This window comes from Helianthus annuus, chromosome 16 (assembly GCF_002127325.2).
Source record: "Helianthus annuus cultivar XRQ/B chromosome 16, HanXRQr2.0-SUNRISE, whole genome shotgun sequence".
Classification (NCBI taxonomy): domain Eukaryota; kingdom Viridiplantae; phylum Streptophyta; class Magnoliopsida; order Asterales; family Asteraceae; genus Helianthus; species Helianthus annuus.
Window position 1 is genome coordinate 122703336 of NC_035448.2, and position 72089 is coordinate 122775424.

The 72089-nt window shown below is 40.7% G+C and overlaps 2 protein-coding genes and 1 non-coding gene across 3 annotated transcripts; 2 read left to right on the plus strand and 1 right to left on the minus strand.

Annotated features, from left to right (window-relative positions):
* Positions 1-17343: 17343 nt before the first annotated feature.
* On the minus strand, positions 17344-17778 carry LOC110942825. Its single transcript, XM_022184588.1, has one exon. It carries the CDS (start codon positions 17776-17778, stop codon positions 17344-17346), a length of 435 nt encoding a protein of 144 aa, XP_022040280.1.
* A 2136-nt stretch (positions 17779-19914) lies between these two features.
* Positions 19915-20021, plus strand: LOC118488569. The gene has a single exon (XR_004885113.1). It is a non-coding gene; the product is annotated as a small nucleolar RNA R71 (small nucleolar RNA).
* A 15687-nt stretch (positions 20022-35708) lies between these two features.
* Positions 35709-36605, plus strand: LOC118488243 (clumping factor B-like). The gene is made up of 2 exons (XM_035985494.1): positions 35709-35901; positions 36232-36605. The coding sequence occupies exons 1-2, from the start codon at positions 35709-35711 to the stop codon at positions 36603-36605; spliced, it is 567 nt and encodes a 188-aa protein (XP_035841387.1).
* The last annotated feature ends 35484 nt before the right edge of the window (positions 36606-72089 follow it).

The following is a 72089-nucleotide window of genomic DNA, read 5'->3' on the forward strand; positions in this document are numbered from 1 at the left end:
GGGCTTTCAGAATTAAGGTATCTCAATTCACAATCTTAAATAATATGCTATATAAGCGATCTCTTGCAGGACCATATTTAAGATGTATCGAGGATCCTGAAGTTCAAGAAGTGTTAAAAGACTTCCATGAAGGAGATTGTGGAAACCACACTGGGGGCAGGGCATTGTTCTCGAGGATCTTAAGGACAGGATACTACTGGCCAACTATGAAAAGGGATGCTGTGGAGTATGCTAAGAAGTGTGATCCTTGTCAAAAACACAGCAATATCCTTCATCAGCCGGCTGAATTTCTACATCCTATACCATCCTCTTGGCCATTTATGAGATGGGGGATGGATATAGTTGGCAAGCTCCCTAAGGCACCTGGTGGAAAAGTATTCATGCTTGCTATGACTGACTACTTCTCCAAGTGGATAGAGGCTGAAGCTTTTGCCCAAGTCAGAGAAAAAGAAGTTATATCCTTTATTAAGAGAAACATTATCACTAGATTTGGCATTCCTTCTGAAATTGTATGTGATAATGGTTCCCAATTTATTGGGAGCAGGACTACGAACTTTTGTGACAGTTGGGGGATTAAGATGATAACGTCAACACCAGTCCACCCACAAGCCAATGGTCAAGCAGAATCATCCAACAAGATCATCATCAACAATCTGAAGAAGAAACTTGGATCCAAGAAGGGGAAATGGGCAGAGGAATTGCCTTATGTGCTTTGGGCTGATAGGACAACCCCCAAGAATGCTACTGGTCAAACACCCTTCTCTTTGGTGTTTGGGGCAGAATCAGTGATCCCAACAGAAATGGTGGTTCCAACTGCTAGAACAAGCACCCGTGATCCTGAGGAGAATGATGCAAACCTGGCTCAAGACTTGGATACTATTGAAGAAATCAGGGATCTGGCTAGGATAAGGATGGCCAGCTACCAACAAAGAATGGCTGGTGCTTACAACAAAAATGTCAGGATAAGGAAATTCTAAGTTGGGGATATGGTATTGAGAAAAGCATTCCAAAATACCACCAATCCTGCTGATGGGAAATTGGCACCAAAATGGGAAGGCCCTTATTTGATCGAAGCCGAAGCAGGAAAGGGGGCATATAGATTGCTTACCATGGAAGGTAATCTGTTACCAAGAGCCTGGATTGCTGTCCACTTGAAAAAATATTTCATGTAAGCAGGATCCTTCTGGCATGAGTGATCCTTACATTGGAAGTATCTTTCAAGGATCCCTGAAGCATCAATGATCCTTACTCTAGTAATGTCCTAAGCTTGAACTCTTATTTACATATCTTCTTATTTAAGGATAAGGATCATGTATCCTTCATCCTTCTCTCACGAGATTTTGAGTTCTGATAAGTCCATGTATCCTTAGCATAATGTCAACAATCTTCAGAAGCAACTCAGATCCTTGGGCTTGTCCCCAGTTATCCTTGGGCTTGTCCCCAGTTTTCGCCTGTAGCGCACGATGATCCTGGTATAGTTCACGTCTTTGGGACCAGTACTCGCTTTAGGGGCTGATAACCTCATCGTACTGGCTATACCTAGGATCCTACGTATAATGGTAGACGTACCATACATCCGTTCCTAAGGTTTCTAACGTTTTCACGTTAGCTAAGGTTTTGGCATTTTCATGTCACTAAGTTTGGATAGTCGCCAGTGAGGGCCATACTCCAGTTTACATACGATCCTTGGGCTTGTCCCCAGTTATCCTTCGGGCTTGTCCCCAGTGATCCGTTGGGCTCGTCCCCAGTTATCCTTTGGGCATGTCCCCAGTTACTAACTTATCTTTTATATTGGCTTAGTCCCAAGTTATGTTCTATTTTTCAGGTTTTCGAAGTTAAACAATTAAGGATCCTTAATCCTTATTATCCATTAAAGTTTCACTTATGGTTATCCTGATTAAAGGTTAGGATCCTAACTTGGATCCTCATGTATGATCCTTAACTATTTTCAATTTCATTCATTATTTGTTTGAATAACCCTTAGACTTTGACAACTAGACCTATGATCCTTAAAATAAACTACTTTGAAAATTTTCGATTATAGGATATTTGATCCAGGATCATATCCTAAATTTCTTAAACATAATTTGCTTAACTTTTCTTACTCAAACAAATATATATCAAAACAATTGGAAATTAAAAGGATAAACAAGGATAACAACACAAGATAAGCCAAAAGGATTAGAGTTATTTTATTAACAAAAGTTTAAACCCTTCAAAGTTGTCAAAATTGCCAACCCACGTTTCTACCAGCAAAATGTGACCCGTCCACATGGGTTGGCAAAGGGTGTCCATTGTTCATGCGGTCATAGCAAGTGCAGGAAATTCAAGGCGGCAGGATCACAATGGCTTCATCCCCCAAACAGAGGATCCCTCCACCATTTGTAATCCTACCTATTGTTCACAGGATCCTAGATCCTCAACCCTAAACTATTGTTCAAATACAGACTATAATTGTTTTAAAACATCACAAACCACCAAACAAAAAAAAAATTAGGCTCCGGCTATGTCTAGAAGTTTCCTTCATCGCCCAATCCTGCAGCTCAATCCTTCGCTGCACCATCACCACCAGCTCCGCTTGCCTCTCCAGCATGATCCTTGCCAGCCTCTCCACCCTCAAGCATCGGGATATCCTCAGCCTCTTCATCATCATCAAGCTCTGCCAGCCTCGCCTTCCAACCCTCTACATCCCATGTGCTCTTATCGAAGGCAGGATCCTGAGCCTCCATAGCCATCTGTAGCTGGATCTTATACATGGTTATTGCAGCAGAGACCTTGGCATCCTGGGTGATCTCATGCTTCTCATAATCAAAATTGATCAGCATCCTGGCAGCATTATCCTTGGTGGCCCGGAGCTCCTTCTCAAGATCAGCTATCTTAAGATCCTTCAGCACACCCATTTGTTGGAGGTCAGCAATTTGGCGGTCTTGATCCTCGACGTGGCCAACATAAGTCTCTATCTCAGCAAATTTCTACAAGGAAAACAAGGCATAACATCAGAAACAAGTGATCCTCAAAACTGTCAGGATACACAAACAGGGGCAGTGATCCTTACCTCGTTGAAGTAGTCCAGAAACTGTTGGCGGAGCAGGGGCAGACCTTGTAAATCCTCAGAGGCCTTTCTCTTCTTTCCTTTACCCCTAATAGGTGCTTTAGGGGCTGAAGCAGTTGGGCTAGCAGCAGGAGTCTTCTTCTTTGCGGATTTGACATTGGTAAGATCATCGATGCCGAACTTTGAAGCAGACTTAGAGGATTTTCCAGCACCTACACAACCAAAATAAGATAAGTATTCTAATTAAACTTGAAAATCCTACATAGAATTACTTTTTAAATGAGGATACTTACTTGACATTGTGACAGAGGCAGAGGACACTTCTTGAGAATCCTGGGTGGCAACCTGGAAAGTTCTTGTCTCCGGATCAAGCTTCTTAAAGGCCAAGAGTCTCTCTTTTGCAGCAGGAGTCAACCTAAGATGAGCAACGGATATAGCTGCACAATAAACAAGAAAATGTTAGTGATCCTCTATCCTACCATGGGTAGCCCACTCCTTGGGCAAATCCTTCCCATTAGGGATGGAATCTCTCCTAACAAAAAAGAATCGTCGCTTCCAGTTCGTGTCATTTTTGGTCACTTTGAAAACAGGGTGATCCTCTCCAGCTTTTCGCTTGAACAAATATCGGTGGGATCCAAAAGTTGTAAGATCATACATCTCACCCAACTCCGGCATACCAAGGTCAATACCCTCTTGCTCAATGATCCTTTCAAGGGTGTATAACACCCTCCAGATCATCGGCATAGCCTGGATATAGCAGATGCCGGTAAGGGAGAAAAAAGATTGGGTGAATTGAGGAAAAGGATACGAATATCCTATCAAGAAAGGGATGACCGGGAAAGCTACCCAAGTCTCAGAGATGAAATCACTCAAAGCGGTAGGACTAAAAGACTTGAAAAGGGTTTCCGCCGGGAAACAACGATGGATTTTATCGATTTGAGGGTCGGTGAAGCAACACCTCTCGGAGGGGGAATCTTTGATGATCCCTTGACCCTTTAAGGGGCTGTTCTTCTTAGGATCCTTACAGGGGGAGTTCCGGAGCAACATCTTTACAGAAGAATGGAAAGAAGAAGAAAAACAGAGCAAGAGAGAAGAAGATGAAAAGAAGGATACCTGGTTGATCTTCTGAATGCGGTTATAAAGGGAGTTGCTTTGAATTTAAATGCATTCGATCCTATCCCTATTTCTATTTATAATCATGATTGTGCAGGGCTGTCACCTCCATGACATCAGATCGCAACGGATAGTTCCACCTTAACGGCTATATATCCGTTGAGTTAGTTATAGATAAGATTCAGCAAAATATTACTTGTTTATATTACATAAATACTCCTTATATTTTGGGGGCAATTGTTAGGGCTGGATTTTTATGACCTATGATCCTTACATGTGATCCTAACAAGTGATCCTTGCTTCTTTGGCAGATAGTGATCCTCAGAGGAGCTCCAGGATCAGGATCACGGATCATCCTAAGGATCCTCATACTAACGACTGTTCTCTTTGGACTTAATGTTATCTTGCAGGAATTACGAGTTGGATCTGGTCTTTGCAACGTAAACAAGGAATCTATCACGCTAATCTCGCACATGCATAATCAAAGATGGACGTTATAAAGAATATGGAAACTCAGCACAATACAAGGGCGATTATTTAGGCTAAAATTACTTCTATTTCTAAAGGGGTAATGAGCTAGTAGTTAGGTGATTTGCCTAAAATAGAACCACACACACTTGTATAAATGGCACTCTTGAACATTCGGAAGACACAACACATTTCTCACACGCTTTAGCATACGATACTATAGTGATCCTTGTACCTAGCTCGTTACCATCCGAAGTTGTAAACATTGTTTGTTATATTGAAGTTTGGTGATCGGTAGTTTCCATCACCCGAGGTTTTTTATGCCGGAGATCATTCATTGATCAAGGGCTTTTTCCTCGTATAAAACCTTGTGTCACTTGTGCAATTTTCATTATAGTGATCCTTATCTTTGTTCATCAAACCAAGCATCATTCCCCGTTTACAAAGAGTTTGGTTGCATTATCCTTGTGTGATTTTTGACCAAAACAATATATCCTAAAAACTTTCCTGCCCCCACTCCGAAATGGTACTTGGCAGGATTTAGCTTCATGTTATATTGATCCAGGATATCAAATGCTCCCTTAATATCCTGGGGGTGATCCTCAGCCTTTTTAGATTTTACCACCATATCGTCGATGTATACCTCCATTGTGTCCCCCAGCTTATCTTTGAACATCATGTTGACCAATCTCTGATATGTTGCACCTGCGTTTTTCAAACCGAAAGGCATAGCAGTATAACAATAGATACCTGTTGGAGTCATGAAGGTAGTATCCTCTTGGTCCGAAGGCTCCATTTGAATCAGCTGAAATCCTGAGGATGCATCCGTGAAGGTTAATATCTCGTGCCCAGCGGTAGCATCCACCATTGAGTCGATATGAGGAAGAGGGAATGGGTCTTTTGGACAAGCTTTGTTTAGGTCTGTGTAGTCTACACAAACTCTCCATTTCCCATTCTTCTTTTGAACCACTACCACATTTGCTAGCCATTTGGGAAATTTGACTTCTCTGATCATCTTGGACTTCAATAATCTCTCAACTTCCTCTTGGATAATTGTATTTCGTTCAGGAGCGAACTTCCTTCTCTTTTGCTGTACAGGCTTGAACGACCTGTCAATTCCAAGCTTGTGAGTGATAATGTCTTTGGATATACCTGTCATATCCTCATGCTTCCATCAAACGTTGACATCCTGCATTTCGAAAAGTTAGTTAACTGCTCCTCAATATCCTGAGGGATATTGGTTCCTACGAGCACCGAGATATCAGGATTATCCTGATCCAGGATAATTTTCTTCACATCCTACTCCGGATCCTCCACAATATCCTGGGCCCGCATCTTTAATTGCTATGTTGCACTAGGCTTGGTCGAGGATTTCATCGAGGATGAGTAACATTCTTTCGCCTCCTGCTGGTCACTATCGACCTTGACAACTCCCCAAGGGGTAGGGATCTTGATGCATTGGTGATATGTTGATGGCACAGCCTTCATATCATGAATCCATGGTCTCCCCAGTATGATGTTATAGCAGGATAGAGAATCCATCACACAGAAACGTTGTATCGAGTTGACTCCTTCAACATATACTGGTAACTTTATCTCTCCCACTGTGTTCCTAGCCTCTCCACTGAACCCAACAAGCACGGTGGACTTTGAAGTGATATCCATCGGAGACACATCCATTCTCTTCAGAGTCTCGAGTTGGATTATATTGACGGAGCTGCCATTATCAACCAATATCCTGCGTACAAAGTGGTTAGCCACATATAACGTTATTACTAGAGCATCATGATGAGGATCCTGGACAGTATCCATGTCATCAGTATCAAACGTGATCACTTTGTCAGTTGTGAGGGTAGTAATCCTGACAGGTTTCTCTCCCCTTTCAGCTTTAGCTTCTTTTGCATGTCTCTTTGCCGCCGAATACGAAGTCCCACAAATGTCGGGTCCTCCCGAAATGAAGTTGATTATCTTGGCATCCGCGGGAGGTGAGGCTGCTCGTTCAGGATCCTTCTCAGTATCCTGACCCTTATTCTTCTTTCTTCCTAAGAGATCTTTCAGATACCCCTTTTCTCAGAAGATAACTTATTTCTTTCCTTAGGGCAATGCAATCCTCAGTCACATGTCCGAAATCTTCGTGGAAGGCACACCATTTTGACTTATCTTTCCAATCAGCTTTCTGTTGATTCTTTCAAGGCCACCTAGCCTTGTCTCCTAAACCCTGCATGGCATACATCAATTCAGGAATGTTAACAGAAAAGCAATATTCAGATAATTCAAGATATTCTTCAGGATCCTCGTCTTCAACAGCATTCACTCTCTTGTTATCATTTCTACCATACGGCTTAGAGCGGTATGGTTTGTACGAGGATTCTGACTTCCTGTTAGTTGATTCATATGTTGATGATGCATTCATCCTCTCTTGCATCTTTCTATCATCCTCCAATCGAATATATCTTAGGGCCCTGTTTCGAGCTTCGTCCAAGTTCCTGCATGGGTTCATTACAAGGTCTTGGTAGAATTGAGAATCTTTTTGCAGCCCCATCTTGAAAGCTTGCACAGTTGTTGCAACATCAAGATGCGGAATGTCTAAAGATTCCTGACTGAACTTGTTCACATAATCCCTTAGGGACTCTTAAGGCCCCTGTGTTATCCTGTAAAGGTCACTTGTTAGTTTTTCAAAGCTCCGGCTGCAAGAAAATTGATTATTAGATAAGTTAACTAAATGAGCAAAAGAAGTAATTGAGTGAGGAGGAACGTTTAACAGCCATTTTAAGGCTGATCCTGTTAAGGTAGAGCCGAAACCCTTGCATAAGCATGCTTCCTTAAGTTCCGGAGGGATAGGATTGATTTCCATCCGTTCCCTATACTGGGCAATATGTTCTTCAGGATCCGTGGTTCCATCATAAAGCTTCATGTTGGGGGGTTTGGAATCTTTTTGGGATTTCAGCATCACAAATAGGATGCACAAACCGAGATATCCTGTGGCTATCCTGGGATACTTCAGGAATTGGCTGAACCACCCCAGGTACACTGGATATCATATCCTTTAGCTTCTGAAGCTCCCTAGATAATGCTGATGTCACAGCTGTATCCTGCAAAGATCCAACACTGTTAATGGCAAGAGTATTATTCTTAGACACGTTACCAGCCTGAGGATTCTGGACATATCCTGAAGCATATCCTGAGCTCCTCATGGTTGACATTCTGACCGAGGAGGGTATTTCAGGAGTATGATTCTGAGGAAGGCTGGGCACAATATTCCCCCTATTATCCTCAGTATACACAGCCGAACTGAACTTCAGAGTTCTGGGTTGTAGAGGAGTGACGATATCTTCGGTGGATCTGCTCGAGCCAGCTTTTAAGAGTTGTATTTCTCTTAACAGCATTTGGTTAGTTTCCTGTTGTTGTCTCATTTGTTCCTGCACACTTCCAAATAAGGTTAGAATTTCATCATTAAAAGCTAAAACAGGAGCAGATCCCTGAACACCCCGGGTAGGGATAACATCCTGAGGTTGTGAAGAAGCTGGCATCCTTGGAGGAGGTGGTGGAAGCACCAAACCAGTAGTAGCAGAAGCTGTAGCAGACACAGTGGAGGAGCTCATGCTTGATCTTGTGGCCATTGTAAACAATGTGGCAAAAAGTTTTGAAAACAGAAAACCGATTAGCGATTTCACAAAAAAATTTTAGTAAAGAGAGCACCACTTGCCCCACGGTGGGCGCCAAATTGTTTTGGTCAAAAATTAACGAAGCAATTAAGTGATCAAATTAGTTAAGTGAGGTAGTGTGCTAAAAAGTGTGTTGAAAATATGTTGGCTAAGTCGTTTGGAAAAACAGTATTCAGGATACGGCTCAGGATATTGAGCTGTATCTACGATCAAACAATGAGCAAAAAGTAAAGGGGTTGACACGAGATATATGAGGAAAGCCCTTGATCAATCTAGATCGCTGGCATAAAACCTCGGGAGCTGACAATCGCAGCTGCCTAGTTTTTCTTATTGCTTTAAACTTCAGGATACAGTGCAGGATATTGACCAGATCGCTAAGTGTTACAATGCTTTGCGTGAAAATGAAATTTGCGAGAGAACAAGTGTGAGAGTGTGGTGAGTGTAGTTGTGATGTCCTATTCGATCCGGTATACCCATCTATTTATAGTAATGCGGCTTCAAACTAGAATTCCTATAAACATGGGATGCTCCGAATATTCCATTATGAACGTTGTAGACCGAGTAATGCGGCTTCAACGGCTTCATGTGAACGACTTGGACCGAGTCTTCAGTAGAATAGGTCTTCATGAACGTTGCTAGCTTCTAACCCACGTACCTGCACATAATCCGTTAGTGATCCTGAGGATACCATTCAGGATGTTACCAGTATCCTGAATCAGCATCCCGGATGTGAACATATATCATATGACCAAGATATAATCCAAGATATTTCTCAGGATATGGGTTCAGAATTTCACCCATAACAATATGTATATAATATAATAGTATTATTATTTATACTTATTTCTTATATTATTATTATGTTCTTTTTTCTGTATAATGCCTTCCTTTTTTTTACGTCCAGGCTAATGTCCACGACCCTGCACCCGCTAATGCTGAGCTAGCCAACGAACCAGAAAATAACTTAAGAAGAAGTAGGCGGCTTCGCGAAAGATCACTTGTTGTTGCACAAAGGATTGCGGCCGCAATCGACGAACCAGTGGTACTTTCTGACAGCGAGAGTTCAGAGGACGAAAGAGGAAGCATTATGGCGGAGGACGACCGGCCTTTGAATGAGACCGGCCGTCCAGGAGGGAGGGCTTGCTACCGAGCATCGCCCAACCTACGATAGCAGCACCGTGTTTTGAAATCAAATCTAGTATAATTAACATGTTACAAAATTCTGTGCAGTTCGATGGGAAGGATCACGAAGATCAAGTTCGGCACATCGCTTCATTTCTCGAGGTGTGTTCGACTTTCAAAATACGAGACGTTTCTAAAGACGCAATCCGTTTACGGCTCTTTCCATTCTCTTTGCAAGACAATGCCCGATCTTGGCTTTTGTCACGTCCAGCAGGGTCCATCACGATTTGGAACAAGATGGCAGATCTTTTTATGCAAAAATCCTCTCTTCCGGAAAAGACAGCTAAGCTAAAGAACCGTATCATGACATTCAAACAGGACGAAGGAGAATCTCTACACGCAGCTTGGGAAATGTTCAAAGATCTTCTAATCGATGTACCACATCATGGGTTGTCCAAAAGACAACTTGTGTTGAACTTCTACCAAGGACTTAACTACGACTCACAAGAACGCATAGACGTATATGCAGGAGGCGATCTTGGAACAAAAACACCAACGGAGGCCTACACAATTATAGAGAAAGGTACCTTAAAGTCGAGTTCTCGTCACAGTGGAGTACAAAGTAAAGCATTATCTATTCCAAGAGTTCATAAAGTGGATACATATACGGCTCTTGCAACGCAGATCGGAGCTTTGGTTGCAAGGTTTGATCAAGCTCAAAACGTTTTGAAGGTACAATCATCATGTGAGCAGTGTGGAGTGTCACACGAGCCAGGTACTTGTGAGCAGGGTGCTATGTTTACAGGCCACGAAGAGGTGGACTATCTGGGCAATCAAATCATGCCCCAAAATAACCCCTACAGCAACACGTACAATCCGGGGTGGAAAAATCATCCTAACTTTGGGTGGAAATCCGGTTATGGGAACCATAACCCACTCGGATATGCTCAACTGGCTCCCGCGCCATAGCAGCCCAGGGACAGCCTCACACCTCTGAGAGTAACTCTAAGCTAGAGGAGATGATGGCACAGTTGTTAGGAAACTTGAATTATGCTAATCAGATAGCTAAGAACCCCTACCAACAACATGAGGAACGCTTCATGGCCCAAGAAGGGGAGATGTGGAGTCAGAAAGCTTCTATACAGACCATTGAGAATCAGGTTGGACAGTTGGCTAAAATGTTGTCTGAAAGACCCTAGGGTGGTCTTCCAGGTAACACAGAGCCAAATCCGAGAGGGCATGTCAATGCCCCACACACGTAACAAGTGTGGGGGAGAAGGAGTCTAGCTATCGACTCGTTGACAAATTTAGCGAGCGTGTTTTCACACGCTAAGGGTATTTTTGTAAATATTAAATTTATTGCATTTATTTCCTTATTCGTTAACTTTTCCTGTTTTTAGTAGGATTGAACAAGATTGATTCATGTCTTAGGAAGTTTTGAAGTTAGTTTAAAGTTAAAACATGTAAAACCTTGCAAAAATGGTAAAATCTATTGAGAAAAAGGAGTTGAAGAGCATTCTGTTACTGCGGTCTGCAGAATGTACAGATGATACATGACCGTGCACCTGATCCGCACGACTGTGCACTTCATAATCACATCTGACCAAGAACAACGTGCATAAGGTGATCGTCGAACACGCAATACCGTGTGAACCGATTGCACTACCGTGCACAACGACACAACATTGTGAACCACTCTACATAGGTTGATGCGCACATCCGTGTACGACTTTTTAGCAACAGTAATTTTTCAGGGTATAAAAATGACCTTTCTGCAAAAACCCTTCAAAATTACTAACTCTGGCATCACACCCATCCTTGGCTCTCCCATTCCTAAAAACATCCAATTTTTGCAAGGATTTAACTCAAATCTTCAATCAAGGTGTGATTCCTTACTTGTTTTTAGTGTGTGTTTATTTTTGTTTAATAATGGATTTGGTTTTACTAATCTAACGGTTTGATTAATAGTAGTGTTTGTTGTTTTAGTTAAGTGATGTACTTGGCAGGTTTGTAAGGAATGCACACAGAGTTGAGAAGACTTATATTCTAAATCTATTTCATACAAGTCTACTCCAACTCTGAGGAAGTACCTCTATCATTTTTCACATTATTAGTTTAGCTCTTCATAATCGCTTAACTAATACGTGTTTCACATTGGGGACAATGTGAAGTTCAAGTGTGGGGAGGGGTTAAGGTTAACTTTGTTTGTCCTTTCTTTTTTGTAAAAAAAACTTTAAAAAGATACAAAAACGGTCAGTTGTGTTCTTTAGAAAGCATCATATTTGATCAAAATCGACAAGCCAAATCGATTTTTGAAAAAGATAACTAAAAGCATGACGAAACAAAAGAAAGACTAGCATGTTTACCTTTATATTTATACCCATTCATTCCGTTTACGTGAGCATATTTTTGAGCCTTTACTGCTTTCTTCAATGCTTCTTTGTTTTTGCGGAAAATTAGTGAGCCGGATGTTTCATGTAATTTAGAACTTGTCATTTGTAAACTTTTCAAGATCATGAATATGTGAAATTGCATGAAAATGATGGAGGCACTTAGGATACCCTTTTGTGTTAGCCTTTTTCTTTGTTTATATCCCGCACCCAACATTATCCATTAGTTCGCCATGTTGAGTCTATTTTCCGTGTTTTTCAAATGTTACCCAACTATTTAGCCTACTTAACCAAATTTAGCCTTTTTATTTTTAAACCTTTGTGTTAAAACTCGGCCAAAGTTATTATCTGACTAGCTTGTTTGTAATTATTTCCTTGTAAAAAAACCCTAGAAAATAGAGATCAAAAAACAGAATAAACACGATCAAATTAGAGCAATTTTAAGCGCTAAATAGTACAAGATATGTTGTATAGCTCGACAAGGGTAAAATCGTCTTTAAGCGTTATTTATGTATAGTTGTTGATTCATTTACGCTAGTTACAGATAACCGCCGAGTTTTAACCGTTTAGCCACTTTCAAATATCCATTTCACACCCTTAACCATAGCCTATAATTACAACCCATCAAAGACCTCTTGATTTATGTTTTTCACATGTTAATTGGTGGAGATTAGATCTTTTGACAAACTTATGATATTGCATGATTCATTGACTAGGCATCGAGTGTTTTACATACACATTATATGTATGATTCAGAAATATAACCGAGTGTGTGTGAAGATTGTGAGAAATGTAAAGATTTACATGCTAAGTCAATCAAATGTTAAGTGATTGCTTATTTGTTTATCTTTTCACATATTAACATATGCTTGTTGAATTTTAAATCTTTGATGATGACTTTTTTGAAAACAAATTTGACCATCAAACAAATTAGTAACTTTGTAAATATTCAGATTTGATTCCTTGTTTTATTTTAAGTTAGCTTGAGGACAAGCAAAGTTCAAGTGTGGGGATGTTTGATATACGTTAAATTATACATGTTTTTATACCCCAAAACACTTCCGTTTTAAGCGTTTTTGACCGAAAACACGACGTTTAGGTACCAAATCCGGTACTTTTATATTTTCAGGTCTTAAACAGAGCACAAAAGAAAAATCTGATGAAAACGGACAAATTCTGATGCATTTCTGATAAAAAGAACAAAATTCTGATGACTGCCAGGTGTGGCACGACAGTGCCATCTGACGGCACTATCGTGCCTATCGATCGATTTCGGAAGCACTACTAGTGCGACTGCCAGTGCCGATCTGTTCCCGGGCTGCACCACCGTGCGACCCGCCGCATGACCGTGCCGCCAACAAACCAAGGTTTCTGATCAAAGTTTCTGATGATATCGCACCACCGTGCGACCAACGGCACGACCGTGCCGATCTGATGACCCAGGCAACTTATCCACTAGTCCACTTGGCTGACCTGGGATCCGAGAAATTACCTCACCCGACAAGCCCTGACCGCAAGGCCGTGTGACCCAACGGCAAGGTCGTGCCAAACTAAAAATTTCCTATAAATAGCAGCATTCGCTACTGATCAAAATGTAGGGTTTTTCTCCATGTTTCTGGGCGATTTCAGGGTTCCGAAGCAGTCCTGATCAGACCCATTTAAAGCTTAAAGATCGAGTGGAAGCATAACCGATCCAACCCGTCAATTCCTTGCGTGTTTATGGTTCGATTCCTTGTTCTTGAACATGTATTCTGATCATTTTGCAAGTTATGAGCTGATGTTAGTTTATGTTTAATGTAGTATTATGTAATAGTAGTTATGAACTTGTTTCTTGAATAATCTTTATGTTGTAATCTTGTTTGTATGAAACTTTAGTACTTTTTCATGTTTGAATCTTCATGATTATATAACGAACGTTTCATTGATGTTAAGTTCTTGATCATGTTTGATTATTTTGGATAATGAATCCGTGGTTAGTGGTATGGTAACTATTTCTTGATTAATCACTTGTTTGTAAACTTGTTTACACCATGAGACTCGAGAGGGTTATTGGTTTTATCTAAGATATATCTTATTTTGATTAGGAATATTGTCTTGCACGTAAGGGTTCTAACAAATTATATGGTGTTGATTACATGTTCTTGCATGCGTTTTATGATCCTTGTTTAGTAGTTTTGGTCTGAAATTGCTGACATGGTAGATTTGTGTTCAAGACTTCTAAAGGTGAATATGTTGTTATATGATCTACTTAAATGCTTATCCTCGTGGTCGTATTGGGACCATCGGTATTGCTTTCTTTGATAAGTGAGGTTAGAAAACTCCTAGCGGATGACTAATCTATCTTTAAAGGTTCACATGAATGAATATCAATAGCTCGCTAAAGAATGATTTTAGGTGGTTAACATGTGTTTATCATGTTAACTTTCCGAAGAATCATCATGTTAGAAAACTCCTAGCGGATGACTAACTGTCTTGAAATTGGAAAATTGATTAAGTGCTTTTGTGACATATCTGTTAGATAACATGTTTAGGTTGTTTGTGAAACAAGATAGTAGTATATTTATACTTTAGATATAATTTAGATAACTTAGTTAAACAATCATTCACTTTTCCTTATATCTGGTAAAACAATGACAAAGATTTAGTACATTATAACGCCCGTGTTCCATGGATCGATATCTGGCTCTTACCAATACTTTGTTGCATATATGACGGGATACACTTGTCCTTTGTTGTGTGTGTTTTAATGTTAAGGTATAAACCATTTTTATAAATTTAAAACACATTTTGTTGCATGTGAAAATACTGTAAATAAATGTATATAAAACACGTACGTTAATGATAACATGGTTTTAATGCCTTAGTTGTGCTAACTCACTATTAGATCCGAATTGGAAGTATGCATGATATGGAATAGATGATTTAGAATTGGTATACAACAGAATTTTGATGAATATTTGATACAAATCAATCCTTGTTGTGGCTGCGATGAGGCATGAACATTAGGGACATCCGATGTTGAGTTTTCAACGAGTTTTAATGTGTTGATTAGTAGATTTAAATGTTTGATGATGCTGATGTTAGTGCTAGATAATTAGGGTTCACATGATATTTGGAAAGTTGTTTCGATCTTGTGAAATTTGGAATGAATGACTATTTCAATCACGTATCTGTTATGTTCGGAATTAGTGGAGCAATTAAGGGATTGATTGGGTCAATCGCACAAACCACAACTCGCACACCCACGTTGTAGTCGCACACCCGATCAGGTCGCACAATTGGGTGGGCCCGAGTCTTATCTGGGCCACGGACCCAGTTACAGTCGCACAAGCTTGATGAATCGTACAATCACAATAGAGTCGCACAAGCTTGAAGAATCGCACACTTCCCTTAAAATCACACACTTGATTAGAGTCGCGCCCCTTGTTGAGACATGTAACCATCTAGGCTTTTTACACAAACAGAAAACAAGTCACACACACACACACCCACATGCAGTCGCACACTAATCTGGTGTGCACAACCGAACTTGGGTCGCACACCCTCTTTGGGCCTAGGGTCAGTTGGGCCGCATTTCATGATACCCATATTGAACTGTCAACTTGTTATGTGATGTTCGGAATTGTAACATGAATTTGTATTTGGTTTGGATGTTTACTATGAGTTATGTGACAAAGTCTATTACCTGCAACCTGCTATAATACATGATTTAGTTTTATGCCAAAGACTGATTATTATGGTAACTATACTAGGCCTTGATTGACTAAGTGTGAACAAGTAACTAGTCTTACCGAGCAAACCAAGGTGAGTTCACTATCCTCTTTACAAGCATGCGTCCGATGGGGACAAACAAACAGGCAAACAAACAAATAGACTTTCACAAACCCATATCCTGTAGGGGATATGAGGCAGTTTTCAGTAAATGATGATGTTGGATAATACACTCACTTTCTATCACTTAAGTCCCATATTACTACCGAACTAGTTGCTTGTAGGGGAACGGGGTTATTAGTTGATAGCGCTATTAGGTTTGGCACCCTCACGACGTACCTGGATAGGACGGGCGTGAACTAATAACTTAAAATCATGACCAATGTTTGATAGAGCATTAGGGAAGGGCAAACAGGAGCCGTCTTGCGGTATCGAGTTATTATCAACATGACTTAAATCAATACTTGGTAACAAACGTTTAACAAAACTGTGAACTCGCCAGCTTTTGCAGATACACCTTTTTGCATGCTTGCAGGCCCTTAGGTACACTAACATGGGACTTGCTGTCTGGGAATATGGAGTGGTCATGGGTCATGGCAAAAGGATGCACAATTGAAGTTGAATTATTTCTAAACACTTTAGTTTAATTGAACAATCTTTAAATGCTTCCGATGAACTTGTTTGATTTTCAAAACTGATGTTGAACTATGCTATTCTTGTCTAATGGAAATTACTATTTTTGTTCATGGTTCAATGTGATTAGTGGCTAGATCCTGGTATGTCACACGCCTCGAGGGGGTTTAAAGATATATGCATGTATGCTCAATAAAGGCTTAAAACTCACTTATTGTGGGAATGGGTTTATAATGTGATCAAGTATATATAATCAATTTTTATTAGATTTGTCATGCCTTTTCATAATTTTTTTTATTTGGTTCTTTTTATCACGATGCTATCGGTTGTAAATTTGTAAAAATATAACCTTTTTAGAACTTGTTATTCCTGAATTAAACCAAGATAAGTAAAAAAAAATGAAATTTTGAAGCGGTTCCAATAGAGTTTTGTGTAAGGCTTCTTATTAGGACTTGCAAGATTCAAGGTTTTAGCATCCCCCCCCACACACACTTAAATTACACATTGTCCTCAATGTGTCGCAAAAATAAGTTTTTTAGGTTGATTTGAATGTGTAAAAAGTGTTGAAAAACAAGTTTTTATGTTACTCGGCGTCTGGCCACGACCCCGTGTGGTCCGGGCACGGCCCCGTGGTCAGATCGCCAATATTAAAGTTTAATAGAAGGCTGGCCATGGGACGTGTTCAGTGAGCATGGCCCATGGCCAGTTACCTGAATTGGGACTTTTTTCTGCAGAGCCTGGGCACGGGGCGTGTTGGGCTGAGCACGACCCCGTGCTGCACATATTGTAATGCTGGAAAAGTTGACGGAAGGCTCTGTTTTCGTGCATGGGGTGTGGTTTTAACGTCCCTTTGGCAATTTCCATCTTTTCGAGCGTGGTTTATTCCTGAAAAGTAAGACTAAACTAGAAAACATAAAAGTTAAACTAAATTAAAATGAAATTAAAACTAAGGATACTTCCGCGGAATGCCTCTGTGGTACGCCACATTTATAAGGGTCCTTGGCTAGACCCAAAGTCAGTCATATGTTACCCGAGCGGGATGTCTTACATCCCATGTTGCACCGTCGAAGAGCGTCACCCAAGCTAGAGTCTATGATATCCATGTAGTTGACCGGGTTATCCTCTACTCTTTTCCCAACCCCGAATTTCATCTCCTTGCCTCCAACCCTCAACGTTAACTTCCTGTCACTCATATCCACCATGGACGGGCAGTGGGAAGGAATGGTCTTCCAAGAATGAGTGGAACTTCGGTGTCTTCCTCCATGTCGAGTATGACAAAGTCGGATGGGAAGACAAAGTCTCCGACTTTTACCAGTAGATTCTCGACGACACCTTGTGGGTGTTTGATAGACCCATCAGCGAGTTGTATGCTTATCTTTGTGGGGCTCGTCTTACCTAGTCCGAGTCGGTCAAACATTGATGCGGGCATGAGATTGATGCTAGCCCCAAGTTCGGCTTGTGCATTTCGTACGGGTGATCCCCCAATGGAACAAGGGATGGTGAAGCTTCCGGGGTCGATTTTCTTTTGTGGGAGTTTATTGAGGTGTACGGCGGAGCATTCTTCACTTAGGTTGACCAATTGCAATGTTTCAGTCTTTCTTTTGTGGGTGAGGAAGTCTCTCATGAATTTTGAGTACTTCGGTATTTGCGTGAGGACTTCTACAAATGGAAGATTGATGTGCAATTGTTTTAGCAAGTTTATAAATTTTGTGAATTGCTCGTCGGTCTTTTGGAGTAGTAACCGACCGGGGTAGGGTACCGAGGGGTTTTTGGTAGGTTCAGAATTTTGTGGGGGAGTTGTTTCTTTGTGGGTTGAGGGCGAGTTTGTGGTTTGGTTTGGTTGGGTGGATTATTTGAGGGTAGTGGGGTTTCCTCGGGACCTACGGTCCGGTTTCTTAGTGGTATGAGGTGTACTTGCGCCTTTGGGTTGGTTTCGGTATTGCTAGGTAATGCGCCTTGTGGTCTCTCGGAGAAATTTTGGGCTTGTTGACTTAGTTGTTTTTCAATGTTTTGAATACTAGCTTGTTGATTTCTAAAGTTGGATTCCGTTTGTAGGAATCGATCCGAGTACCTTTGTCGGTTCGGAGATGAGGCGTGTGATGAGATCTTCAAGCCTCTCACGTCCCCCTTGTTAGGGGTGTGCAATAACCGAACCGTTAACCAAAACCAAACCGAAACCGACAAAACCGAACCGAAATTAACCAAAACCGAATTAACCGAAAGTCGGTTAACGGATATTTTTTTTTACCATCGGTTAACCAAAATTAACCGAACCGAACCGAACCGAATCATTTATTTCTTTATATATTTCTAGCTTTTATAGCTCTATTTCATGTATTTCATGTTTTATACTTTCATTTCATGTAATAATACCTGTATTTCATTTATTTATGCCTTCATTTCATTTATTTATACCTTAATTTCATTTATTTATACCTCCATTTTATGTATTTAAACATCTATTCATGCATTTATACCTCCATTTCATTTATTTATACATCCATTTCATGTATTTATACATTTATTTCATGTATTTATACCTCATTACATGTATTTCTAAGCAAAAAAAATTAGCCCTTGTTTGAATTCGTTATTAACCGAAAATTAACCGAATCAAACCGAAAACCGACAAATTAACCGAATTAACCGAACCGATTAACCGACGACTTCGGTGCGGTTATGGATAATGCTAATAACTTGAACCGAACCGAACCGTGCACACCCCTACCCTTTGTTGTTGTTGAGTGAAATTTTGTGACTCATTTCTTGATTGTTGTTGAAAGTTTGTTCGTTGATTTTGGTTTTGTTGGTTACTACTATTTCCGGGCTCCCTCCAACCAAGGTTAGGGTGGTTACGCTATCCTTGGTTGTAGGTACCCGTTGGGGCACCCGACGGCCTAGGTCGATTATCAATGTAGTTTACCATTTCCGTTTGATTGTCCATTTCTTTCATACAACTCCAATTTTCATGTGGCCTACCACACCCTTCACAAGCCATAACCGAGGCCATTTTTGTCATTTCTAACTTTTTGATTTTTGAGGATAGGGCCTTGATTTAGGCTTGTAAAGAAGTGCTCTTATCTACTTTATGGGCGCCCAGGGCAAAAGATTTTGGGCCTCGAGGGGTGTGCCATTGAAAATGGTTTTGAGCAGTTTCCTCAATTTGATTATAGATTTCATTTGGGCGACAATTACTTAGGAGTCCCCCGGAACTTGAGTCAAGTGTTTGTCTCGTGTGTGACTGTAGGATCATTTGCTGACCCGAACGAGTCGATCAGAGGTGTTCTACTTAGTATGAAAGGCGGAAACATACATAATGAGGTAGATTCAGCAAGATATCACTTTAAACTATCTATTGTATTGATTCTGATATGATTACAATTCAGTAGACACTTCGACAGAGCTTCACCGTCGGAAACACCCAAAGTAATCTCGTGTGAAATGAAACGAAATCACAGCTATTTATAGCTATCCTAATTCCATGTGAACATGACTCAAACGGAAATACAACACATGCGGAACTATATGTTGAAACGGAAATAGAAGACTCAAGCGAAATTACTAGATAATTCCGTGCGGAATTATCCTGAACTATTTTATGCGGAATTAGTCCTTCGTGCATAATTAGCTTTATGTCTTGATTCCTCGATCTTCGTGCCACGAACAATGCAAGACTCGATACAAGACGAAGTCGACAGATGTATGCACCAACAGTGACAATAGTCCATTATAGAAAGTGGATACTTGTTGCCACACGGCGAGACCATGGTGAGGGCATTTTCTTAATAGCTCCTTGACTCTTTCCCAAGTTTCATATAAGGATTCCTCGTCCTCTTGTGAATATGTATTGATTTAAGTCATTAATTTAGCGGTTTTAGAGGGCGGGAAATACTTATGTAGAAATTTTTAGGCAAGTTCATCCCAAGTGTTTACCGAACCACTTGGGAGGGTGTTTAGCCAAGCCTTAGCTCGGTCTTTTAGTGAAAAAGGGAACATTCGAAGGCGGATGGCATCGTTTGATGCTCTGTTGATCCGGAAAGGGTCACATATTTCCAAAAAGTTGGTAATATGTAAATGGGGATCTTCATCAGCCAGGCCATGGAAGGTTGCGGAATTTTGGAGCATTTGGATCAAATGCGGCCCGATTTCGAAGTTGTTGGCATCGACATTCGGTGCATTTATGGCGGCTCCGAGATTACCGACCGTGGGTCGTAGGTAATCTATTAGAGTACACTGATCCGCCATTGGGAGTTGATCCCCCGAAGCCTTCTGTTGATTTTTGGCTTTTAGTCTTTTTCTTAGAAAGCGTTCAGGTTCGTCTAGAGGTTCTTTTATGTCTTTATCGGAACTTGAGCTCATGCACTGCGTAGAGAATTTAGGCCCTGCGATTGAGTTCCAAGTCCTGCGATAAAAACAAAAAGGAATATCGGTCAGATCTCTCACCATGACCCCGTGGTCAATGACCACGACCCGTGGTCGTGGTTACAGTTGCTGTTTTCTGATCCCAGTTACTGGGGAGTTCAGCACGGCCCAGTGGTGCACCGCCACGGCCCCGTGGTTACTCTTCTGTAACTCAGAAAACAAAAACTGCCAATAAGAATAATGGGCACGACCCCGTGTCTGACCGGGCATGGCCCATGCTGAAGTCTGCAGAAACTGAAAAACTTAGAAAAATCCTAAAAAAATAGAAAAATAAATAAAAATAATAAGGCCGTTGCTTTTAAACTCTCTTAAAATCCTTGTGTCACAGGCAACGACACCAAAAAGGTGTGCGTTAGGTGTGATATGATTTTATTAATATTTTAAGCTCATTTTACACATTAGTCAAGTTTTAAATTTATAAAACACGATATTATACTAACACTAAACACACACTTGGGTAAGTGAACGCATAGTGAGAATAGTATAGTGTTGGTAAGATACCGAGGTCGTCCGAGGACACAAGAGCTTTTAATACCGGTTTATCCTCAACGTCTAATCGATCTAAATTTTTTGAGAAAAATTTTGAAACATGAAAATAAAAACTATAAAAATGCAAAGATAAATAAAATAAAAACTGATAGACAGGATAGAATCATTTGGATCCAACTCGTCTTTAATGTATCCTTTGAGGATTTTCGCACTTTCGGACTTTTTAAGAGATTATCTTAGTTATAGTAGTAGGCCCCTCTTTTGAAGGTGGCGTTACCCTCAACCCACTGGTTTGAGTCAGCAGGGATACAATCCCAAAGGGTCGGAATATTGAAAGACAATTAAGTAAGTTATTAATGCGAAAAGTGGTAGGCCCCTCTTTTGAAGGTGACATTACCCTCGGCTAAGTGGTTTGAGTCAGCAAGGATACAATCCCAAGAAGCCGGTTTAAAGTATTAATAGTAGTTTACAGATGAGGAGTTCAAGCTATTCGCACCCCCGCCATCCAATACCATTGGGTATTGAAGGAGGTCCTAGTAAGCTTGAACCAGGTCCTCGCAGGATCTATACACTGAACGAGAGAAGAACTTTACCAAACCATTCCCCTAAACCCCGACCAGGTAGTCAACGCGCTTTATATAGACCGTAAAGACACAAATGGTGATATCACTTACTTTATATAGACAGTAAAGTAACCTCAAGACACCACGAGAAAATGATAAAGAAAATTCACCTTCAACATAAGAAACTAGTTATTAAAGTCATTAATACAAACCCAAATAAAAAGTGCCGAAAGATTAAAAATCAAAAGTAATACATAAAAGAATTGTCTTCACCAAGTGATGTAAGAGGCTTAACCAAACATGGCCTTTGATTGGCAAGAACCCTTACAATCAATCTTGGATCCCGAGACAACTACATACTCTAAAGATGGATGATGGATGATGGTGGTGGGTGTCGGTGTTGTAGTGGTGGTGGAGTAGTGATAAAGTGGGAGAACAGTGGTTTGCCAATGAATGCCTTTCAAGTGAACCAAGCACCCCTATTTATAGCTAGAATAGAAACCTGGCCATGGCCCCGTGTCTAGTGGGCATGTGACACTTCGGAATTTCCCGGACAATCTTTCGATGTAACATGTGTGTACGTATATTATTAAATGAAAAAGTTGTGTATTGTTTTGATGTTCTATGTGATCCTTGCTTTGTGTGTATGTATGATATGTATATACATATATAGGTAGGAGTGTGTGTTATATATATGTGTGGGCCGAGACCTCTAAGAACCCGACTCGAGACCACGGTCTCGAGTGAACAGTAGCAATGGGCCGGTTGGGCCTTGTCACCCCTTAGCCCACCCGGAAGCAACCCTAACCCACTCGAAATCCTATATAAACCAACCCACCCCTCCCTTAACCATTTTTACAAATCTCACTACACTCTCACACTCTCCTCTCACACTTAAACCCTAAAACCCTCAAAGAATCACCTTCCTCTCCTTTCCTTCTCCTTCTTGGATCCGACCAACAAGAGCACCCTTTGGATTAGCTTGGAATCATCACTCGAAAGGCTTCAATCCATCACCAACTTGAACACCTTTGTGTCACTCTTGAACCGGTTAGTGATGATGATGTTGTTTATATTTGCTTGTTACTAAATGATGCTTGATTATTGTTGTTGTTGTTGTGCTTGCTAGACAAAATAGAGTGTTTTTCCGGTTGTTATGATGTTTGGTTAGATCGGTTATATGTTTCGGATTAAGTGCTAGCTATGTGATTCATGTTACTAATAAGAGGATATGTTATATTGTTTAGGTTGAATGGTCTTCTTTGTTTATTATCCGATTGATATTAAGGGCTCGGGTAGGGGACTTTATGCATGATTTTGGGTTATAAATGATGAATGTGGTTTTGAACATTGTTTGAATAAATGAAGAACATGTATGAAGATGTTATGAACATTCAAATATTATGGTTTTTGATCTGTTTTGTGCACATTATAGACAAACAGACATGTTAGTGGATATAGTACACAATTTACATGAAAATGCAATTCTATTGGTTAGTACAGTTTGCAGGTTCTAGAAGGTCTTCATGCGCACGTAATCACGGTTGCGAGTCGCAACCTTTGGTTGCTACTCGAAACCACAGCAGGATTTGTCGAGACCTCCCGGTTGCGAGTCGTAATCAACGCTTATCGATCCGATTGCGAGTCGTAACCACAACTGCTTTGTCGGAACCGCCGGTTGCGAGTCGGAATCTCCGATTGCGAGTCGTAACCAAAGCGTGACGAACCGAGACCTTGGTTGCGAGTCGCAACCTTGGTTGCGAGTCACCTTTGTCTCGACTGGGCTGTTATTGGGCCAAAGAGCTTGTTGGATCATCTGTTAACTGGATTGCCTGTGTGACTGTTACTGTTTAGGCCCAATACCCCACTGTTTGTATATTGCATGTTATACGTGTTTGCTATATGTACTGCCATACGTGTTCGCTATGTGTTTACTTGTACCCGACTTGACCCATACTTGGTAACCATGCTAGGACGTGGTGACCAACATACTTAACCAAGTAACGTATCATACCGAGCAATCCAAGGTGAGTTCACAACTTAAAAGCATGCGTCCCGGTGGTTTGGGACACGAGACTAAAACAACCCTATCCCCTTGTAAAGGGGATACCGTCTACATTCCTTCCCTAGTTATTGGGAACAAACTTACTTTATCTTCCCTTGTATTGGGAAACCCTTTTTAGTTAATTACTGTTTATACGGAATGCAACCAACGGCACTAAACGCAACTCTATCACTCAAGTCCCTACTACATAATACCGATTAGTCGCCGGTGCCAGGCGAACGGGTTATTAGTTGATAGCGCTATTTAGGTCTTACCAGCCTCACACCGTGCCATGGTATGGGATCGGTCGTGAACTAATGTACTCAGGCATCCGTCAATGATGATAGAACATTGACATCGGGGCATCCTGCGGAAACGCAAACGGTTACCTAGTGTTCGGTATTGGAAAAACAGTTTAGTCGCTAACTTTTGGGGTAGCTCCCCATGGCATGTATAAACGGATAAATTAACTGGTGAAACAAGTTTTTGGTAATTAAAACTGGACAACTAGTGAACTCACTCAGCATTATTGTTGACCCCTTACTGCATGCTTTGCAGGTGGCCAGTGACTGGAGCAGCTGCTTGGGATGTGTAGTGGTCGTCGGCCCGTATGTTGGGCATTTATCATGCTTACCTTATGAACATTGTTTAAAACTGTTTACTTATGCTTCCGCTACTTTTTACTCTGAACTTTAAAACTTTAAACCCTAAACTTGATATTTGCTAATCTTATGGTTAGTAAGTATTACTTTCGTTATCAATTTAATTAGTCAGTATAATTGGTGGCTGGATCCTGGTCAGTCACGCCCTCGAAGCGGGTGTAATCCGCAGGTGGATTTTGGGGGTGTGACAGGGCACGCCCCGTGGCTATCATGTTCTCTTCCTTCATTAATTGCAATTGTCAGCAGAGGGCCCCACACGACCCCGTGTCTCCTGGGCATGGCCCCATGGTCAACTCTTTGTTGTACTATCAAGATTCTTCATATCTTAGCGTTGACTACGCCCCGTGTTGAGTTGGGCTCGCCCCTGTGGTGGGCGTGGAAGCTTCTACAGGTTTGTCTTTTGTGTAGGCTCCTGACCACACCCCATGCCCAGCTGGGCACGGCCTCGTGGCCAGTCTCTGTTTCCTTGTTTTTGCTTTGGGGTTTGTAGGATCGTTTTCAGAACCAAACGAGTCGATCAGAAGAGTGCTTCACCAATACAAATGGCGGAAACAGATGTATCGATGTTATTTCAGCTGGAATGCATGAGAAATCACTTTAAACTGTCTTTTGATTGATATTAGATCGTTTACAGTGCTGTAGACACTTCGACAGAGCTTCGCCGTCGGAACTAATCTCGTTTTAAAATGAACATGCACATCAGGGTATTTATAGGCCACTAATTCCGCTTGGAAGATCCCAAACGGAATCTAATTCTGTGCGGAATTAGTTCAAGCAATATTAGATCTCAAACGGAATTAGGGTTCTGAGTGGAATTACCATTCCAAGCGGAATTATAATTCCGTGTGGAATTACCTATAAATCCCCTTTCTTGTTTTGCGCGCCCTGATCTAGCTATTATAATACAAGACCCGATACAAGACGAAGTCGACAGACGTATGCACCAACAGACTCCCCCTCGGATGTTGACGAGTCTTCAGTGTCGAGTCTTCGGTTGTCAAACCTTCAGTCTTTATTAGTCTGCTCGCTCTCTCTAAATATTCTCCATTGTAAGCATCCTCAATCATTCTCTTTCTCTTCTTTTCAAACTTGGCTTTCTACATCTTCAATCTTTCTCTCGATGTCTTCAGACTCCCCCTTTCAATATGCTGGGATCGTAGTCTGAAATTCACTATCTTCAGGCTTTAGATCGAACACCTGGCTTTAGTCAATCTTTATACCTGCATATTCTCTACCTCAAACATAAGTTTCACAAAGATTTTCCAAATTCAGAAACTACTTTGCAAGAATCATTCAAAATGATTTAACCTTTGATGAACCACTTGTAAGAAAAACTTTTCATATATTTTAAGCACAAACTCCCCCTCACGAAATGTTCATCATGTTTAGTACTAGGAACTTCGAAAATCAGCTTTTCAAAATCAGTTTGTCGAAAATCTTTTTGTATTTTTTCAAAAGTTTATGCTAAAACACACTTAAAATCTTTTTGAATTTTTGATTTTAAAGAAACGCAGTAAAGAAATATTTACATACAATCTTTTTATGAGTTTGTGTAAGAGGATCATATCAGTTAATGAGACATGTCATCAACACCGTTAAGCTTTAGACATTTTAAATTCTAAATGATTCACATAGATTGACAGTTAAATCTTTACAAAAAGTTTAACTGTTTCGAGATACGAATTAGTGTTTTAATTACTTGACTTATTCGAGTGTCCCACCTCAGAATATACTCCTGTATCCAGATTTCTATATTCAGTCTTAAGGTGAATATACACTAGTGATATCTGTAAACGGGTAAATGCGAAACCGTAAGAGCTCAGGTCAGAACTTCCGTTCAACAAAGAGATGACGATTCGACTTTAGGTGTGTCCTGTTTGGGGATCTTTTCTTCAATTGCCATTGATACATATCTTTCGATAATTCTCAATTTTTTAGCAGAGGGCTGGCTTTAAGATTAAAGCATTTGCAAAGTATTATACGAGGACTAGGCTATTGCTCCCGCAAAATCAGAAGTCCTGGTATAATACACCAGATATCACCACGCACAAAGACCTAGTATGTCAGAAACAAGAAATCTTTCAAACAAGATTTCGGGGGTTACCCATATATCCGAGAGATGTTCCCTACGAGATAAGTAAGAATTCGTATTTATGTTTATATAATCTACTAAATGAGTAAAAGTTTACTAACACATCCTTAGTGAGATCATTTATCACTATTAGACTTTCAAAATCTTTAGCATATTCTGATAGTCCACTGATGTACTATCATTTCCTCTTTTATATAACCAAACTCATTTCTGATTTTTTCAATGTTTTTGGCTTTTTTCTGATTTTATCATGTTTTTATATTTTCAAGAAAGATGCCGATTCATGCTCCGCGATTACCAACTTGGGAGCTCCGGCAAGTCAGATTTCTATTCGACGAAGAATACCGACACCCAAGCCTGACCATCCTTGGGTGTAACTTGTTCAGTCTCACTTGGGGTTTCCACTTTCCTTTTTGACTGATAAAAATCTTTTACCCCTTTAGCCTTCCCCTCAATCATTTTTCCAAAAATATTTTTCACTATGGGGTTAAAGGCTTTGCCAACATTCAATTCTTTCATTTTAGGAAAGAATTGATTTGAAATCTCAACTTTGCCGATTTTAGATTTCAAATTTTCAGCCCTTAGTGGTGGAAAATTTACATCATCCACTGGTGGAACTTTCTTCTCCTCTTTGATAACAACTTGAGGCTCCTCTGATTTTATGGAATCAGATTCAGCACTAGAACTATTTCTTGATTTCTTAACAACCCATTTTTGATTGTTAAGTTTCTCCTTTCTTTTGAAAACATTTTTCGAACACTCACCAACCTCAAAATTGAATTTTCAAAAACTTTAAGTCTGTTCGTTGGTGGTTCGGTTTTCTCAACAATCTTTTCTTTCAGTTTTTCAGAAACTTCCTGTTTTGGTTTGAATGCTTTCGGACAATTCCTAGCAATATGACTAACAATTTTGCACTGAAAACAAGTTCTCGTTTCTATCTTCTTCTGAGCAACACTCTTCTTCATTTCTTCTTGCTTCTTGGCAAGGAATTCTTTGTTCGTTTGCTTTCTGAATGTTTGTTCTTTCTCAGCTTCTGATGATTTTCCTAAAACAAACACAGTTTTTGGTTTATAAACTTTTTCATTTGTATAATTTTTTGGTTGATTAAATCCAAGACCTTTCTTTTTGAAATTGCCATTATGGTTTGGTTTCTTTTGAAAACTATAACCATAATTGTAACCCATTTTCTTATTTATTCTTTGTTGATCTCTTAAAGTATATTGTTTAGGTTTTCCAGAAAGATTTAAATCTTTTATTTCAAAAATATTTATTTCTGTGATTTTGAAAACCTTTTTAATCATTTCAATTTTAACACTTCTTATTATCTCATCAGAATATAATTTTTGCAGAATCTTTCAAAGTATATGCTACTTTGATCGGTTCGTCATTCAAATTAGATTTTGATAGCAAAAATTCTTTATCATAAACTCGTTTGTCCTTTTTGACTGTTGACTTTGATGTGTCGGACTCAGACTTTGACTCAGATTTGGAGTCCCCCATTTCATCATTTTCCAACACCTGATCTACAACTTTCTTTATTAACTCGGACTCATGATCAGTGTCGGACGATGTGAACGTAACATCAATATTTTCTAGCAAGTTATCTAACGACCCAGAATCCCACTTTAAGTTTGTTGCCTTTTCGACTCTTTCAGAATTTGGATTTCGAGGAGAATATCCATTTTCAACCGGGGGTGGACATCTATTATAGACAACACTTGGTTTCTTACCAGGAATCTTCACTTCATCATCTCCTTTCATTTAAGACTTCTTCTCTTCCGAAGTCTTCTCTTCTTCAAACGTCTTCATTCCTTCCACTATGGGGTAAATCCTGTCAACAACAAAAGTAGAACATGAGTAACTTTTTAACAAATCATTTACTCTCTTGGTTTCGATTTTTTAGGTTTCCAGTTTCAACTCAAGTTCAGCATATTTTTTCAGTGTAATAAATGACATTGTCAAGCTGCCTTATGTATGCCCCCTTTGAGTGTATTCATTGCTACAGCCTGTTCACTGCTCGACTCGTTGTACTTATTCATCTCTCTGTTCAAAACAGCATATGATTCTTTCAGCCTTTTTATATTGTGTAGCAGTTCATTATTTTGCTTTATCAGAGATTCACAGTTCATACACTTCTCAGAAACCTTGCTAGTATCAGCATCTATTTTAATTTCAAATTCTGGAACTTCTTTGACTACTCTCACTTGAATTTTTTCTTCAACCTTTTTCTTTTTCTCAGCTTCAGCTTGTTTCTTTTCTTCTTCCTCTTCATATTTCTTCCTTTTCTCAGCAGCTCTTTCAACTTGTCTGTATTTTTCTGCCCAATATTCATCAGTATAATCATTAATAACATGAGCAACAAATCCTTTAGCCAGAAATTTTTTGTCTGGGCAATAATTGTCCCAACTAAAGCCTTTGAGCAATTTTTCATCCTCTTGATCTACCAAGCATGCTTTACTATCATTTAGAATGTATTTATCCCAACTGAATCCTTTTGAAGAACTTCCTTCATCTTGATTACCGATACAAGCTTTCTTTGGATTTTCAATTTCTTTCCTACCATGACAGGTTTGTGGCTGTTGTTGTTGATATGGCTGTTGAGAAACTTGATGATATATCGCTTTTCGATAGTAGTCATTGTTTCCAAAGGGATTTTGAGCTCCACTTGCTTCACGATTAGTTCACTCCCTCTTGAAATGCCCTTTCTCCCTGCAACGAAAACAAGTAACTTTAGACTTATCAAATCATAAAGTTGAAATATTTGCATCGCGAAAATCATCTCTGCCTGTGATTTGTTTAAACTTTTCAGCTCGTCTCAACACACTAGCCAAGCACCACTTTATATCCATCAACTCCATCTCCTCAGCATCAACTTGATCGTAATCCTCTTTTGTAATGATTGGATTCCCGATCCTCCCTGCAACTAAACTGCCATAAGATTCAAGTACAGTTACTAACAAAGACATATGGCTTTTAGCAACTTCCTCGGAGTAATTCTGATAATTTTCAAGATTTAAAGCAATGTTGCATTGAAGAACTTTACCACTCTTTGTTGTAGAAAAATGCGGATCAAATGTTGGGAATGAAGTAAATCCAGTTTTGATGTTTGATCCCTGAGATGAACTTTCAGAGGAACTTTTTGCATTGTAAGCAGTCTCAACTTTTGGAGAAAAGTTTGTTTTGTCACTAACACCACCTTTGAAGTACAACCCAATGTCTTGTTCTCCATCGTAGTTTTTCATTCTAGCAATCTTTCTTTGTTCCATCTCTAGAGCTTCAAGATGTTTAATAAAATCACTCAGGGTTAGATCTTTATATTCCTTTCTATTATTCCTCAACATCATCAAATACGTTCCCCAAACATCATGTGGTAATGCTTCAGCTAGTTTCTCAATCAACTCATCTTTATCTTTGTTGATGCCCAATCTCGTCATGTTTTTCACCAAGTTGCAATATCTTTCAATAATCTGCTTGGTGTTCTCTGTTCTCAAACCACGAAATAGATCAAATTCTTTATTCATAAGTGATTTTTTGTTCTTGAGCATATCATCACTACCAAGAAACTTTGTTTCTAATTCTTTCCAAATCGAATATGCACTTCCGTTGTGTTGAAGTAGAATCAAGATGTCTTCTTTAATCGCTTGCTGTAATAAACTAACCATCAATTTCTCATCTTTTTATCTCTTTTTCTCATCAGGATTCATTTCTCTAATTGGTATTTTCTCATCATTGTTCTTGAGTGGTCTAGTATATTGAAATTCAGTATGTTCCCAAGCATCTATATGATATGCTTCAACCCAGTTACCAAAATGTTCGGACCAACCATTATAGTCATCAATATCCAAAAGCTTAGGTGGTTTTTGAGTCATCCCCGTCTCATTTTCAAGCAATGTACTTTGAGTAAGAGTCATTGGACTAGCAAAGGCATAATAAAACTCGTTCTCCATGTTTTGGTTGTCAAAGGTTCACAAACAATTAGGTTCAAACGAAATTCCTCTTCACACGAAATTACCCTTCAAACGGAATATCTCTTTCCAAGCGAAATTACCCTCTAAACGGAATTACACAAAACTTTCACACGAAATTACCCTCACCTTCAAACGAAATTAGTAATTTCGTTCGAAATGTTCAAACGGAATTTAATTCCATGTGGAATTAAACTTGCTTCCAAATGAAATTAGGTTCCCTTGAAACGAAATATAATTCCGTATGAGGTTTTCATACGGAATTACAGTTTCAAACGAAATTAACAGCTAATTCCGTGCGAAATTACAGCAATGTTCGAAGGAAATAATATCAACTTTTCAAACGGAATTAAGTTTTCGAATTGATTTAAGCCGTATTTATGTCTAAAATTCTCAAGGGTTTGTTAAAACACTATTACCCACACTATATTTGAAAATCAACCCATTTTAACCGTGAAATCAAGTTTAATTGAGAAAAGAAGGTGTAGAAATCGGAAATCACAGCTGAAAAGGTAAGAACTCTTCCTCCTGAGCTCTGATACCACTTGTAGGATCGTTTCAGACCCAAACGAGTCGATCAGAATAGTGCTTCACCAATACAAATGGCGGAAACAAATGTATCGATGTGATTTCAGCTGGAATGCACAAGAAATCACTTTAAACTGTCTTTTGATTGATATTAGATCGTTTACAATGCTGTAGACACTTCGACAGAGCTTCGCCGTCGGAACTAATCTCGTTTTAAAATGAACATGCACATCAGGGTATTTATAGGCCACTAATTCTGCTTGAAAGAGTCCAAACGGAATCTAATTCCGTGCGGAATTAGTTCAAGCGATATTAGATCTCAAACGGAATTAGGGTTCCGAGCGGAATTACCATTCCAAGTGGAATTATAATTCCGTGTGGAATTACCTATAAATCCCATTTCTCGTTTTGCATGCCCTGATCTAGCTATTACAATACAAGACTCGATACAAGACGAAGTCGACAGACGTATGCACCAACAGGGATGCTGCCGAGGGGTTGGGTATGTCACGCTTTATTCCTTCTTTTTTGTATTTATGTTGGTTTTGGCTGCTTATTTGCTCCTTTTGTTCTTTTAAGCTCGTTTGGTCCTATAAATTCAAAAGGAAGAAAGAAATGTGCTTTTTCCAACATTAGTACTAAAAAGGGTTAGTTTTATGGCTCATTTGATGTAATTTATATGTTGCATTTTGCACACTTCAAACATCTTGGTTTACTTGCTTCCTTTGTTGCTTCTTACGAGAACTACATTCAGGGAAAGATATCTGTCCTGCTACTTTTGATGAAGCTTCTACAGGTTTGTCTTTTGTGCAGGTCCCTGACCACGCCCCGTGTTCAGCTACGCACGGCCCCGTGGCCAGTCTTCTGAATCTTTGTTTTTACTTTGGGGATGCTGCCGAGTGGTCGGGCATGTCACGTTTATTCCTTTTCTTTGTATTTATGTTGGTTTTGGCTGCTTATTTTCTCCTTTTGTTCGTTTAAGCTCATTTGGTCCTGTAAATTCAAAAGGAAGACAAAAACATGCTTTTTCCAACATTAGTACTAAAAAGGGTTAGTTTTATGCCTCATTTGATGTAATTTATATGTTACATTTTGCACACATCAAATGTCCCCACACTTGAATCTTTGCTTGTCCTCAACCAAAACTCTTTAATATGTGGCTTACACACCCAAACGGAATAGGTAGAGGAAAAGATTTGGGCTTATCTTGAGTGTCGGGAATCCAAGATCTTTTATTGGGTTTTATTTTTATTTTATTTACGATCCTATTCGTCATGATTTATTTAGAATATTTTATATGAAAAATTACTTATTTGGGCATAACATGCCTCTTTAAATTTCCATTTATATACAAGTTCACATACCTCACGGGAGATCACTCAACACTTGGCCGAAGATGTATTTTTGTGAAACACTCGAGACCGGCATGGAACTTGTTGGAACTTTTGAGATCGTTGATACTTGTGCTGGATTAGTTTTAATTATGGTTTGTAGCTATTTTGATAGTATAAGGGCTTATTTTGTAATTCTATAGAATTAGGCTTCCTGACCTAGTGTAGATAAGATTCCAGCAAATTTATAAATTTGCTGGCTAGTCAGGAACACTATATATAGTCCTTGCATTGTAACCAACTCAAGCTTTTGGCTCTTGAATGAATATTGGTGTTGTTTACATTCTATCATTGTTCTTGTGCTCAAATCTGATATCCAAGGTGCTCTATTGATTTATCTCATTGTTTGGATTCAATACAACACTTGTTGTATTCATTAATCCATTAGCTTCACCGTCATCTTTGATCATTCTTGACTTTTCATAGCTCAAACACTTAATCAATAGGTGTTTTGGGCTAAAACAACCAACCACTGTGATCCGAATTGATATTGGGATCTACAATTTGGTATCAGAGCCTTAGTGCTCTTGGTTGTTGTGTTGTTGTTGAGATTTTTCATAGTTTTGAAGGTTTTTCAAAAGTTTCAAGGTTTTCAAATTTTTGGACTAAAAATGGATTGATTTGGTGTGTTTAATCGATAGGTTGTTGTTAATACATGATTAGGGAGTCATTTTGGACATTTTGATGCATCAAAACATGGTTTTTGAGCTGTTTTTGGGTGATTAGAGGGTTTTAGTTCGTGTTAAACCCTCTGTCTAGCGAATTTAATATGAATGCAGCGAACAATTTATGAATGAAGCGAATTTAAATTTTGAATATAGCGAATTTGTCATTGAACATAGCGAACATAATTAAATCTTTTACAAACTCATCGCAGGATCATTAATTTCGATGATCGTCATTCGAGCGAAATTACTGATTATCGGCGAAATAGTGTCCAGTGACCCTCGAGCGAAATTATCGAAGGCGAATTCGAGAACTGTGATATTGAACCACAGCGTTCTTATCATGGTAATCGGCGAAATTAGTCAAACTAACGTTTGTGTTACGTGTATCAGCAGAATTAGATTGTTCGCTCGTTCAGGACAACCTGGTGTACTAGCGAAGGTTGAAGACCAGCAAGATCTGCCAGCGAAATTGCACGTGCCTCTCAAGTCATCGGCGAAATTAATTTCTATTGTCGGTTTCCAGCGATCTGTCAGCGAAATTAGCTTCTGTTCAGCTCTCTTTTGTTAAAATCAAGCAAAGATGTCATTGAATCAACTAAGTCCAATTGATCAAGCGGAACTTGAGACCGGAACCACTACTAGGCCACCAAAGTTGAAGGGGGCTGAAGACTTTAGCACTTGGAAGACTCGCATTCAGTCGTTCTTCGAGTACACGGACTACAATCTGTGGCTCTCTGTCACCACTGGACCTCACATTCCAACGGTAGTTCGAGGAGATGCGGTAGTTGCCAACAATGATGCAACCACCTTCACTGATGAAGACAAGGCACTAATCCAACGCGATCGTCGTGCTCATACTGCCTTAACTATGGCACTGTCAACTGATGACTGTAACATGTTTGAAGAACACCAAATTGCAAATGCACTCTGGAATGCATTAATTGAATATCATGAGGGGAATGAAGAGCTGATCGAAAGCAAGAGAGACATGGTGCAGAAACAATATGACATGTTTTGTGGAGTGTAAAAGAGAAAGCTTCTTTACTAACGAGCATGTACTGAAAAAGGATGGGGAAGTTACAGGCAGAGTTTGAAAAGGTCAAATCTTTGATGATTCCATCATCTATGATTGAGTTGCGAAAAATTCGTGGAGAAAGTCTTTCCGATCACATCAGTCACTTTCTGAACATGATGACCAAAATGAAAAAGGCGGGAAATCCTGTCACAAACCGTGCTGCAATAAAGAAGCTACTAGATTCACTCCCCAAGGAATGGAGTCTTCAATGCATGATGATCAAGAAGGATTTCCTCAACAATCCAAATCCTGTCACTCTGTCAGACTTGATTAACGCCCTAAGAGCCTTCAAAATGGATGTCAACAAATGAGAGATGAACACTGCCAGTTACCCACCAAAGTCAACTCAAACCTCTGCTGGATTGAAAAATGTGGCATTTCTTGCTTCAGGTGGCATCACTCCACAAGCTTCTGACTTAATCTACGCCAACGCTTCCGCAAGCGCATCGAAAGCTCCACAACTTGTTGAGAAGACTATCACTGTTGACACTCAAGCGTTGAAAGTGTCCACTGAAAACGTGGCACTTTTCAACACATTTATGAGCAGCTATGAAGCCTTGATGTCTGGAGAACTAAAGAAGGAGATGTTCACAGCTGAAGACATGTATCAGGTTGATCCAGATGACATGGAGGAAATGGATCTGAAATGGCAGATGGCCATGATCACTTCGAGGTTAAAGAAATTTCAAGACAAAACAGGAAAGCGTTTGGGTCTTGGAAAAGCTGGTTTTGACAAATCTAAACTTAGGTGCTACAACTGCAAGAATCTGGGCCATTTCAAACGTGATTGTCCTTTGTTGAAAGAAGGAAACAGTGAAACCACTCCTGCTGTAAAGCAAATCACAGTTGAAGAAAACAAGAACAACGCGTCTCCTAGCACGCCAAAAGCTCTAGTCATCGAAGACTATGATTGGAGTGAAGAAATTGCTGAAGCAAAGGAGCAAGTCAACAAAGCTCTGATGGCTAAGATCTCAAGTGAGTCCTCATCGAAGCAGTTTGAAAAGCAGACAGCCGGAATTCGAAAAGGAGACAATACTGCTGACAAAGGTCTGAAAAGCATTCTCACCTCCATGGAGCCTGAGAAAGAAAAGAAGTCCGAAGAAGGAAAGGAGCATGTGTCTGAAAAGGTGTCTGATCAAGAGAAAGGCAAGGAAAAGGTCCCAGCTGCAGCTATGAAAACAGAGTCATCAAAAGAAAAAGCTGACAAGGACTTGGTAAACAATATGCCACTTAGTTTCAAAGAAAAATTATGCACACCTGCATGCATTGATGTCGTGGCACATTACAAGTCTCTAAATCTAGAATTTGAGAGACAAAAAGATAAAGCTTTAAAATTTAACAACGAGCTTAAACAGAATGAGGCTGCATATCAGACAAAGTTGAATTCAACTTTAGCTGAAATGCAGACTCTTAATGAATTTGTGTTTAGAAAAGATTTTATCATTAATGATCTCACAGAAAGATTAGAAAAAGCTTTGAACGAAAAGAATAAATTACAAATTATAATAGACAAATGGAATGTCAGTCAAAAGGCCTTTACTGACATCAAAAACTGCCAATGACCAACGTTTGTGAAAGACGGGATTGGGTATAAGGACAGGCACGGAAATGAAAGAAAACTCTTCTTTCCACCACATAGCAAAAATTATGTGCCTATGCCGACTCCTCATCCCGAAAATGATCTCATCAATGAAAAGGCCTCTGTTGAACAAAATGAGTTTTGTGAAAATGAAACAACCGCTAACTGTTCTAAAAGTAATGCAGATCCAATTGTGTGTAAAGAAGATGTGTGCGATGAGGATGGAGACTGCGGCGATTCAAAAATAGGAATCGGATATTCAGGCGACAGTTATTCCACCGTTAACTGGTTCGCCTGGAACTGTTCTAAGAAAAACAATATTAAGGATGAATGTAATAATTTAAGTAGGATGGATGACTGTAATGGCCGTGTGCCTAAATTTAAATCTTCGGATGACTGTAAGGGCCATGTGCCTACATTTGAGACCCGTGATCATGAACATTGTGTGTCTGAATGTCATGATTTACATTATGCGTTTTGTGATGATAAAGTTGCTTGTGAATCTCCTGTATTTGTGCCAGAATTGAAAAAGAATAGTTTTGGAAAATTCCTCACAGAGGAAATTCCCTAATTTATTCCTTCTAGAACTGGTATGACAGATTCAGAAAAGAGTGTCACTGAAGATCATGGCAATGAAGACTCAAGCATCAATGCCTCAGAAGACGAGCAAGGATCAGAAAGTTCAAGTGAAGATCAAACAACAAGTGGTGAAAGTCTCGAATTCCCTAGTGATGAAACCCAGCAATCCTCAAGTGAAGATCAAACCACTAATGATGAGAGCTTTAAATGTTCAAATGCTGAAACCATCGAAGACCAAGACTCAGAAAGTTCAAACGAAGATCAAAGCTACAATGAGTCAAGTTACGAAGCAAGTGAAGAGCAAAGCTCAAGCGAGGATAACACGTCTGAAAGTTCATCCGATTCAGACAGTGTTGAAGAATACTCAGAAGATGAAAGCAGAGTGGACAAGTAGATGAAGAAAGCAGAAAGCTCAAGACTCTCATCACATACATCATCTTCTAACACCAAAAGACCCAGACGTAAAATATGCTTTCGCTGTGGTCACTTAGGACATACAGCGAAACATTGTAAAACCAAGAAGTTTTCAAAACCAGAACATGATTTTCTTACAAACGCCACATATCAACTAAACTATCTTAAGAAATCTGTTAAAAACCTGGTTGAGTCAACAGCCTACTTTTGGAAACAAAAGGAGGTCAACGTGGGTCAAAACCACGATAGATTCAAAATGAAGCAAATCTGGGTTCCCAAATCAAACTAATTTGTGTATATTTTTGTATATCAGAATAAACTCCAGAAATGGCTTCTTATGCTCATGGAGTACATCTGGCATGTCGACAGCGGCTGTTCCAGGCACATGACTGGATTAAAGGAACTTCTGAAGAACTTTCGCTTCATCGATGGTGATTTCGTTTCTTTCGCTGGAGACGAGAAAGGAGGGAAGATCGTTGAAGTAGGAGATGTAGTGTCTGAAGCTCTCACGTTGGAAAATGTCAACTATGTTCCAGAATTGTGCTACAATCTCATGAGTGTCTCACAAGTCTGTGACAAAGGAATATCGATGCTTTTCAATGATATGGAATGCTTATTCCTCAAGCCCGGATATGTCATTCCTGCAGAAATGATCATGCTCACTGCTCCAAGACAAAACAATCCATACGTACTCAACATGAAAAATGCCAAGACAAATGACAACTTGACCTGTTTGATCTCTAAGGCTTCAGAGTCGGAGTCACTGCTTTGGCACAGGCGATTGGGGCATGTTAATTTCAAAAATATGAACAAACTCTCTAAGTTAAACTTAGTAAGAGGTCTTCCGATTACAGAATTTCCATTTTCTGAAAAATGTATTGCATGCGCCCAGGGAAAGCAACATAAGAAATCGGACAAGTCCAAAGCAGTGAATACGATTACTGCACCTCTTCAGTTGATGCATATGGATCTTTTTGGTCCAATTAGTGTTAAAAGTCTTGCTAAAAGTTCCTACTGTTTGGTGATTACATATGATTTCTGTCGATTTTCATGGGTCTATTTTCTTGAAGCATAAAGCGAGACAGCTGAAGCTCTCAAATTGTTCATCCCGCTAATTGAAAACGTGACCAAACTGATAGTGAAGTCTATCAGAAGTGATAATGGGTCCGAGTTCAAAAATCAGACCTTTATATCCTTCTGTGCAGAGAAGGGAATTCATCTCCAATACAGTGCAGCCAGAACTCCCCAACAAAATGGAGTCGCCGAACGCAAGAACAGAACGTTGATTGAAGCTGCAAGAACAATGCTAGTGGATTCAAAGCTTCCAATCATCTTCTGGGCAGAAGCAGTAAATACAGCATGCTAAGTTCTAAACAGGGTGCTCATTGTAAAACCACATGGAAAGACTGCATATGAACTTCTCTTCAAAAGAAAGCCGCTCATTGACTTCTTCAGACCATTTGGCTGTTCGTGCACCCTTCTAAACACTCAGGAAAATCTCTTCAAATTTGTAGCAGTGGGTGATATCTGCTACTTCATGGGGTATTCATCCACACAGAAGGCCTACCATGTTTACAACAAAAGAACGAAGATGGTGATTGAATCATACTATGTTGACTTTCAAGAAGGAAACTATACCAACACCGGAAGTACTCCTGATTGGTTCTATGATGTGGGTGTGATCTTTAACACCTTTGAAATTCCGGAAGTTGCTCCAGAAACAGAGCCCGTTGAAGACACTCAAGTTGAACCACTGTTTGACTCATCAGACATTGGCTTAACACCGTTTACCACCCGTCTATCTCCATCAACCGCTGACCCTATTCTTGCTGTGAATGAAGCAACCGGTGACACGTCGCCTGAGAACACCCAAGAAAACGGTGCTTCTTCCTCATAGGCGAATGTGGATGAACCAACTCAAGAAGATGATCCACCAGTGATTTACGTGGACAAACACTTCACCAACCTTCTGCAGCAGATTGAGTCTCTGACAAATGCCGGATACAAGACAAATCGAAATTATCCTCTTGAAAACGTCGTAGGCGCAGTCGAAGAAGGAGTACGTACACGCGGGCAGTCGTCAAGCATCAACAAAGGTCTCTTTGCAGCCTTTCTTTCGCAATCTGTTCCACGAGACATCGAAGATGCTATTCAAGACTCCAGTTGGGTCCAGGCCATGCAGGAAGAGCTATCTCAATTCCGGAAGCTTAAAGTTTGGGAATTAGTAGATTTACCTGAAGGAAAGTTTCCAATTGGTACTAAATGGGTTTTCCGTAACAAGATGGATGATCGTGGAGTGGTAATCAAGAACAAGGCCAGATTGGTAGTGCAAGGTTTTCGTCAGGAAGAAGGGATTGACTACGAGGAAGTATTTGCTCCGGTTGCACGACTGGAAACAATCAGAATATTCCTGGCATATGCCTCATACAGAAATTTCAAAGCTTTCTAAATGGATGTAAAGAGTGCCTTTATTTATGGGAAAGTAAAGGAAGAAGTCTACGTATGTCAGCCTCCAGGGTTCGAAGATCCTCATTTTCCAGGTCGCTATTTCAAGTTGGACAAAGCGCAACACAGTCTTCACCAAGCTCCACGTGCTTGGTACGAGACTTTGTCAACTTACCTGTTAGAGTGTGGGTACACCAGAGGAAAGATTGACATGACTCTCTTCACCAAGAAGATCGAGGAAGATGTAATGCTGGTTCAAATCTACGTCGACGACATTATTTTCGGATCAACTAACGAGGCGTTGTGTAGAGAATTCGAGACCGTCATGAAGGCAAAATTCGAAATGAGCATGATGGGAGAGCTAAATTTCTTTTTAGGGCTGGAAGTGAAGCAAAGGGAGGATGGGATTCTCATTCACCAGGCCAAGTACATTCGGGATATTCTCACAAAGTACAACATGAACGATTGTAAAGTTGCCAGCACCCCATTCGCCACTCAGACAGAGCTCACTCTGGATCCTCAAGGAAAACCAGTAAACAAATCCTTTTATCGCTCGATGATCGGTTCTCTAATGTATTTGACGGCTAGCAGGCCGGACATTATGTGGGCAGTCTGTCTTTGTGCTCGATTTCAGACAAATCCCAAGGAATCTCACGAAACTGCTATGAAGCGCATCTTTCGCTATCTCAAAGGAACTCCGAAACTAGGTCTTTGGTATCCTAAAGATAGTAATTTTGATCTTATTGCCTATTCTTACAGTGATCATGCAGGTTGTAAAGTAGATCGCAGGTCTGTATCAGGAGGATGTCAATTCTTGGGAAATAGTTTGATCACAGGGCAAAGCAAGAAGCAGACAACGGTGTCCACTTCAACAGCACATGCAGAATACACTGCGGCCTACAGCTGCTGCTCACAAGTTCTCTGGATACAAAATCAGTTGTTGGATTATGGAATCAACATCATGAAGACTCCTATATTCATTGAAAATGAAGCATGTATGGGAATTGTGAAGAATCCCATACACCACTCAAGAACAAAGCACATTGAAATTCGAATTCACGCAATTCGAGATGCCTACGAGAAGGGGTATATTCAAGTGGTGCCAGTGGATACAACACAGCAGCGGGCCGACATTTTCACGAAAGCCTTTGATAAAACTCGATTCAACCAGCTGGTAACCTGGTTGGAAATGGTTAATTTCCTTGAATGGAAATGAATCTTGTGATCCAAATCGTCCGTAAATACTCTATCCCTTAAAAAAACGTTTGTTGAAAGTAAAACAAGTATCGAAAAATGTCGCCCACCAAAAAGATTTTCTGTTTAAAATTTTATTTTCGGGCATATGGACTCATGAAAATAAAGATTTTAGGGGGGATATATTCAGAAAATCCAAAAACAGATGCATAGATGCTTTTGTCTGACTCCTGCTAGAAGAAGTGATAGAAAATTGCTAACACTTTGTCATTTCTTGCAAAAACAGAAAACAAAAAGAAAGAAATCGGGGTACCAAGCAACGACGTGTCGGTAGATTCAGCAACACCAACGATTAAACTGCTGTTAGGGAGCAAAACATAATGTCTACACAAGAATTCTGGCTTTTCTCAAGCATTACGCATCTCAGTGGGTAACACGTTGCGGCATATGGCTTAATGGTCTTGAATCTTGCGTTGACAGATTGCCAAAGTCTGAGATTTCGGGTCTTTATATTGGTATTTCATTCGGGGGATATCATAGTTGTTCTTCTGCTGCATCCAGATACATGCTGACCTAGACGCTATGATATCCTTTTAATAATAAGTGCCTTAAAAAAAGGGCCAAACCCTTCCAGTAATAAGAGCCTTTTTTGGCCAAAAACCTTAGATAGATTAGTTTGGTAACTCTGCTGTATGGTAGTACTGACCTGTTCACCGAACTATCTGTCTTAGCCCTCGATAGCTCTTGGGATCTCTGTTGTACGAAAGTACAGACCTGATCTCCGTTCTATCGTTGAAGAGAATGAAACCAATATACTCACCTGTTATGAGGAATCTTTGTGCATACCTTGATCGCGGGGGTATGTCCTGATGTGGGACCCACGGACGTAATGTCTCTATTCTCAATAGCTGGTGTGGGGGCCATCGAAGACTTGTCAATATTACCAAAAACATGATAAAAGCGCCCTCCGAAGGCATGTTGAAAGAAGGATGCATGGATTTAAGCGGACAAACATACTGGCAGTTTTTTCTTGTGCCCTGGTTAGTAATAATAATAATAATAATAATTAAAGAAATTGGAAAAAGTTGGCGATATGATCTTCTGCAGGTAAGTTCGGCGAGCGTCGAATATTTCAAGAAAATCTGCATTAAAAGGAACCTCTCAGAGCTGGAAATTCGAAGTTCGAAGTCAAAATGGCCCAAATTCTATCAAGTTTGTGAATATTTCGAAATAAATAGTATTTTAAACAAAAATGGGCACGTTTTACGAGAAAGTTTGAAATCTACAAGCGAAACTAAAAAGTTTTGAAAACATCTTAGGTGGCAGCGAAATTAAGATACAAGCGAAATAATAATTTCGCTGGATATCCAATTTTTCATATATATAACCTCTAACCGTCACTTTTCAAAAATTTTCAAAACCCAACTCTTCATCTTCCTCGCTAATACTCTCAAATAATTGGACAAACTCTCTAAAACTTTCACAAGAACTCATTACCTATCAAGTCCTACAGGTAACCTTCGTTTTAATGATCAGCGACTACAACCGCTGCATTCTTTGTTTATCGATTTCAGTTATCAGCCGGTTGTTTGAATTCTTAGGTTAAAAAGTTCTTTGTTCATAATCTGTTAATCTCGAATCTGTGGTGTTTAAGATATGCTAAGAATGATCTAAACCAGTCTCAATGACATTTTAAGATGCTTAATCATGATTAGATCGATTTGTAATCGTTGATTGAACAGCAAAGTGTTGATCGGTCTGAAACCCATGAAATCTGTTAAGGGTTTTAGAAGGGTTTTGTAAGAAATTGTTGGTGCCAGCGAAATAAACATGAACACAGCGAAGGCAGCGAAATAACCTAGATCACGGAAGATCAAAAGTCTCGAACGCGAGTTCGAGCAATTAGCGGATTAGTCTACTTCGCTCGTATAGCGGTCTAGACTAAGGTCTTCGCTGATAAGTCGTTTGCCTAAACAAACCCATGTCATCGCCGAGTTCGCTAGCGATTTTATCCGGTATTTATGCACTTGATCCGACTTTGTTACCGACTAAAACCACCCAAGTCATCAGCGAACTCAGCGAAGACAAGTGATTGGCTCATGACGAAGTCAGCGACGATGATCAGTCATCATTGTTGATCTAAGCTCCGGATCTCGATCACCAGCACCAGCGAAGGCAATTTATGACCCGGCAGCGAAATTATGCAGAAATTAATTTTTTTAATTAATTAACTAATTTCTTTAATTCTTTTAACCTATCTTTTAATATATTTTTCACAGTAATTTTGTAAATACTGTTCTGTTTATAGTTTCTCGTGTAAATATTTATTTTCTCAAGCTCTTTCTAACTTGCCTCGTTGTTCGTGTCAAAAGCAGGATGGTGAAGAACATAGAATGGGATAAAACGTCGAAGCATAATCAAAGCATCAATCTGGATCAGGTCCCTCAGGATTTTAAGGATGCAGCTAGATGGGTTCGATCAAGCAGAATCGGCTACGCGGTCGAAACAACTGTTAAAGTATACAGAACCCACATTCGAGAGTTCTCGGAAAACGCAAAGCCTGAAACCATCAATAATGCAAGAGGGATGTCTTCAACTGTGCGCAACAAACGAATAGAGGTGACTGAAGAAAGAATTCGCAAAATTTTAAAGCTGCAAGATAACGCAAACGATCCAATTTCGTTGAAGAAAGATGATATCTTGGACGGATTTCGGGGAATGGGGTATGTAGGAGATTTTCGGCACAAGAATGAGATTAAAAGGGGTGGACTCACAAGGGACTGGAGGTTCATAGTTCATGTATTTGCTATGAGTTTAGTTCATCACAAAGGTGGGTTCGACGGATTAAATTTGGAATGGTCGGCAGCTATGTTAAATTTATGTGTGAATCAAAAGTTCAACATCTCTGGTTTAATCTTCAACAACATGCTGGAAAATGTCAGCGGGCCGACTTGGGCGATGTATCCAAGGTTCATCCAAATGTTAATCAATGATCAATACAAGAATCCTCCTAACGATGGAGATCTCTACACATTTCACGTTCCTACAAGTCGCCAGTTTACGGAAATCAAGACAAATGAATGGGTAATGTTGCACAACTGGATGTATCCAACAGAAAGATTGCCACTGGTAAAAGAAGCATATAGAAAATACAAGGAGGCAGTTCGAGAAAAACAGCAAAGAGCTGCTCAAGCGCAAGCTGAGGCAGCTGCAAAGGAAGAGCGCTCGAAGGGAAAAAGGAAGGGAAAACAGGCCGCTGAAGATGAGCCACCAAAGAAGAAAAGGGCATTCGAAAATCCTGAAAAATTTATGAGTGCAGGCATCAAGGCGGCAGAGTCTGAAGAGCACCGTCGTCATATTCAAGATTTGAAGGAAATTCATGCCCTGCAGGAAAAAGAAAAGAGGGAAAAGAGACTCAAGAGAAAAGAAATGTCTGCTTCCGAAAGACCAGAAGTTATTACAGAAGAAGTTCAATCATTGAATGACTTCGTGGATGCTTTGATAGTTGATCCTGATGAAGCTTCTGCAAGCAAGAAAACGATAGATGAAAGCTCTTCGAAAGTATTGCCCGTAAAGCCGACTAGGTTTTCAAAGCCACCGGTCCCTCCACAAAGGATTCGTCCTTTTCAAGAGCTTTATGATAAACTGATTAAAGACACCGGACCATCTGTCGCTAAGGAAATCTGTCTTCTCAAAAACCAAGTAAACGACACAAACCTTTTGAGAGAGAAGATGAAAGATCAACGTAAGAAAAATAAAGAGATGAACGCATACATGGCTAAGCAATCAAAGTTTATCAGATTCCAGCAGATGGGGTTAGAGAAAATGTACAGAATGATGAGAAATATGTGCGAGCAGATGAAAGTAAAGCCCATGTTCTCCTTTGATGAAATCTTTGACTTTGACGCTTTCATAGAAGAAGAAACTGCTAGAAAAGAAAAAGAGGCTGAGGCTAAGAAAAGGCGTCTGGAATCGGTCGAGAAGGTAACTGAGGGAGATGAAAGTGATGAAGAGGAAGTTGACCGAGATGATATGCCAGCTAGGTTCATCGAATGGGGTCTGGAAGAGGAAGTACTTTATGAGCAAGAAAATGGAAAAACTTTCTCTCCTCAACATCCAGAATGGTTCAAGAAAGAAAGAGAAAGACTCCCTGATTTTTATCAGGTGATAACTGTCGATAAGAGTGAATCTACTGACAGAATCATTAGCTAGATGTACGACAATCTGAGAGGAATGTTCGTGGTTAAAAGACGTGGTGGCGTAATTCAGTACTTTCAGACCGGATTTGATCTTTTTACACTTCCCAGGTGGGACTTACGTGAGCTTGGACGTCTGGATCTTCTAAATCCAGTAGAAAGAGGCATTGGCAGAGATTTTGAAGGCCTGATCGTGAAGGAATGCAACAAAGGTTTCCCTAACCATCGCCCACAGCGTCCAAGACGAAGAGTTTCAAAAACAACCATTGATCCAGTAACAGGGAAGGGAAAGGTGACGTGGGTGATCAACCCTGCCAAAGTGGTCACAAGAATCAAACTTCCTGAAGAGATTCCTGTTGCCATCAACGACTTCAAGAAATGGTTCTATGATAGCAAAACAGGTGAAGCTGTGATCAGATCCAATGAAAATGTGGATATTCGTATCTTGGATCCTATGGATGTTTTTATGTTTGGGCTCTAAGATCTAACGGTGTTGAATGTTAGCCGCATAAACGTGGGAGCTGGTAATGCAAATCTCGAGGAGGCTATGTTATTTCAGAGAGCGGTTGAAAGAGCCTGGAAGTTAAAGAGAGAAATGCTGGATATGGTAGACAGAATTGAGAAACGAAAAGAAACAGAGGAAAAGAAGGAGGCAAGGAAGAAAAAGAAGCATGAACGAAAGAAAGAAAGGACTTCGGCCTCAACAACTGAACCCACCACAACATCATCACCTCCAGCCTCATCCACATATGAGGCCACTATGGAGAATCAACAAATTAGTGAAGCTGCAACTACTCAAGAAACTCAGACTGTGCCAATCGAAACCGAGGCTCCACCCGAAACGACAACGAACGAAGAAAATCCCACAGAGCCTGAAAAGCTAGCTGCAAAGAATCCAGCGGAAACAACTGAAGAATGAAAAGACAAGTATGCAACGATCTAGGGGGGATATTGTTGGAACTTTTGAGATCATTGATACTTGTGCTGGATTAGTTTTAATTATGGTTTGTAGCTATTTTGATGGTATAAGGGTGTAGGATCGTTGTAAGACCCGAATGAGTCGATCAGAAGAGTCTTTTATCCGAATCAAAGGTGGAATCAATGAAACGGACGCTCAAAGTAATTATAATGCCTCTTGTATTGATTTAACACTGATTACAACTTGAGAACAATTTGGCAGCACTTCGTTACACAATCCTGATTCCGTGCCAAATGAAAAACACAAGTGCACTATTTATAATAGGATGATTTCGCTCCAAAGTGTCCAAGAAGGTTTCGGGCGAAATCAAGTCCTTCTGATTTCGCTCCAAATTACCTTGGTCCATTACGAGCGAAATCAACACCTTAACCTCTAAACTTCGATTCTCGAACCTCGTGCACTGATTATCCTATCCTATCCTATCCTATTACATGATACAAGACGAAGTCAAGAGACGTAATGCACTAATAAAGGGCTTATTTTGTAATTCTATAGAATTAGGCTTCCTGACCTAGTGTAGATAAGATTCCAGCAAATTTATAAATTTGCTGGCTAGTCAGGAACACTATATATAGTCCTTGCATTGTAACCAACTCAAGCTTTTGGCTCTTGAATGAATATTGGTGTTGTTTACATTCTATCATTGTTCTTGTGCTCAAATCTGATATCCAAGGTGCTCTATTGATTTATCTCATTGTTTGGATTCAATACAACACTTGTTGTATTCATTAATCCATTAGCTTCACCTTCATCTTTGATCATTCTTGACTTTTCATAGCTCAAACACTTAACCAATAGGTGTTTTGGGCTAAAACAACCAACCACTGTGATCCGAATTGATATTGGGATCTACAGAACTTACTTCTACCATACGCTTGCCAAGCGATCAATCCTCCTCCTTTTTAACTATAAACCTTCGTAAACATCAAGAGGACTTGGGGAAGGGTTAGGCTTGGGCTAAGGGTACGTGGTTTTGGTTAGTGGTTAGTAAAAATGGCGAAAAACGTAAAAAGCATTGGTCGTCGTAAAACTTTTTGTTTTTGTGACTTTTATTCAAACTAAGCACATTCAAACAAGATTTCTTTGAGGAACTTGTTTGTTTATTGCAAGACTCTCATTTTGTTTTATACGTCACAAGATAACCGAGCTTTTTACTAAAACAAAGGGGTTGAAAAGAAAAAGATTTTGGTGGGTAAAGGGTGTTTGTTTTGTGGGTTTTGAAATGAAAAGGTTTAGGCTCAAAGGGGTTAAGTAGGGGGATTTTAGGTAGGTGATAAAAAGATGAAAAATAATGGTGTTGAAAGGAAAAGGGTTAGTCCTAATGCCTCTGTCATTTACTTACTTGGGTTCAAGTTTGTAAGGACCGGCAATGTATCGTCGTGGCAAGTTCTAGAGTCGTAAGAACCAAGCGGCTATTCACATAAGAAACAAAAGATGAGCATTTAGTTTAAAGATATATGTTTGTATTCTCAATAAAGGCCCAAAACTCACTTGTTGTGGCAATGGGTTTATAATGTGATCAATAATAACAAGTGTTTCAACCATATACTCATACGTATTCAAGTCATAGATTTGTGTGTGGCTCAGTAAAGTTGCATGTGATATTACAATTGTGGCAGCCAATAAAGGATCATATAAAACAACTAAACTGATGGATTACATGAACTGTTTTGTGGAGGTCCAATCAGCTTGCATTAAGATTCAGCCCATGTGTATAGACTAGTGAAGCACAATAGTGATGAAAACAATTATAATGCAAATAAATACTTTTAAAGCAAACAATTATAATGCAAACAATTCATGAAGGCACCGGTGTGAAACAAGTAGCTTGTCGAAGAAAGACCTTGAAAGTTCGGGTTGTCACATCATCCCCAACTTGAAAGAAATTTCGTCCCGAAATTTAGCACGCGGTTACTGAGGAAGCTGGTTGTGGTGCGTTGTTTCCTGGTTTTCCTGGGGTGTCACATCATCCCCCGTTGGTTTGGAATTTCGTCCTGAAATTCTGCAGTAGCTTCAACCTCAGTAGTGGTTTCATTGTTCTCGAACAATGGGGATATGTGAGTTTCATTTGGTTTTCTCGTTCCCAGGTAACCTCTGGGTCACGACGGGAGTTCCAACGAACTCGAACAATAGGTATCCTGGTGCATTTGAGAATCTTGACCTCCCGGTCCAAAATTTCCACTGATTCTTCGGTAAATTGCAACTGACCGTCGATGGTGAGCTCCTTGGAAGGAACTGTGAGGGTCTCATCTGACAAACACTTCTTCAGATTTGAAATGTGGAATACGTTGTGAACTCCACTGAGTTCTGCGGGTAGGTTTAGTTTGTAGGCCACTCCGCCTATCTCTCCATGATTTCAAAAGGTTTAACATATCGCGGTTTGAGTTTCGTCTCGTATACCAAATCGGAGTACACCTTCCCAAGGTGAGACTTTAGATAGTACTCGATCCCCAACTTGAAACTCGAGTGGTTGCTTGTGCTTAACATCGTAGCTTTTCTGGCGCTCGTGAATTGCCGTCATTCGTTGCCGTATTTGAGCAATATTCTCAGTTGTGTCTACCACGAGTTTTGGGCCAGTGATTTGGCTGTCACCAGCTTCTGCCTAACAAAGAGGTGTTTGGCATTTACGTCCGTACAATGCCTCAAACGGGTCGGCCTGAATGCTGGTGTGGTAACTGTTGTTATTCGAATTGTTATTCGAAAACTCCACTAAAGGGAGGTGTCTTCCCACTCGAAACATGTCTTCAAGAGTTTGGATGGTGCGTACAGTCTGTCCATCCGTCCATGGATGATATGTTGTGCTCATGTCCAAATGCGAGCAAAAGGATTTGTGCATTGCTTGCCACGAATCAGATGTAAATCGTGGGTTGCGAGTAGAGGTAATGAAGGTTGGCAACCCATGCCTAGCAACCGCTTCCTTTAAGCAGATGACTGCAAGTGTAGAAACTTTTCTGTTTCTTCGATGGCTAGATAGTATGCTGACTGCGCAAGACAATCAATGAGTATCCAGGTGATGTCGTTTCCGCTTCAAGTTATAAGTAGACTATCGACCAAATCCATGGCAGTCTGTTTTTATTTCCATGTGAGTGTTGCTGGTTGCTGACGCTACACCTTGACTTTCCACAAGTCGACCTATCATTCTCATAGTTAACTAGATGAGACTTCATGTCCGATTACCAGTACAGGGTTTATAAATCCTAATGCCTTCCATCAAAAACCCAGGCGGCTAGAATGTCGAAGCTGGTGCGCTTGTTTAACGCGAGTTCCCTACAATTTCCGTGTAATGGGACCCGCATTTGTTTCAGGAAGTAGCGTGTATCGTCCGACTAGTCAAAGGTTGCTTTTCCATGCCCCGCATGGGTTCAATTTGGAGGTTCCTCTTCCTTCAGTTTTTCAGTTTGAACAGAGCGAGCCTGATCCAGTAAGCTAGAGTCGATAGCGAGCTGTAGAGCTCGTGCACGTTCAGGTTTCGCAGTCGTATCCATCCAGAAGTTCCAGCCAGCGATGTCATTGTATGTTTTAGCTCTTTCGAACATCGGTACATGGGAGGCCCTTGTGATCGGTCTAAATAACGCATCTGGTACCGTCCAAGTGATTCCTCCATCTAAAATCCCAATGCCATGGTTTTCACCGTCAGTCGAGTGTCTTGTGTAGTTCCTCTTTGTAACTCCAACACGTATGTCATCATTCTCTCGTGTTGCATTGGTGTGTAACTTGGACTCTGATTCGGACCATCATGGTATACCACTATATCACCTGTACCCTCGGGTAAAACGATGCTCAGAGTATTGCAGTGTCGGGATGCGAAAGCTGAGATGACGTCCTCCTGTACTGTCTTCCACGAACACAGCACCCTGCTGTGCTAGAGAGATTTAAGCTGCGCGACTTTCGCAATCCTGTGATTTATCTGTGATAGCATCAAGTAAGACTAAGAAGTAGTTGTATCCACGAAGGACTTTTTCGTGTCAATCAGTTCCAACCAAGATGGATCTCAGCGAGATCCACGTGCATTTCTACTTTGCTGATTATATAACCAAAAGGTACTTCTCTAATCCAGAGATTACATTTAACAAGACCTTAAGTAGAGTGGCTCCTCCCTCAGAAGCCCTAAATAAGACACCAATGCCACCCATGGCGTTCCTTTCTCCTGGTCAGGATTCAGAATGTTGTCAACAAATGCGGTCGATTCATGTGATTCCCTGAAGCCGCTGGTGTGTTGGTTACCTCAATTGTCATGCTGTATAACGTTGGAATGGCTGCATTACCTTCGACATACTGTTCTAGGGGCATTCTCCCCTTAGATTTCCATCTGACCATAACTTGTTCACCATCGAATTTTCGAATGGAAACTTGTTCCTCGCGACTGGTTGGCAGGTTGTCCATACGTGGTCGAGGTAAACTGTTCTTGACTGTCACCTTGTTGAGTTCTCGATAATCAGTACACATACGGAAAGGCTTCTCTTCACGGGTATATCGAGGGCTCCTTAAAGTGAAAACTAGATTCGATGAAACTCAAGTCCAATAATTCCTGAAGTTGATTAGGCAGTTCCTGCAACCTTCCTGATGTAAGATAATAAGATGTACTAGTAACGAGGGCTACTTCTAGCATGGTACGGATCTGATATCCTACCTGACGATGTGTAGATAAACCTGACAGTTCTTCTGGTAACACTTAGGGAGAAATCACGAATAATTGGTGGATCATCGATCCTCCTTTCCTTAGCCTTGACATCAGTATCGAGTGTTAACATTGCGGGGTAATCCTTCCATAGACACTCCTGGCCTTTCTTGCTGAAATGAAGCTAACCGTTGTGCCACTCTGGCGCATTAGAACAGATAACAATCCTCCACGAATGAGAGGGTTACGTAGAATTGTCCCTTCACAGGGTACACCTATCAAGAATAACAGAAGAAGGTCATTGTCGAACACTTATCCCACAAGGTCGTGTCTGCATCCCAACGATCATATGAGGTTTCCGTTAGCTTGCCATCAGCCGATTCCACAATAGGTTCAAACTCCTAGAAGCATCTAGATCAAACGAAACAGAGACGAAACGGGTTGCTACTCATACTAGCTATCACGGTGTTAAAGTCCTGACGTCGCCCATGCCAACTCTAAATGCCTTTCCAAGAGCATCATTTCTGGTGTTGCTGGTTTTCGCCACAAGAATTCCAAGTACTGTCGTTGTTCCCTTGGTCATTGACCTCTTAACTTAACTACGGCCAATCCATGATGTAGTGTAACACCCCGTGTTTTCGAATGTCAAAGTCAAAGTCAAAGTCCAAGTCAACTTTGACTTCCTTGACTATTAATGGTCTTTTCTTATTTTATTTTATTTTTGTATTATGTGAAGTAGGTGTTGTCTAAATAAAGTGATCGAATGTTTAATCCATGCGACCGATTTACGACTGTGAATAATAGGAAGTAACAATGCGATAAAGTTACTCAAACGATAATCAAGTTAATCAAATCAATCAACCGAACTCGAGGCTCGAACTATGCGAAACTAGTGTGGTAATACTTACGTGTGTGTGTGCTTTATGTGTTACTTGTGCATGTTTACTTTATGTTTTGTGTGGTATTCAATCGAATCAATCGAAACTCGAACCGAAACTCGAAAGGCAATCAAACTCAATCGAAACCGACATCGAAACGTGACTTAAAGATGATTGTATGTTAGATATAGTAGTTGGGACTGAAAGTAACTTGACTAGGAACTCTATCGTATTCGTATCATCGTCTATCGAAACCGAAATATCGAAAACCGTCGCGAAACATTCGAAAAGGATTGCTGATCGAACAGGAAGCATCCTGATCGAATAGGCCAGCCGATCGGCTAGCACTTTCCTGGCCGATCGAGCAGGCCGTTCGATCGGAGATCCTGGCCGATCGGTTACACTTTCCTCTTTGGGAGGCCTATAAATAGCCCTGTCATTATCACCCTTTCTATTTTTCGAAAGCTCTGACCGAACCAGCCTTGTTCTTCACCTTTTCTCAGGTTTCTCTCAACTCTGGTAAGTTTTCACTCTAATTCTTGTACGTTTTTTGATCATTACATGATTCTACACCTTTCTATCTTTCAAAACTTGATTTCTAACCGTGAAATCATCAAGATCTAAGTGTTCTTGGGTGATGTCATCATGGTGTTCTTGAGGAACACCATACTTTGGCCTCGTTCAACCGTGAATAGCTTAGATCTAACAGATTTCCACATAAACAAACTACGATTTGTAAGGATCTTAACATTTTCATGGTAAAAAGGATTGAAAGAAGGATTTTCAACTTTCTTTCAACTCTTTTACACTCAAACCTTAAAACCGATAGAACCGGAGCTCGAACCAACTAACAAATCGTTCTAATAGTCAAGAGGTTCAAGTTTCGGATACTATCTACAAGGTTCACCGATTTCGGGTTAAACATCAAACTACCATTCCGAACAGTTCACCGGCCGGACTTGGGTGATTCCTGTCCGAACCGATGAAGCAAGTAAGAACCCACGTTCTACGGTTTAACTAGTTGTCAAAATACCTTAAAATCATGACAAATAATCAAACAGCCAAGTGTTAGACGAAAGGCTGACCAGGTCAGAAATGCTGGCCGGACGGCTAGGCTGTTCGCACGAACAGCCCAGCCGATCGAACATACCAGCCGATCGGCCGGGCCAGCCGATCGGCTAGCACATGGTCCCACATTTTTTTTTTCAAATTTCATGAAGTATGCTATTGACGAAGTGATGTTCGATCGAATATGCTACTCGATTGGTAAACATTACTCTTCGGATCATGAGATACTATGCTTCAACACTTAATCGATTTTGCAACTCGTTCGTAGTAACGGGTGCCAGCCGATCGAACAGGCCGTTCGATCGAGCGACATTCAGCTGAGAACTACTTCTGAAGTTCCTAACCGATCGGCTAAGCCGGCCGATCGAACAGGCCGTTCGATCGATCGACCTGAAGGGTAAGAACACTTCAGTGTTCTCAAATACTACAACGAAAACTTCAAAAGTTCAAACCAACATACACAAACACATCAGAGGAAGAAACAATCCACTCGAATGGACCAGCCGATCGAGCCTACCGGCCGATCGAACAGGACTGTTCAAACGGACTCTCAAGCCGGTCGAACAGCCCGTTCGATCGAACCTGCTGTTTGATCGACCCGACTATTCGATCCATTCACACTTGTTTGTTTTTCGCGTTACTCATCGTTATGCTATCGAACTATTCAGGCTAACCCTACCCTCAACGCTCCCTTCAATCCATAACCAATCACTGTGAGTATACTCGAACCCTTTTTGCTTTAGCACTTTTGGGTGTTACATACGTTACTTATCAAAATTACAATCGAACACACTATTCAAACTATTTGAACGCTAACCGATTGCATGTATTACGTGACTAAATGTGTGCTTGTTATTATGTTTACACGTGGAATGCTGTCTACCTGCCTTAGCAACGTAGTACTATAGTTTGGACTCAGCACCCGTTCACACGGGGGTTGATAAGGACAATTACTTGCATGGTTTACGGTGGTAATCATGTATTGCGAACTGTCTCGGACAGTCAACCCGCAGTCATTGGTATCGATAGGTCCATGTCGATAATTAACATGCATCATTTCCCTCTGTGTACGTGCTGGTTATGCGTAAACTATTCGAACTCTATATGCTATTATCAAACTTGTATGCTCACCTTTACATTATATGTATTGACTTTATTTTAACGTATGTGACAGGTGTTTAGGATGCTTACTTGGTTTTCCTGCTGTGAATTAGAGGCTAGGAAAGTGTCTAGAAACCAAGACAATTTATAATTATGTTTAATCTGAATCTGAGTTGTCGGAACAGGATTTAATTGTTTGGATGTTATCTGTAATAACTTGTTATTTATTCGGGATACGGTATGGGACGTATCATTTTAAACTAAATTTGTATTAATAGTTGTTGTGGAAACTTCTGGATAATCTGTTTCGCTCAGTGCCGCGCCCCGATGATTCCGCCATCGGTTGGGGTGTGACAGATTGGTATCAGAGCCATGACTATAGGGAATTAGGAGAGACACGACCTAGTCCGGGTCGCTGCCTTAGAGACCTAGACTATAGTTAGGAACCATCAGACCAAGTTTATGTGCCTTAGTCTGCAATTCTTCGCTATCACTGCACTCGAATTTTCAAAAAAAGTTAAGCAATTTGGTCAGGAATAGGTGTGAAAACCGCAAACTCTCGACTGAATTGCCTGACTTATGATGATTTTATCCATTTACTCGTACTTATCCTGATATTTTCAATAACATACGAGGAGAATTATACCAAATCAGGAGTGAAATCCCCATTTTGATGAAAATTCTCCTCAGGTTTCCTAAAAACAAGGAAGAAATTGCTAAGCCAGGGGTGGAACCCTAACCTTGGCAATTTATTCCGGACATGTTTTCATCTCACCAAAGCTTCGACGGACTCCAACGACCTGAACTCATCAGTATGACCTAGGGGACGCGTGTGGAATGCCCGAGAATTGAGGCAGAAACACGACCCTTAAAGTCGAAAGTGACGACAAGTCTAATGTGAATAGTCGAATCGCTTTGGGTAGTCGTTGTCTAGTAGCCGCAGACGATCCAATTTCCGATTTTCGGTGTTTTGACTCGTTGATTTTATGTGTTTATAGGTGCCTTATCTGTTTATGTGTTTATACCTTGGATACCATTCGATTTTGCTGCCATTTCGATCAACACACACACAACACGCATTGCTAGTCTATCTCAATTCGATATTCAATTACAATCTAGACGGCATTATGCTATGCTATGACTAAGGTAGACTATATTATACGATGCTATTCAGAATGCTATACGCGATCGCTATACGAACGACACGCAAGCTTTGAAGGATAGGTTTCTGTATTCTGACTGCATCTGATGTGCTTCTGTGTTTTTTGTAACTCTGTGCTCTACGTGCCTACGTGCTTATGTGCTTCTGTGTTTACATGTATCTGTGGTTATGTAGCTATGTGTTTATGTGATACGTGTTTCGACGTGTTCCTGAGCTTTAGTAAGTAGTAGATGTGTGAGGTAAGATTCGATTTTGATGTGTCTGAGACCTACGACGATGTCTGTTGCAGACTATGTCGTCATCCGGACACCGAACCCCACTTACTCGCCAAACAAGTAGCAAAAGCTGTGAGCGATGTTTACGAAAACGTCAGCGAATCATCTGAGGAGTCGAGAACTGAAGCTCCCAAAGATGCTGCCAAGACTGTTTTCAGCTTCAAACAGTTCAAGGCATGCGGACCAAAGGAATTTACCGGAGAAGATGGCCCCACCGCTATGTTTCAATGGTTTGATTCCATCGAAGTCACCCTGCGCCAAAGCGGCTGTCCTGAGAATCTCCGCACACTCAATGCTACTGGCGTCTTCCAGTCTCGTGCTCTAGACTAGTGGACGGCCGAACGAAACAAGCGCGGAAATGATGCAGCTTACGAGCTGACATGGAAAGAGCTGAAAGCCATTATGATGGACGAATTCTGCCCTCCCCATGAACGCCAAAAGCTGGGGGACGAGTTTTGGAGCATTAAGCAGAAGGACGGAGACAACCCTGCCCTGACTGCTCGCTTTAAACAGCTTAGCATCATCTGTCCCGATCAAGTCAAGACCCCAGATCAAACCATCAAGAAGTACATTCAAGCTCTACCCGACTGTGTAGCAGACTTTGTTCACGCTGCCAAGCCAGCAACGATTGAAGAAACTTACCTACTCGCCGCTGAATCAATGACAAGCGAGTGAAGTCTGGTTTTTGGGAAAAGCATGCCAAGTCTCTGCACCAAGCCACCGCAGCACCCACCGACTCATCTGCTCAATCCTCCAAGTCTTCAAGAAGGTAGAAGAAGAAGAACAACAACAGCTCCAGCAACAAGAGCTGTGCTGCCGCAACAACTGCTGCTCCTCTACAAGCTGTACCAGCTCAGCAGCAACAGCACCACCGCTCAGCGCCAGCGAAGCGTGCATACACAGGTCCTCACCCACTTTGCCCGACATGCTCGTATCATCATCTAGTGGGTCTAGCATGCCGTTTTTACGCTCACTGCAACCTTTACGGTCATTTCACTGCGAACTGTCGCTATGGTCCCCGTCAAGCCCCAGTACAAGCTACTGTCAACCAAGCTCTACTCCCCGCCCCGCAAGGCCATCAAGCAGCTCAAGCACCTGCAGCCAATGCTCGAGTCTGCTTTGCATGTGGTGACCCTAACCACTTTGCAAACAGGTGCCCGAACAGGGTGGTTAAGCAAGAACCCCAGCAGCCCCAGCAGCAACAACAGCAGCCTCAGCAACAGCAGCAAGCAGCCCACGCCCCAACCTTCAACATCAATGCCCGTCAGGCTCAGGCCGATAACAACGTGGTTAATGGTACGTTCCTTGTGAATGGTATTTATGCATCATGTTTGTTTGATACTGGAGCCGATAACTGCTTTGTGTCATTTGAATTTGAGAAGCTCCTTAGTCGTAAGCGCTCTTATCTGCCCTCGTCATTCGAAGTCGAAGTCGCTACAGGAAGAACTGTCACAGTTAACTCTGTTCTTCGTGATTGTACTCTTGAGCTCAACAATCACATCTTTCCAATCGACCTTATTCCGATGCAACTCGGAAGTTTCGATGTCATAGTAGGCATGGACTTTCTTCGCGAAAACCATGCTGAAGTTGTGTGCTTCGAAAAGATGATTCGATTCTCGCTTGCAAATGGTGATCTTCTATGTGTATACTGTAACACCCCGTGTTTTCAAATGTCAAAGTCAAAGTCAAAGTCCAAGTCAACTTTGACTTTATTTGACTGTAGGTAGTCGATTTTATGTTTTAGTTGTATTATGTGGAGTAAGTGTTGTAATCAGCAAGAACCGAAGTAACCGAATGTGTTTTAACGCGAACCGATCTACGACTGTGAATGATAGGAAGTAACAATGCGATAAAGATAACCAATCAGTAATCAAACCGATCTAACAATCAATCGAACTCGAGACTCGAATTATGCGAATTGTGGTATTATTATACGTGTGTGTGTGTGCCTTATGTGTTACTTGTGCGTGCGTACTTTATGTTTGGTGTGGTATTCAAGCAAATCAATCGAAAATCGAAAAGCAATCGAACTCAATCGAAACCGACATCGAAACGTGACTTATAGAAGATTGTATGTTTGATATAGTGGTTGGGATTAAAAGTAATTTGACTAGGAACTCTATCGTATCCGTATCATCGTCCATCGAAATCGAAACGTCGAAAATCGTCGCAAAATACTCGAAGTGCGTGGCGGATCGAAGAGGAAGCATCCTGATCGAACAGGCCAGCCGATCGGCTTGCACCTTGCCAGCCGATCGAGCAGCCCACTAGATCGGAGCTCCCAGCCGATCGGCTGCCCCTTTCCTCTTTTGGAAGCCTACAAATAGGGCTGTCATTGTCATACTTTCCACTTTTGGAAAACTCTAACCGAACCAGCTATCTTCTTCACCTTTTCTCAGATTTCTCTCAATCCCGGTAAGTTTTCACTCTAATTCTTGTACGTTTTTTATCATTACTTGATTCTACACCTTTCTATCTTTCAAAACTTGAATTCTAACCGTGAAATCACCAAGATCTAAGTGTTCTTGGGTGATGTCATCATGGTGTTCTTGAAGAACTTCAAACTTTGGCATCATTCAACCATGAATAGCTTAGATCTAACCGATTTCCGCATAAACAAGTTAAGATCCATCATAGATCTAAACATTTTCATGATGTGAAGGATTGAAAGAAGGATTTCCAACTTTCTTTCAACTCTTTTACACTCAATGCCTTCAATCAATAGAAACGGAGCTTGAACCGGCTAACTAATCATTCAAATAGTTAAAAGGTTCAAGGTTCGGGTTCTATGAACAAGGTTCACCGATTTCGGGTTAAACTCTAAACCGACATTCTGAACCGTTCACCGGCCGGACTTGGGTGACTCCTGTTCGAGCCAAGGAAACAAGTAGGAACGGAGGTTATCATAGTTCAACACGTTGTCAAGCTACCTTGAAAGAATGACAAATAAACAAACAGCCAAGTGTTAGACGAAAGGCCGACCAGGTCAGAAGTGCTGGCCGAACGGCTAGGCTGTTCAAACAGCCCAGCCGATCGGACACACCAGCCGATCGACCGGGCCAGCCGATCGGCTAGCACATGGCGTCCCACCCTTCCAAAACTTTTGAAGTATAGTTGATGCGTGTCAGTGTGTATATGTTTTTAATATATAATTAAGCCCTTTTTACACTTTTAACCAAGTTTTAAATTTATAAAACACGATATTCACTAACACTAAACACACATATGGGCAAGTGCACCCATCGTGGACGTAGTATAGTGTTGGTAAGATACCGAGGTCGTCCAAGGACACAAGAGCTTTTAATACCGGTTTATCCTCAACGTCTAACCAAATCAAAAAGTTAGAAAAATGTTTTAAACTAAGAAAAATAAAAACTAACTAAATGCTGAAAAATAAAATAAAAATAAAAACAGATAGACAAGATGAATCACTTGGATCCGACACGTGTATTAGTATAACCTTTGATTATTTTCGCACTTTTGCACTTGTTTAAGAGATTATCTTAGTTATTGTAGTAGGCCCCTCTTTTGAAGGCGACGTTACCCTCAACCCAGTAGTTTGAGTCAGCAAGGATACAATCCTAAAGGGTCGGATTATTGAAAGATAATGAATTAAGTTATTAATGCAAATTATGGTAGGCCCCGCTTTTGGCGGTGACGTTACCCTCGGCTAAGTAGTCTGAGTCAGCAGGGATACAGTCCTAAATAGCCGGGTTATAGTATTAATAGTAGTTAACTTATGAGGGGGTCAAAGAGTTTGGATCCCCGCCATCCAATACCTATGGGCATTGAAGGAGATCCTACTAAATTTGACCCAGGTCCCAAGCAGGACCTCTAAACGCTGAACAAGGGCAAGACCCTTACCAAACCGTTCCCTTAACCCCCGACCAGGTAGCCAACATACCTCCATATAGACCGTGGAGATATGAATGGTGAAAATCTTTTATTTGATATAGACAGTAAAATAATGCCAAGACACCACAGACAAACGATAAGGAAAGATCACCTTCAACATAAGTAACTAGTTATTAAAGTCATTAATACAAAACCAAATAAAAAGTGCAAAAGATTAAAAATAAAAAGTATTATACTAAACACTTGTCTTCACCAAGTGATGTAAGAGACTTAGGCAAACATGGCCTTGATTGTCAAGAACTCTTACGATCAATCTTGGATCCCGAGACGACTCACACACTCTACGATGGACAATGGATGATGGTGGTGGATGATGGTGTTATGGTGGTGATGGGTGGTGGATGAAGTGTGAGAGAGGTGGTGTGTCAAGGGATGAGAGAGAATGAAACCAAGCTCCTCTATTTATAGGCTGGACAGAACGCTGGACACGGCCCCGTGTCCGCTGGACACGGCCCCGTGCCCGTCTGACAATCTCTCTCTTCATTAATTGTAATTGCGAATTACAATTAATGCGCCTGCTGTACTTTCAACACGCCCCCGTGCTCGCTGGACACGGCCCCGTGCCCAGCAATGGAAGCTTCTACTGGTTTGTCTTTTCTGCTGCTTCCTGGGCACGCCCCCGTGTTCGCTGGACACGGGGCGTGTTCAGACTCTGTTTTCTTCTCTTTGTCTTGGGAGGTGCCGTTGAGGGTCCGGGCAGTCCACTTTTGTTCCTTTTCTTGTATTTATGGTAGAATTAGTGGTCTTTTTGCTTCTTTTGTGATTTTGAGCTCATTTCATCCTGAAAATACAAAAGGAAGACAAAAACACTCTTTTTCCAACATTAGTACTTAAAAAGGGTTAGTTTTATGCCTTAATTGATGTGTTTTATATGTTGCATTTTACACACATCAAATACCCCCACACTTGAACTTTTGCTTGTCCTCAAGCAAAACTCTTTTAATGTGGCTTACACTCCCAAATGGAATAGGTAGAAGAGAAGTTTTTTAGCTTGTCCTAGAGTGTCGGGAGTCCAAGGTTTGTATAGGTTTTATTTTTATTTTATTTACAATCCTATTCGTCATGATTTATTTTGAACTTTTCATAAGATAAACTACTTATTTGGGCATAACATGCCTTATCAAAATTCCATTTATATACAAGTTCACATACCTCACGGGAGATCACTCAATCACTCGGCCGAAGGTGTATATTTAAGTGAATCGCTCGAGAGCGGCACGGACTTACATTTTCCATAGGCTTGCCAAGCGATCAATCCTCCTCCTTTTTAACTTTTTACCTTTGTAAATATCAAGAGGACTTTTGGGGTGAAGGCTTGGGTTTAAAGGTGGGTAGTTGGTTAGTGGTTAGTAAAAAGGGCGAAAATCGTAACAAGTGTCGGTTTTCATAAAATACCTTATTTTTAGTGACATTTATTTTTGAAGTATTTCTCCAAACAAGCTTTTGTAGCTTTTTTTTTGACTTCATTATTCATATATATATATATATATATATATATTTTTTTTTTCGTCACGTAAAGGGTATGCTTATGAAAAACCGAGCTTGTTACTAAAATAAGGGTGAAAAAATGAAAAAGGTTTTTGGTGGGTAAAAAAAATTGTTTTGGGGGTAATGAAATGAAAGGTTTAGGCTCAAAGGGGTTTTTCTAGGGGGATTTTGGGTAGGTAAAAAAAAAATGAAAAATTATGGTTTTGAAAGAAAAATAGTTAGTCCTAATGCCTCCATCATTTACTTACTTGGGTTTAAGTTGGTAAGGACCGGGAATGTATCGTCGTGGCAAGTTCTAGATTTGTAAAGACCGAGCGGCTATTCACACAAGAAACGAAAAATGAGCATTTAATCTAAATATGTATATTTTTATGCTCAATAAAGGCTCAAAACTCACTTTTGTGGGAATGGGTTTTTAATGTGACCAAGCATATATAATCGAATTTTTAACTAGACTTGTTATACCGTTTCATAATTTTCTTATGTTAGTTCTTTTTATCACGACGCTATCGGTTGTAAAATTAAAAAAAATATAACCCTTTTATAACTTGTTACTCCCAACTTAAACTAAGACAAGTAAATAAAAAAAACGAAAAAGTTTTTTGAAAAAAAATTTGGGGTGTTTAGCGGTTCCAATAGAGTTTTGTGTAAGGCTTGTTTTAGGATTTTGCAAAATTTCAAGGTTTTAGCATCCCCCCCACACTTAAATTACACATTGTCCTCAATGTGTCCAAAAATAAAGTTTTTGGTTGATTAGAATATGTAAAAGTGTGTTTAAAAACAAAGATTGGTGTTACTGGCGCTCTGGACACGGCCCCGTGTCCATTGGACACGGCCCCGTGGTGAACTGCCAGTAACGAAAAACTTTCAGAGGGTGGACACGGGGGCGTGTTGGGTGAACACGGCCACGTGTCCGGCAAAAATCTGCAGGTCAGTAGCCAAACAGCAGAACTGGGAGATGGGCACGGGGGCGTGTCGGCTGGACACGTCCCCGTGTGGACAGTCTGTTAGCCACAAAAATAGGTTTTTCCCCCGGTTTCTTCATCCTAGGGCTGCAAGTGCCAATGTTTAGCACTCTAACCCTTGCATTGCACCTGTTTAATCATTCAATACCATCCAACCAAGCACAAACCATTCCTAATCTTACCATTGTCAAATATTATCCAAACATAGAGTAAAAACAAAATAAAGATAAAAAGTAGTTAAGGAAAGTAAATTGTTTGACAAATGGCACGCAGGCCATGAATTGTTCGATGGATAAGAAGGGTGATCAAACCTGTGGGCTCATCACCAGCTAGCCCCTTGTTCCTCCAAGCCTCCTACTCCATGTCTTCATCACTACCATCACCTCCACCCCCTTGCCTCGCCATGTACTCCCGGATGCTACCGATATCATCTTGTATATCGTTAATGTTGCGTTCGATAGCTCCAACCCGGTGGTGTGTGTTGTTGGCGAGGTTGTAGGTGTTCCTTGAGCACATGAGGTTTTCCTGCAAAAGATCATGTAAACTTTGAAAGTTAGGAAAACCACCTCCTTGGGAGGAGGATTGGCCCGCATCGCCTTGGGGTGGATACTGAAAATGGGGATGTGGTGCATGAAGAACTAGAGCCTCCTGCGGGTTCCATGCATAGCCTTGCGTTCTCTGAAAGCTCACCGTCCCGTCCTCCGCTTCATAAAGCAAGTTCATGGATCGGCAAATGTGATAATCGACCCGTCCCGACCATGGACTCCTTTCGAAGGACCTTGGGATATTCGTGAAGTGCTTGAAGAGACGGTACACCCATCCTCCGAAGAAGATTGGTGTAGGAGCAGAGGCAAGGCGGTTTAGGTGCATGTTTCGCAGTAGGAGGTACGGAACATCTAGAGGCTTCTGGTTGTGGATGCAGTGAAGGACAACCAAATCTTTCAACCCAACAACGCCACTACTGTTGTGGCATTGGTTCAGCGAGTACGATAGGAGCCTGTGGATGTAGCGGTATAACGGGTCCCTCAGTTTGGTGCTCTTTGTGCTGCTTGGGTTGTAGATCCCTTCACCGATTTGAGCCCATGCGGCTTGGCGTTCAGTTGCGTCCAAGTCTCGCAATCCCCCGGTATTCTCTTCATTCCCTGCTTCTTCATCTTTGTACAGCCCAATGATTGATCCGAACTGCGCCATGGAGGTTCTATAGGTCGTACCTCCACATCGAAATTCGACCGCCTCGTGATCAAACGGTTCGCATCTCGAGTTGAAGACTATAGAACTCCATTGTGCATTGATGGACCGACCGAAGTCGGGCAGTCAATGCGACGTGCAGTGGACCCGTCACTATGTTGTTGAAGCGGTCCAGTTGGTTTACCATTGTCAGCAGATCAGTACATGCCCGCCTTGGATACTCTTCGGGCCTTGTTTGTAGGACCTCGTAGCGAGCCCTGGCGTCAAGTTCGCTGGCATTGAACCGTGTGAATTTAGACATCTGAAAAGAATACAGCAAAAGTTAGTGCGAAACATGGAAATTCAGGTTGAAAAACTGCAAACAGTGGGCTGGACACGGCCCCGTGTTCAGCAGACACGGCCCCGTGTCCAGGCGTCTGTAACACCTAATTTTCATTTTTTCGTCCCGGTTTCGAAAACCTGAAAATTTTTAGCCTAGTAGCAGCGGTTTCCCCCGAAAATGAAACCCTAAGTGTCATTTTTCCAAAATCAAACCATTTACCCTTTCAATTTTGTGTTTTTCGGTTCAAGAACAAGGGTTTGTGTTTTTAGTTGGAAATCGGACAAATCTATCAACAATACATGTCCATTTACTTCCTACTACTCTACTCTAAACTACTACTAACAATTTTCATCAAAAATTTTGAGTTCGATCCGGATGAACATGAAGAACCCTAGATTTCCCCCAATTTTTGATGTTTCAACTACATGCAAGTAACTAATCTAACTACTAAGAAGGATAGAATCATACCTTGACGTTGTTAGGTTCGGTGGTAACGTTCGAAATCTGCAGAAAATCGCCTCTAACCAGAGGATTTTCGGTGAAACGGGGCGTGTGGAATGGTGTAACTGATAGAAAAAGAGGGTTTTATCCCGACAGTCACCTCGACACGGCCCCGTGTCCAGCGGACACGGCCCCGTGCCGGGTGAAGTTTTTGAAATTTTTTTTTTTTTTTTACGTGTTCGTGTGCATGCCCCTTATTTCCGAAAAATGGTTAGATGATTTCACCGGTTTTGAACGTATACTTACCTGTAACATGTCGGGTATGAGTTTATTCGTTGACCGTTTGAAGTGCGATTTCCTCTTCCTCATCCTCAATGGATCCTCTGTAGAGTTTCAGCCGTTGGCCATTGACTTTAAATGGTGTCCCATTTCGAGTTTTAATTTCTACTGCACCGTGTGGAAAAACATGGGTGACTGAAAAAGGTCCCGACCACCTAGACTTTAACTTACCAGGAAACAATCGAAGTCGCGAATTAAACAATAGAACTTGGTCTCCAACCGAAATTCATTAGATTTAATATATTTATCATGCAAATTTTTCATTCTTTCTTTATAAATTTCGGAGTTAGAATATGCATAATTCCTAAGTTCTTCTAATTCGTTTATTTGACAAAATCGATTTTTACCGGCAACTTCTAAGTCTAAGTTTACGTTTTTTATTGCCCAGTAGGCTTTGTGAGCGATTTCTACTGGCAAGTGACAACTTTTTCCATAGACGAGTTTATATGGGGTTGTGCCTATAGTGGTTTTATAAGCGGTTCGAAAAGCCCATAAAGCGTCGTCTAGTTTGTCTGCCCATTCTTTTTTATTTATTCCTACGGTTTTCTCAAGTATTCGTTTTAAACCTCGATTAGTCACTTCGGCTTGCCCATTTGTTTGAGGATGATATGCTGTTGAGACCCGGTGATAGACCCCATACCTTGTTAATATTTTTTCGAGTTGATGATTGCAAAAATGGGTACCTCTATCACTTATTAATGCCTTTGGTGTCCCGAAACGAGAGAACAACTTTTTCAGGAATTTTACCACTACTCTTCCATCATTTGTTGGAAGAGCCTCGGCCTCTGCCCATTTAGACAAGTAATCGACTGCCACAAGTATATATTTGTTTCCCTTTGAAGGTGGGAAGGGTCCCATGAAATCGAGTCCCCACACATCAAAGATTTCACAAACGAGAATGCCATTTTGAGGCATTTCATTTTTGGAAGAAATATTACCTGATCTTTGGCAGGCATCACATGTCTTTACAAGGTTTTGTGCATCCTTGTAAATGGTTGGCCAGTAAAATCCCGAATCAAATACCTTTCTTGCGGTACTTGCGGCACCATGATGTCCTCCGTATGGACCTTCATGACAATGACGGAGTATTCTTCGTGCTTCATTACCATGGACACACCTTCGGATGAGTTGGTCGGCACACATTTTGAAAAGATAGGGGTCTTCCCAAAAGTAATGCTTTACATCAGCAAAGAATTTTTTTCTTTGATGATGTGGCCATCCTCTGGTGACTATACCGCTGGCTAAGAAATTAGCGTAGTCGGCATACCATGGTTCTTGTCTGCTTTCCATCATTTCCAGGGATTCTGTGGGAAATTTTTCGTTAATTTGCTCGTCCCTGGTTGTCTCCAAAGCTGGGTCTTCTAAGCGCGAGAGATGATCCGCAGCAGTGTTTTCTGCTCCTCTTTTGTCCTTGATTTCAATGTCGAATTCTTGGAGGAGTAGAATCCACCTTATCAAACGGGGTTTTGCGTCTTGCTTCTTGAAGAGGTACCTGATGGCTGCATGGTCTGTATAAACTATTGTTTTAGAAAGAACAAGATAAGAACGAAATTTATCAAAAGCAAATACCACCGCTAGTAACTCTTTCTCAGTAGTTGTATAATTTTCTTGTGCATCATTTAGAGTTTTACTAGCATAATAAATTGGGTGGAAATGTTTTTCTTTTCTTTGTCCCAAGACTGCTCCAACAGCAAAGTCGCTTGCATCGCACATGATTTCGAAAGGAAATTTCCAATCTGGTGCTATCATGATAGGTGCATTGACTAGCATTTCCTTGAGGGTTAGAAATGCTTGATTGCATTCCTTGTCAAAGATGAAGGGTGCATCTTTTTCAAGCAATTTTGTTAGAGGTCTTGAAATTTTTGAAAAGTCCTTGATAAACCTTCTATAGAATCCGGCATGCCCTAGGAAACTTCTGATGGCTCGCACGGAGGATGGAGGAGGTAATCGAGAAATAGTCTCTATTTTTGCTCGATCAACTTCCATTCCTTCGCTTGAGATTTTATGCCCGAGTACTATTCCCTCTGTTACCATGAAATGGCATTTTTCCCAGTTAAGGGCGAGGTTAGTTTCCTCACATCGGGATAGCATTCGTTCAAGATTATCGAGGCATTGATCATATGAGTCTCTAAAGATGGAAAAGTCATCCATGAAGACTTCCATGGTTTTTTCAATCATATCATGGAAAATGGCGACCATACAACGTTGGAATGTTGCAGGTGCATTACATAGACCGAATGGCATGCGTCGATATGCAAAAGTTCCGTAGGGGCATGTGAAAGTTGTTTTCTCTTGGTCTTCTGGTGCTATCGGTATTTGGAAGTAACCTGAAAAACCATCTAAGAAACAATAAAATTTATGACCGGATAATCTTTCTAACATTTGATCAATAAAGGGTAAAGGAAAGTGGTCTTTCCTTGTTGCTTCATTTAATCTCCTATAATCTATACAGACTCTCCATCCTGTGACGGTTCTCGTGGGTATTAATTCATTTTTCTCGTTAGTTATTACCGTCATACCTCCTTTCTTTGGGACTACTTGGACGGGACTTACCCACGGGCTATCGGAGATAGGGTAGATTAGTCCGGCGTCGAGTAGCTTGATGACTTCATTTTTAACCACTTCTTGAACATTGGGGTTCACTCTTCGTTGTGGTTGAATCACCGTTTTGTAGTCATCATTCATTAGAATTTTGTGCGTGCACATGGAAGGACTTATTCCTTTAATATCTACAAGCTTCCAAGCGATCGCATTTTTGTGTTTTTTAAGTAGGTTAACTAATTTTTCTTTTTCTATGCTAGTTAATTTAGACGAAATAATTACAGGTAAACTACCATCTTTGCCTAGAAAAGCATATTCCAAACCCTTAGGAAGTTCTTTGAGCTCAATGGGTGGGTCTTTAGGAGACACCTTATTTTGTGGCTCATCTAGATCAAGAACTTTAAAAGTTTGTTCTATGGCTACCTCTTCATCGACGAAGTGGTCTTCTTCGTCGGTTGTATCGGGTGGCTCAGCTTCATCTTCAATTAGGGGGTCATTATTGCCAAAAGGATATTTCATTGAGCGCTCAAGATCTATGCTCCTTTTGAATGCCCCTAATTGAAGAGGTAGATTGTTGAATTTCCGGTTTTTCAAAGCTTTGTGAGTTTGTACAAAAGGTTTTCCCAAGACTAGGGGGGCATCATCTAAGATGACGAAGTCGGTTGGGATTACCATTTGATTCGTTTGAACCAAAACATCTTCAACTACACCGATTGATTTCATTACTTTTCGGTCGGATAGAAAAATGGGTATTTGAAGTGGAGTGAAATCACTAATACTTAACTTTTCAAAAATGTAGTTAGGCATTATGTTAACACAAAGATCTTTATCAATAGTGACATTGCTAATAAACGAATTTTGAAAGAAACATGGAACCGGTGTAATGTTAATTTCAAAAGGATCTTCTTTTATTAGCGAGGTTTGATCATTAGTTAACTTAACACTTACTAAGTCATTGATTTTAGCATTAGTGTTTAACTCTTTTAAAAACTTGGCATGAGGGGTTATTAAACAATGATTTTCGAAAGTAGGTGACAAGAGAATAATTTCCTCAAAATTAGACTCTTCTTGAATTTTAACATTATCGGACTCACCATTTTCGTTGTTTAACTCATGTGTCTGTTTTTCACTTTCTTGTTCTTCCATTTTTACACTTTCAACTATCTCTACGTTATTATCATTTTTTAACTCTTCTCTTGCGCGGGATTCCTCTTCCCTTGCACGAGATTCTTTTATGCAACGTTGGATAGTTTTAATGTGTTCTAATATCCTATTAGTTACTTCGGTGAGATTGAAAGAATTTGGATCCTCAAAGCTTGAATCCGGTTGTTCGATCCTTGGTTCCTCATAGTACTCATATGAAGTAGATGGTTCACACCATTGTTCTCCATTGTAAGTGTATGATGGATAAGGGTCGAAACTTTGTTCTTCATAGTACTCATATGAGGTGGGTTGTTCACGCCATGGTTCCTCATAATAAGAATATGAAGGTGGTGGCTCATATCTTGAGTCCTCAAAGTATGAGTATGAAGGCTCATACCTTGGTTCGTCAAAATATGAGTATGAGGGAGGAGGTTCATACCTTGGGTCTTCATAGGATGTGTATGAAGTTGATGGCTCGTACCTGGGCTCCTCATAATGGTTGTATGAATTGGATGGTTGATATGAAGTACTATATTGAACCGAGCGTGCATTACGACAATTAGTGCAATAATTACCTCTATAATCATCCTCATCATAGGTGTAGTTGTAACCTCTTGAGTATTGATCCATAAGAATCACTCAACAGATCACAACTGAGTCTCGGGACCAGAAAACAAAAATAAGACGGAAACAGAAGCTGGACACGGCCCCGTGTTGAGTGAACACGGCCCCGTGTTCAGGGACTGTATCTGGGCGTTTTAATTAAATTTACTGGTCACGTTGAGCACGGGGGCGTGTTCAGCGAGCACGGCCCCGTGTTCAGACTCTGTATCTGGGTATCTACTCTAAAATATGCAGCACGGGGGCGTGTTCAGCGAACACGGCCCCGTGTTCAGGCTACTGTAAATGCAAAACTAAACTAAAATGCAGAAAAATGCGCGCGTTTTGAAAAGGTTTTGAAAAACTGATTAGGCCGTCGATTTTAAGCTTTCTTAAAATCCTTGTGTCCCCGGCAACGGCGCAAAAAACTTGATGCGTGTCAGTGTGTATATGTTTTTAATATATAATTAAGCCCTTTTTACACTTTTAACCAAGTTTTAAATTTATAAAACACGATATTCACTAACACTAAACACACATATGGGCAAGTGCACCCATCGTGGACGTAGTATAGTGTTGGTAAGATACCGAGGTCGTCCAAGGACACAAGAGCTTTTAATACCGGTTTATCCTCAACGTCTAACCAAATCAAAAAGTTAGAAAAATGTTTTAAACTAAGAAAAATAAAAACTAACTAAATGCTGAAAAATAAAATAAAAATAAAAACAGATAGACAAGATGAATCACTTGGATCCGACACGTGTATTAGTATAACCTTTGATTATTTTCGCACTTTTGCACTTGTTTAAGAGATTATCTTAGTTATTGTAGTAGGCCCCTCTTTTGAAGGCGACGTTACCCTCAACCCAGTAGTTTGAGTCAGCAAGGATACAATCCTAAAGGGTCGGATTATTGAAAGATAATGAATTAAGTTATTAATGCAAATTATGGTAGGCCCCGCTTTTGGCGGTGATGTTACCCTCGGCTAAGTAGTCTGAGTCAGCAGGGATACAGTCCTAAATAGCCGGGTTATAGTATTAATAGTAGTTAACTTATGAGGGGGTCAAAGAGTTTGGATCCCCGCCATCCAATACCTATGGGCATTGAAGGAGATCCTACTAAATTTGACCCAGGTCCCAAGCAGGACCTCTAAACGCTGAACAAGGGCAAGACCCTTACCAAACCGTTCCCTTAACCCCCGACCAGGTAGCCAACATACCTCCATATAGACCGTGGAGATATGAATGGTGAAAATCTTTTATTTTATATAGACAGTAAAATAATGCCAAGACACCACGGACAAACGATAAGGAAAGATCACCTTCAACATAAGTAACTAGTTATTAAAGTCATTAATACAAAACCAAATAAAAAGTGCAAAAGATTAAAAATAAAAAGTATTATACTAAACACTTGTCTTCACCAAGTGATGTAAGAGACTTAGGCAAACATGGCCTTGATTGTCAAGAACTCTTACGATCAATCTTGGATCCCGAGACGACTCACACACTCTACGATGGACAATGGATGATGGTGGTGGATGATGGTGTTATGGTGGTGATGGGTGGTGGATGAAGTGTGAGAGAGGTGGTGTGCCAAGGGATGAGAGAGAATGAAACCAAGCTCCTCTATTTATAGGCTGGACAGAACGCTGGACACGGCCCCGTGTCCGCTGGACACGGCCCCGTGCCCGTCTGACAATCTCTCTCTTCATTAATTGTAATTGCGAATTACAATTAATGCGCCTGCTGTACTTTCAACACGCCCCCGTGCTCCCTGGACACGGCCCCGTGCCCAGCAATGGAAGCTTCTACTGGTTTGTCTTTTCTGCTGCTTCCTGGGCACGCCCCCGTGTTCGCTGGACACGGGGCGTGTTCAGACTCTGTTTTCTTCTCTTTGTCTTGGGAGGTGCCGTTGAGGGTCCGGGCAGTCCACTTTTGTTCCTTTTCTTGTATTTATGGTAGAATTAGTGGTCTTTTTGCTTCTTTTGTGATTTTGAGCTCATTTCATCCTGAAAATACAAAAGGAAGACAAAAACACTCTTTTTCCAACATTAGTACTTAAAAAGGGTTAGTTTTATGCCTTAATTGATGTGTTTTATATGTTGCATTTTACACACATCAATAGTTCTGACGAAGTAATGTTCGATCGAATGGGTCACTCGATTGGCAAACATTACTGTTCGGATCATGAGATACTACGCTTCAACACTTAATCGTTTTCACAACTCGTTCGTAGTAGGGAATGTCAGCCGATCGAACAGACTGTTCGATCGAGTGACATTCAGTGGAGGACCACTCCTGAAGTTTCTAGCCGATCGAGTAAGCTAGCCGATCGAGTGAGCTAGCCGATCGAGCGAACTGCTCGATCGACTGACTTGAAAGGTAGGAACACTTCAGTGTTCTCAAATGCTGCAACGAAAACTTCAAAAGTTCAAATCCCCAAACACAAACACACCAGAGGAAGAAACAATCCACTCGAATGGTCCAGCCGATCGAGCCAATCGGCCGATCGAACAGGACTGTCCAAACAGATATAGCAGCCGATCGAACGGGCCGTCCGATCGAACCTGCCGTTCGATCGACCCGCCCATTCGATCCATCCATACTTATTTACTTTTTCCGCGTTACTTATCGTTATGCTATCGAACTATTCAGGCTAATCTTACTCTCAGCGCTCCCTTCAATCCACAATCAATCACTGTGAGTATACTCGATCCCTTTTTGCTTTTAGCACTTTTGCGTGTTACATACGTTACCTATCAAATCACAATCAAACACAAACTATTTGAACGCTGACCATTTGCATGTGCTACTTGGCTAAATGAATGCTGTTTATTATGTTTACACGTGGAATGCTATCTACCTGCCTTAGCAACATAGTACTATAGTTTGGACTCAGCACCCGTTCACACGGGGGTTGTTAAGGACAAATACTTGCATGGATTACGGTGGTAATCATGTATTGCGAACCGTCCCGGACGGTCAACCCGCAGTCGTTGGTATCGATGGTCCCATGTCGATAATTAACATGCATCGTTTTCCTCTGTGTACGTGCCTGGTTATGCGTAAACTATTCGAAGTCTATATGCTAATATTAAACTTGTGTGCTCACCTTTACATTTTATGTATTGACTTTATTTTAACGTGTGTGACAGGTAATTAGGATGCTTATCTGCTAGGGAAGCAAGGCTAGAATAAAGCTCTAGAGGCCAATGAATAGTTGTAGGTAGTGGTCTACCTAGGGGTCTCTAGAAGCAAATAAACAATTGCCATGGAGCCGTTGGAGTTGTCCGATCCGGGGTCTATGGCATTAGCTGTCTGTAGATCTTGTCCGGATAAGTCTTAACGACTTCAAGCAGTACTTTTATTCGTTTGGTTTGTAATAATTAAATCTGAGTTGTCGGAACGGAATGTATTTGCCTAGTTGCTTTCTATGATAACTTGTTTATTTATTTGGGATACGGTATGGGACGTATCATTTAACTGAATTCGTAATAATAGTTGTTGTGGAAACTTCTGGACAATCTGCTTCGCTCAGTGCCGCGCCCCGATGATTCTGCCATCGTTGGGGTGTGACAGATTGGTATCAGAGCCATAACTATAGGGAATTAGGCAGACACGACCTAGTCCGGGTCGCTGTCTTAGAGACCTAGACTATAGTTAGGAACCGTCAGACCCAGTTTATGTGCCTTATTCTGCAATCCTCCACTATCACTGCACTCGAATTTTCAAATAAAGTCGGTAGATTTAGTTAGGAATAGGTGTGAAAGCCGCAAAATCCTGACCAAACTGCCTGACTTATGCTGATTTCATTCGTTTATTCATGCTTATCTCCATATTTTCACCAACAAAGAAAGGAGAATTATACCAAATCAGGTGTGAACCCCTATTTTGATGAAAATTCTTCTCGATTTTACTAAAAACAAGGAAGAAATTGCTAAGCCAAGGGGTGAAACCCTAACCTTAGCAGTTTGTTCTGGATTTTATTCATCTCACCAAGGCTTCGATGGACTCCAACGAGCTGATCTCACAAGTATGGCCTAGGGAACGCATGTGGAATGCCCAAGAATCGAGGCAGAAACACAACCCCTAGAGTCGGAAGTGTTGACAAGTCTACTGTGAATAGTCGAGTTGCCTTGGTTAGTCGATGTCTAGTAGCCGCAGACAATCTATCTCTCGATTTTATGTGATTCGTTTCTGAGAACCGCAACCGCGTACTCTGATGACTCGTTGATTTTATGTGTTTATGTGTGCTTTCTATGTTTTGTGTTATATTTGCTTTCTCTGTCTTATTTTGAGGTGATATTCGATTTTACTACTACTACGATCAACACGCACGGCTCGCATTTGCTGATTCTATCTCAATTTGACACCCAGTTATCCCAAATCTAGATGATATCATGATGTGTTATGCCATACGACTAAGTTAGGCTATACTAAATTATGCTACTCGATGAGCTATTCCCGATCGCTATGCTCATGAACCTAGAAGCAGTCATGACACAGAATGTGCTACTGTATACCGATAGGAGAATTACGTGACAATGACTGCTTCAGTGATTAAGTGCCTAGGTATTTGCGTGTTTCCGTATTTTGTGCTCCAA

Coding starts and splice junctions, on each gene's coding strand:
- LOC110942825 (XM_022184588.1), bottom strand. CDS start 17,778: ATGAGAGACTTCCTCACCCACAAAAGAAAGACTGAAACATTGCAATTG.
- LOC118488243 (XM_035985494.1), top strand. CDS start 35,709: ATGCCGACTCCTCATCCCGAAAATGATCTCATCAATGAAAAGGCCTCT. Junction 35,902..36,231: donor AATCGGATATTCAGGCGACA/GTTATTCCACCG, acceptor CTGGTATGACAG/ATTCAGAAAAGAGTGTCACT.